General features: G+C 38.5%; 8 protein-coding genes across 8 annotated transcripts in view; 6 read left to right on the forward strand and 2 right to left on the reverse strand.

The window, feature by feature from the left end:
• Window positions 1-623: 623 nt before the first annotated feature.
• Window positions 624-4,225, forward strand: grk1b (G protein-coupled receptor kinase 1 b). The gene is made up of 7 exons (XM_026372176.1): window positions 624-1,449; window positions 2,440-2,567; window positions 2,819-2,976; window positions 3,130-3,213; window positions 3,325-3,449; window positions 3,594-3,795; window positions 3,942-4,225. Exons 1-7 carry the CDS (start codon window positions 685-687, stop codon window positions 4,223-4,225), a joined length of 1,746 nt encoding a protein of 581 aa, XP_026227961.1. The 5' UTR covers window positions 624-684.
• A 2,700-nt stretch (window positions 4,226-6,925) lies between these two features.
• Window positions 6,926-11,343, forward strand: cldn15b (claudin 15b). The gene is made up of 5 exons (XM_026372498.1): window positions 6,926-7,370; window positions 9,919-10,083; window positions 10,524-10,605; window positions 10,698-10,808; window positions 10,893-11,343. Exons 1-5 carry the CDS (start codon window positions 7,154-7,156, stop codon window positions 10,990-10,992), a joined length of 675 nt encoding a protein of 224 aa, XP_026228283.1. The 5' UTR covers window positions 6,926-7,153; the 3' UTR covers window positions 10,993-11,343.
• Window positions 11,344-12,513: 1,170 nt separating this feature from the next.
• sat2b (spermidine/spermine N1-acetyltransferase family member 2b) lies at window positions 12,514-15,976 on the reverse strand. The gene is made up of 6 exons (XM_026370358.1): window positions 15,837-15,976; window positions 15,612-15,663; window positions 13,770-13,853; window positions 13,144-13,245; window positions 12,967-13,007; window positions 12,514-12,808 (listed from the first exon to the last, which is right to left on the reverse strand). Exons 1-6 carry the CDS (start codon window positions 15,897-15,899, stop codon window positions 12,626-12,628), a joined length of 525 nt encoding a protein of 174 aa, XP_026226143.1. The 5' UTR covers window positions 15,900-15,976; the 3' UTR covers window positions 12,514-12,625.
• A 780-nt stretch (window positions 15,977-16,756) lies between these two features.
• On the reverse strand, window positions 16,757-22,776 carry taf6 (TAF6 RNA polymerase II, TATA box binding protein (TBP)-associated factor). The gene is made up of 15 exons (XM_026372685.1): window positions 22,551-22,776; window positions 21,002-21,159; window positions 20,762-20,848; window positions 20,484-20,637; window positions 20,335-20,391; window positions 20,127-20,246; window positions 19,881-20,002; window positions 19,715-19,792; window positions 19,501-19,602; window positions 19,225-19,407; window positions 19,018-19,092; window positions 18,805-18,930; window positions 18,464-18,637; window positions 18,061-18,252; window positions 16,757-17,321 (listed from the first exon to the last, which is right to left on the reverse strand). The coding sequence occupies exons 2-15, from the start codon at window positions 21,155-21,157 to the stop codon at window positions 17,031-17,033; spliced, it is 1,917 nt and encodes a 638-aa protein (XP_026228470.1). The 5' UTR covers window positions 21,158-21,159; window positions 22,551-22,776; the 3' UTR covers window positions 16,757-17,030.
• Window positions 22,777-23,004: 228 nt separating this feature from the next.
• On the forward strand, window positions 23,005-26,136 carry mrps31 (mitochondrial ribosomal protein S31). Its single transcript, XM_026372686.1, has 7 exons — window positions 23,005-23,187; window positions 24,014-24,493; window positions 24,622-24,774; window positions 24,887-25,030; window positions 25,107-25,183; window positions 25,324-25,464; window positions 25,561-26,136. The coding sequence occupies exons 1-7, from the start codon at window positions 23,075-23,077 to the stop codon at window positions 25,794-25,796; spliced, it is 1,344 nt and encodes a 447-aa protein (XP_026228471.1). The 5' UTR covers window positions 23,005-23,074; the 3' UTR covers window positions 25,797-26,136.
• A 1,033-nt stretch (window positions 26,137-27,169) lies between these two features.
• LOC113170609 (forkhead box protein O1-A-like) lies at window positions 27,170-42,721 on the forward strand. Its single transcript, XM_026372761.1, has 3 exons — window positions 27,170-28,066; window positions 38,646-38,837; window positions 39,033-42,721. Exons 1-3 carry the CDS (start codon window positions 27,440-27,442, stop codon window positions 40,209-40,211), a joined length of 1,998 nt encoding a protein of 665 aa, XP_026228546.1. The 5' UTR covers window positions 27,170-27,439; the 3' UTR covers window positions 40,212-42,721.
• A 15,383-nt stretch (window positions 42,722-58,104) lies between these two features.
• On the forward strand, window positions 58,105-64,647 carry f11r.1 (F11 receptor, tandem duplicate 1). The gene is made up of 10 exons (XM_026372910.1): window positions 58,105-58,373; window positions 60,856-60,915; window positions 61,595-61,711; window positions 62,158-62,298; window positions 62,458-62,660; window positions 62,748-62,850; window positions 63,030-63,137; window positions 63,272-63,284; window positions 63,404-63,461; window positions 63,555-64,647. Exons 1-10 carry the CDS (start codon window positions 58,322-58,324, stop codon window positions 63,588-63,590), a joined length of 891 nt encoding a protein of 296 aa, XP_026228695.1. The 5' UTR covers window positions 58,105-58,321; the 3' UTR covers window positions 63,591-64,647.
• A 615-nt stretch (window positions 64,648-65,262) lies between these two features.
• Window positions 65,263-70,016, forward strand: part of ubash3ba (ubiquitin associated and SH3 domain containing Ba) — an 18,405-nt gene continuing 13,651 nt past the window's right edge. The window contains exon 1 of the mRNA XM_026370789.1: window positions 65,263-66,118. Coding sequence (XP_026226574.1) covers window positions 65,991-66,118 — 128 coding nt within the window. The 5' untranslated portion in view covers window positions 65,263-65,990. The remainder of the gene's footprint in view (window positions 66,119-70,016) is intronic.

The following is a 70,016-nucleotide window of genomic DNA, read 5'->3' on the forward strand; positions in this document are numbered from 1 at the left end:
CAAGCAAAAAAAAATGTTTTTTTTTTCACAAACATTCAACAATAGGAAAATTTTAATTATTAAATACATAAGATTGAGAGACTGCCTCAAACTGTAGATCACACAAACAAACATGCAACTAAAACAGGTAGATTAAATAAATACAGACCTGTCTATGATATATTTTAGAATGGGAATGGAACAATTTGTTCACTGAATCAGGGAGGTAATCTGCAGAATGAAAAAGACAGAAGGGAACCAGGCTAAGGAAGTGAAAAGATCTCATCCTGCCCAGTGTGAAGCTAATGCTCTCCTTCCTGCAGCTGCCTAAAACCCTAACCTTGCGTGAGTGTGTGCACATGCCAGGACATGCCATCCTAATTTCATGCCCTATCTCTGCAGGCTGAAGTAAAAAGCTCTCCTCAGTGGCATATCTTTTAACAGCAGGGTGCAGCATATCACAACATTATTGCTTCTCTATCGTCAGTATGGTCTTATCTAAAGAAAGTTATTGTGCTAACATTATCACTCCTTGTTATATGTCATTATCATGAGAAATAAAAACTCAGTCCTGATATTTAAAAAAAGAATTACAAGGTTTTAACATTTTAACGGTTAAAGACAGACACAATAAAGGTACAGTGACATTAAGGAAATAATGTTAAAGCATAATGAGAACAAGATAAAATCAAGTGCAGCTGCTAAATGGAAACATTTGGCACCATGATGGACTTTCTCTGTGTTTTTTGCATCGCAGACAAAGGTGCAGACATGGACATCGGTGGTTTAGAGACAGTGGTGGCCAACTCTGCCTACGTTTCAGCCCGTGGCAGCATGGATGGAACTGCAGCAGCTGCCATGCGTGACAAGAAGATGCGCGCCAGGTTGAAACTTCCACACATCAGAGATTGTGAACACATGAAGGCTACTGTAGACACAACCTTTGACAGCATGTGTGTCCAACAACCCATTGGCAACCGTCTGTTCCAACAGTTTCTGGAGAGTGATGCAAACCATAAAAATGCTGTAGAGCTGTGGAAAGACATCGAAGACTACACTATATGCCAGGAGGAGGACAGAGGGCAGAAGGCCCAAAAAATAGTCAATAAGTACTATGAGTCAGCTTCAAAACATTTTTGCAGCTTCCTGGAAGAAAAGGTCATCTCTCGAGTTAAGGAAGACTTCAAGAACATCCGCGGCGACCTGTTTAAAGAGAGTGAACAGCAGCTGCTCAAACACCTGGAGAAGAAAGCTCTGGATGACTTCAAGAAGAGCATGTATTTCCTGCGTTTTGTTCAATTCAAATGGTTGGAGAGCCAGCCCGTTGATGAGGAGTGGTTCATGGACTTCAGAGTCCTGGGTAAAGGAGGTTTCGGGGAGGTGTATGCTTGCCAGGCCAAGGCAACAGGCAAAATGTATGCCAACAAGAAGCTGGAGAAAAAGAGGCTGAAGAAACGCAAAGGCTACGAGGTAAAGCATCGATATGGCATCTAAGGTACCACTTACAGCATAGTGTGACACAAAACAGACTGACACGTGGTTAGTTCCTTCTATTGGCAAACACATAATAGCTTTATAGAGGAAAAACTGAAAGAAAGCTTGTTAAAATATTTCACAATGAGTGCAGGGGTTTAGCAACAGCTCAAAGAAGATTGTGATCTGTTAAAGATCTCACAAAGGCAGGAACTGCAACAGTGCCTGTCACTCACACAGTGGATAATTAACTTTTCATTTTGTTGTCGAGGATTAGAGCAGCATTGCAACACTGCATCACTCTCATTCAGGTATAATTACTAGTAAAAAATAGGTGGGCCGTGCTATAAGAAGAATAAAAAATTACAAATCAATGGCAGGAACCCGTAGCTTGACTTGAAGTATCCAAGTGCTGCATGTGGTTATATGCATTACTTTTGGAATGTAACTGGTTATATATTACTAGTTACCCTGATAAAATTTAGTAATTTACCTATTTTAGTTACTTTCAAATTGTCCCATCAAATTTTATCATTATTGACCTCTCAGTACCCAATCCAAACCAACAAGAGCCAACAGGCATTCTGACTTTTAGCACAACCTTCATTAATGTTGTTATAGACTTATTAACAACATTAATATATGCTCATTTGGTATATGAGTTTGTTTATTACCAGTTTTTATAAGTCAGGATGAACCAACATTCTGCATGTTTTTAGTCTAACCCAAGATAGCAGAAGCACAGTTTTTACCCTTTACCCTCTTCAGGAGGTGAAACACACCCACTGAAGTGACTGGTTGAAATAAAAACCTGCACACACAAGCTGTCCCCCTCTTCCGAAAGCTCTTACCACTTAAATTAAGCACAACCATTATGAACAGGTTGGATCTATGCCATGGATCTGTCACACCTAAATGAAATTATTGACATTGTACATTGCTGGTTAGTTTGGATTAGTCATGTTCTGATGTTTGTTTTGTGTTTAGGGAGCTATTGTGGAGAAACGCATCCTCGCAAAAGTTCACAGTCGCTTCATTGTCTCGTTGGCTTACGCGTTCCAGACCAAGACTGACCTCTGCCTAGTTATGACCATCATGAATGGTGGAGACCTCAGGTACTAAATAGAAACACTAAACACACACTTAAGCCCATAGAGTGACATGGACACTGTGTCTTTAAAACACATGCTACATACTGATGTATTTAGTTAATGACTTGAGAACTCTCGTCTCTTCTAATCAGCCTGAGGTAGATAAACCCTGCAGCTAACAGATAGGCCTTCAGGTGCTATAAGTCAGAGAATAACTTAAGCTGTCTTTCACCCAAGCTTCAGAGACTACAATAACATCCGTTCTCCCCCCGCAGGTTTCATATGTACAACGTGGATGAAAAAAATCCTGGTTTTGATGAGAAGAGAACATGTTTCTATACAGCTCAGATCATCTGTGGGTTGGAGCACCTTCATCAGCACAGGATCATCTACAGAGACCTGAAACCAGAGAACGTGCTGCTGGATGATGCAGGTGAATATTTAATGTGACAGATCAAAAAAATAGCACTATATTAAGCAATAATCAGGCTTTCTGCTTATTTGCCAATCTCTTCTGTTAATAGTAGCTGCACATATTAGATTGGTAGCCATTTGCCACTGTTGTAATCAAAGCCTTTTTACTCAGGACATGTCCGCCTGTCAGATTTGGGTCTGGCTGTTGAACTTCCACCAGGAAAAGACAAAACTACTGGATATGCAGGAACTCCAGGTAGGTGAACAAATCCCATGTTTTAAGGTGAGGTTAAACAAAACAGGTGCAGTAGGAAAGAGCTTTTCTAAATATTCTAGTTATGAGAAAGTATCTTGCTTCTGAATACAGGTTTCATGGCTCCAGAGCTGCTACAGAAGATAGAGTATGACTACACAGTTGACTATTTTACTCTGGGAGTCACCGTGTATGAGATGATTGCTGCCAAAGGGCCGTTTAGACAACGAGGAGAGAAGGTACAAAAAAATCTTTAGAACAGAATCACGCGACAATCATGGGTAAAAAAAAAAAAAAAAAAAATCTCAATTCAAATTACTGTTATCCATTGCCACTTTGCTGTGGACAGAAAATCATCCCTAAGAAACGTTCTCTTTCTCCAGGTTGAGAATGATGAGGTGACTCGTAGAATCCTGAATGACCCAGTTTCATATACACCTAACTTTAGCAAAGATTGCAAGGCTATTTGTGAAGGACTAATGGAGAAGGACCCAGTGAAACGTCTTGGGTTCAAAAATAATTACTGCACGGAACTCAAGAACCACCCCTTTTTCAAAGAGATTAACTGGGGTCGCCTGGAAGCAGGTGGGTAACATAAATAAAGTTGATCCACAAGCAATAATGAATGAACTGAAACACATCTGAAAGCGCATTGGAGAGAGGTTCACAGCTCTAAGAGACTCCAGCTATGACTACACCATACTCTAATGTTCTCTGTGTTTTCCCAAAAGGCATGCTACAGCCACCATTTGTCCCTGATCCTAAGATGGTCTATGCCAAAGACATTGATGATGTGGGCGCCTTCAGCACAATCAAAGGTGTGGTTCTGGATAACAAGGACACCGAGTTCTTCGGTGAATTCGCTTCTGGCAATGTCCCAATCCCCTGGCAGGAGGAGATGATTGAGACAGGTGTGTTTGGAGAGCTAAATATCTGGGGAGCGAGTGGCAAGCTGCCCAGTGACCTTGATCCAAACTATGTGGAAGCCAAAGGTGGAGGATGTGTGCTGCTTTGAGTTGGAGAAACAAATGGAAATCTCTTAAACACATGTAGAATTTGTATGTGTTCATTTGGTGCCATTTACTCCTAATCTGTATTATCTCTAATTTGTACCATAACCTGTTCTAATTGTGTATTTACATATGAATAAACATTTAATATTATTTACCTATATTGTAAAACTGATAGTATTACTGTAAAAACTGAAAAATATATCAAGACATAGTTGAACTCTTATGAGACAAAACTGTAAATATGGTTTCACAGATAACTGCTGAAATCTTAATGGATATGTCAAATAATTTGTTTAGTAATAGCAAACAACATTTATTTTGAATAGAAACGAAATACATGTTTATATAATACATGTTATTAAGACCAAAGAAATGTCACTGATTTGATATTATAATTTTATGTAATTATTGTTTATTTAATAAATAACAAACAGTGTTTATGTTGTTATTATGAAAAATGCCATAGAGAGACAAGTTTAAAGCAGTCAATAAAATTTTATAAAATGTCTATGATAAACACTTGTGTTTTTTTGATTAAAGAGAAGGAAAATTTGTAGTAAACTTCACTAATTGATTAAAGTAATGATTTACTTTAAATATCTCTAAATATAGTCTGTTAGTCAGTGGGATAGTTGTTTGTTTTTAGGAGACAAGGTTGCATTAAAAAGCAAAAAAACAAAAAATGTGTGTAGAAGCATGTACACAAACTAATATAAGATTAAAACAAAAACACACACACACACACACATACAGTGATGATGTTATATGGAAAAATGTTGTGTAAAAAACAAACTACGGCAATGTAAAATACTAAATATAGTTACTCATTCACAAGTACACAAACTATTGTAGGTATAAGAGGCGACAGTAAAAATGTGGTACAGCAGAAGGAACTTTGATTCATTTTCTGTGGTACTGCAATAAAATCAAAGGTCTGTCGTTTGGCATAACTAAGCAGGCTGTGACCCACATGAAAATATTTCATTCACACAAAGAACACATGTACTGGGATTAGCAAACAATTAGCAGCATCTTCACTTAAGATCTTAACAACTGGTACATCATCCAGCTACTGCCCCTCACAGAGCTTCAATTCAGTGAATTCAGGGCAACTACAGAAGTTTTTTTTTTCCCAGGTGAATCATTTTTCATGTTGATCTGTGTATGTGTGACAAAGACAGAGACAGGGAAGCACAAAGCTGTAACCTTAGATATCAATTATATTGAGTGATCACACCCCTAAAACAACCGTAACGGAAAGGCATCACTTAACCCACACATGAATCATAGTCTGACCTTAGCTCAGTAGAGAGTTGCACTAAAGTGTGCTTGTTGTATTACATAATAATATAAATTCAATGAGCAACCAAGGAGTGCATTTATCATTTACCATTTAGCACATGTACATTTCTTGTACCCTTCTTCCACATCTGATCCTTAGTGTTCATCTGCAGACACTGAACTCTACATCAAACCACAGAGACAAGTTGACAAATCAAGGCAGATTAAACCTAATATCAACATCAAACCCCCTTGACCAGGTCGTGAGACTGTAGTAATCATTTATATTTAGCTGATATCAAGATTTAGCAAGGTTATTATTTAAAGCAGTTGAGGATTTTTCCTCTGAGTAGTCAGTTACTTCAGCAGACATCTTAAGTATCCAGTTATCTATTAACTGGATACTTAATATAGTCAATCTATCAGTTCCTAACAGATAGCTGCCAAAGCCGAAGATTAAAAACAGAAGGTTATAAGTGTACTTAAGCAGTGACATCAATGCGGATACATCTGAAGAAAATATTTCAGCTCACAAAAGGAAGGGCAGTTAAATTAAATATTAACAGACAGAGGGTTTTATAATTAAAGCCTGAGTATCTGTTCAATACATAACAGAACTTTGAACTAGGCCTCAGATTACTGATCAGCAAAAGGGAATTCACATGTGATAAGATACTGACCATAAACGATGGGTTTAAAGTTTCAACTAAACAAAGATTTGCTTGACTAAAACAAAGTTTAAACATGTTCTACTTTGCAAAGTTAACTCTATGCATACTACTGAAGATGATTAACAGTTCAGGAATAAACAGAGATTACACAATGGACTATATATACTTCTAAATTGACTATTGCTCAATGTAGAATGAGTGTATAGGGTGTGTCAGAACAGCCTTTTGACAACTTCCTTTTGTTGATGGCACTGGATTACATCAACACATTTAAAAACAACCCAGCACTGTTGTTAAATGAGTGTAAAAAATACATTTACAGTTATTGCTTGCCCTGCTCTAAAACTGTAAAATACCTCCCTAAATTCACAAGCTACTGATACAATATAAGCAGAACAACAACATGATGTAATAAACAAAAATAAAAGAGACATAATACCCACAGAGCCGATCTATAATGAGAACATCACTTTATACGATGTGTCCTAATTCAGCACATCATTAAATCCTTTTATCATTTAGCCTCATATGATCCCACATAGTACATTTTGCTATTATGACTCTTCCTGAAACATTACTACTGAATAAAACAATAAACGTTATAAAATGTTAATTGTCCCATGATGAAGCTTCAAAATCATGGCAGATTTGTGCCAAAAGATTCCACTCCTTAAAACTTTTTTGGCTCATGGATTTAAGGCTGTGAAGTGTTTTACAAGCTATTATCTGTATTTCCACTGCTGCAGATAACATTCCAGGCACGTGAAACGTCATAAATTTGGGAGGGAATAGCACACTTACGACAAAGCTACAGTCAACAAATCAATATTCACATTTGTCCTGGTTTGAGTGCATGACGTAAAAATCCTCTGTTCTCTCATTCTCAAAATGCATCAGTTACTAACGCTGTGAACAAAGCTTTCACAGGGGTCGCGTCTACTCAGCTTCGCTTATTACTAATGTGAATCTATTTTTAAGATGAAAGCCATTACTGAAGTTGTAGCCCTTTTTCTAGGATTTGTAGGCTGGGTAATGATTTTTGTATCACTACAAGATCAATATTGGAGAGTATCCACTCAAGATGGCAGCGTTATTTTGACCTCTGCAATCTACGAGAACCTCTGGATGTCTTGTGCCAGTGATTCAACAGGAGTCTATAACTGTCGTGAATTTCCATCCCTTTTTGCCCTCCCAGGTAAGCAAAAGTATTTGTACAGGACTAATTCAATGATCTATTTATGATCATCAAGTTAACTTTACAGGATTCAAGAACAGAGTAAAAAAAAACAGTAAAATGTAAAAAGACAGTAAATGTAAAAGACAGAGATTTCAATAAATCAAATTATATTTTGGGTGTACACAGTCTCACTGAAAATAACCCCAGAAATCTTATTAATATTACTACAAGACTTTAAGATTATCATTATTGTATTTGGCAGAATGTCTTTTTCCATTATAAATTTACTTGTACATATTGTATTTATTGCAATGTATGCTGGATATGAATTTGAACCCTGTGTTAAGTGCATACTGGCTACAAGCTATTCTTATTATTCAATGTCTTTATATTGTATTGTAGTGTATTTTCATATTAGGAGTAACACAGACATTGGCAGTGAACAGGTAGCAGGCAGTTATGTTAATTATTTATTCAATTAAATGTTAATTTAACTTATTTTGAAGACTTAAAAATATTACACATCATGTATAATAGTTTCTGTGAGGTAACCACAAGATGTTTCAAATGAAAAAAGTAAGCATAGACAAAGGATATGAAAAAAAAAAACAGCTGAAGGGGTGAATTTATGGAATTGTTGTATTGAGAGTAGATTTCTTTCACAGTTTTTAAATATAAAATCTTTTTAAAATTTGTTCCCTACAGAGTTGCAGTGGAAGAAAAGTAACCTAACAAAATTACAAAAAATAAAAAATAGTAGAAAGAGGAAACTGGGTACTAAAAGGCTATGACACCTACTTAATGTGGTTCATCTTAATTTCATCCACTTGATGACTAATCCATTTCTGTCTTTTTCATTTTTTTATTTCCATTACAAAGATCTTTCAAATGCATTTGTTAATAGGACAGACTGCAGCCAAAAAAGAGAGAACTGAGGAATCATCATAAGAATGATGTTTGTTTCTTTTTTCAGGTCTAAAACATATGTGTTTAGGCAAAATATGTTTTTGCATGCATCATGCATCAAGATAAACACTATATTTGCAGATCCCTCAGTGGTACATACTTTCCTATTGTCCCAGAGACACAGTGTCTACAATCCTATCAACAGCAGTATTATATTATTGACACAGTATTTGAAACACCAAAAGGTGACAAATAGATTCAAGCCTACAGACGTTGATAAGCAGGTTTGAAAAGGTTCAACAGAACTGAGAAAATCATACATGAGTTTTATGAAATGAATAATTGATTTATAGATTTCTTTAAAGTATTAGGTCTCTGTCTGGTACGAGGCTGTGGGGCCAACAAAACTTTACATTGGTGCACAAAGATATGCAGTGGCTCGGGCAGTCTAATTTTCTATTCCTTTCCTGAAGAACTCTGACTGGGTTGGATGGAGCAATGAATGACATATGCACTCAATACTGGAAGCTCTCGTCTTCTTGCTGGGTTTTCTGGGCTGGGCTTTCTTTGGATGGTAATGTTATCATCACATCAACTGTCTATCAACTGACTCTAATTCACAACCGTTGAGATTTAGCATCTTTACTTGAACTTACACAAATATAATAACTTACTTGAATGTAGCCGACAGAAAAGTTGTTTTCTCACCCCAACTTGTCAGTCTCACTTTAAATAAGCATAACAAATGCAAACTCTCCAAATCACCTACATTTTAATTTAAATCAATTTTAAATTTAATTAAAATTTTCAACACATGGCTGACTGGTGTGGAAAAAGGATAAATCCACATGAAGACCAGATATCTGTTTATGGTAAAAATGCAAGCAATTTTGAATCAGTGAAACGGGAAATAATAATAATCATCAGATAATCAGATAAATTGTACAAACAATGGGCAAAGCCAGTACACTTGCAATGTCCTGAAACAGAAAGAAAATACTGATATACTGAGCAACATGGGTTGGCCAAGGACAACAAGAACAACTGATGACAGAAGTAAACCAATGGCTGCAAAGTTATCCTCAATGTCCTTTTGTTATTGGCGTGATCGTGCCAGGAGTCTTCTACTGTACTGGCTATAATCAGCATTAAATAGAGGTAATATGCAGTAAGATAAGACAAGACATAATAAATAACCATGGCCACAATGAACCCAGTCAAATACCTACTCATAAAATAATAAAATCTCAACTGTTTTCTAAGGATTAATATTAATTGCACTTTGTTGGAGCATATTAACTACTGTGCCTGAAACTACCTGTTAAGTTATACACATAAACAGAAACACTAACCACAAGTATCTAATAAAGCCACGCAATAGTGTTTACAGTATATGAAACCCTAACCAGGATCCTTTTTGGTATATACAGCTGTGACTATATTTCATTTGTTGAGAAATGCTGGATAAAGGGATACTGGTAAAGAAATGTATTTGAGACTGTGGCTCAAGTTTTGTTTAACCATGTCCGTGAAACCTGTTAAAGGGGTCTACCTGCGCTCACAGAGCTGGGGTTACAAACACTGGGCTTCCAGGAGGGAGACTCATCACTTAAGTAAACATGTAGTTAAAGTACATTGTTTTTTTGTTTGTCACACACAGGATATGTTCAGGCTTGCCGGGCCCTGATGATCGCTTCGATTGTGTTTGGGACGTTTGCACTTGCGGCGACTCTGGCAGGAATGCAATGCTCGAAAATAGGAGGAGAAAACTATATCTTGAAGGGAAGGATTGCTGCAATTGGAGGAGTGTTCTTCTTACTACAGGGTAAAGATTTGAACATTTATTCATTCTATTCATGCAGTTTAAATATTTGTGGAAAGCAAAATAGCTGTTTATTAAAATTTTTTTTAATAATTTTTTTACTTTATCTACATTGGATATATTAAGATAACATAAAGAAGATAATGTGTAAAGTTTTTATAGAGATGCAGACGCATTGATTTGTTTTACACCATCATCAGCTGGTACTTTTGGTGCATATTATTTGGGCTCATAAATTATATAGTTAAAAGTTTGTGTTTAATGATCAATCAACAACCCTGCTGACCTCAGGATTTTAAGGTTATGACAGTCATTTAGTCATATCAATCTCCTGCTTAGCAAATAAAAAAATTCCATTTAAACATTAAAAAATGTTGAAGTAATTTGTATCGTAGCTTGTAACTGTTGTTTGCACTAAAAAGCCTATAAACAATGTTTTATAGGGATTTGCACTATGATTGCTATATCTTGGTATGGAGCCAACATCACACGAGAGTTCTTTGATGATTTTTTTCCAGGAATTAAGTAAGTAGGAGGACATGCACCAAGTTTATAACACAGCTGAATGACACAATATCACACAAGAAAAAAAGATGTTAAACATTCTTGTATCACAGGTACGAGTTCGGGGAGGCCCTATATATCGGCTGGTGTTCAGCCACACTTGCCATATGTGGAGGATCATGCCTGGTGTGCTCTTGTCAAGTCACAACACCCAATGATAACATGTGTGTATCTTTAAAAAACGTTTTATATTATTTAGTGGAATTGGTGCATATTCGTCCAACTAAAACATGTCTTTTGTGTTTTAGAAAATATTCATACCGACAATCATCAGGAGGACTTCATCTATCACCTATGTCAGCGCCTCACTCCGTCCCAAGCAACTATGATAAAAATGCATACGTCTGAGAGGTTATTGTGTAGCAGCGAAGCTGGCTGAGTAGCAATGTATTCACTTGACTGATGGAACACAAAGTATTTTTATTACTCTGAATGCAATATGAGAGGAAAACCGCTTACAGATTTAAACCAGATCAAAGGAAAGTAGTTTAAGAGTTGTATCCTTGATTTTTTTTTAGGATTTATTGGCTTTAGACAAATCAAACTCTTTTGTGATACCTATTCAAAGTATGTCAAAGTTTCTATACTGTGAAAACGTATTTGTCTGAAATATTTGATCCTCAACTTTTATAGTTTTACAGTGAACTGTTTAAGTCTTTGTAATATGTGAAGGTGCACGAAGCACTTAAATAGTGTCATGTAAAATAGAATAAATAGTTAAATAGTATCATGTATGCAGATTTTTTTGTGCAAAGGTCATGAAGGAAATATGTAATTTCAATAGTTCACGTACTGTGATTATACTAGTTCACTATACAGTATAATCACAGTAACAACGGGGGCTGAAGTCAAGCTGATTTTGATTCTTACCTGAACCAGAGAACTTGTGTAACAGGTTTGGCACAATGTAAATATATTTACAATGTGACTTTCTAAGTTCTGTATAAATTAATCTTTTGTGTCATGTGTATATTTCCAATGTAATTATAACAATTGTATGGGCAATCTCACGTGCATTTGAATAAAATATTATATACAGATACATTTTCAGTGACTGCAAAAACAATGTAAAAGCTAATGTGACGATGATTTGAATCATCATAGAGCAGTCAAGTAATGTAACTCAATATTACTAAGAAAATAAAGGAGTTTTGGGTTACAGAGCTTGTTTGTACATCATTCATCTGGGATTGTTGGGTTTTCTACATAATTCTTTTTTTAGTTATATTCTGTGTCTTAAACCTTCCACTGTGAAGTGCATTTAGATGTTTGTTGTAATTTGGTACTATATAAATAAACTGAATTGAATCGGAATTGAATCTTTCTTTTCTTTGACTCCCAAAACAGAACATGCTCCCAGCTAAAACTGCAGTCATGACAGAAACATGAATGCAGTGTTCAGGTAGAGAAGTCCAGTCAGATTATATCAGTTACACTGTGTGCATTTTCACATTACACAGGACTCCTTTCACATACTACTACTTTTAGACCACCTAATATGCATTGTCTTAGACCAGTTGTAGACAACCCTGGTTCTAGAGATTTGCCGTTTTTTTCCCAACCATCCCTGCAATTACAGCTTCTGATTGGCTGAACACGCCCGATCCAGGTAATCAACAGAGGAAAGGGCAGAAATATTTGGAAACGGGACTAGGGTTGCTAACCCTTGTCTTAGATATCACTGTTCAGACAGTGGAAAGTTATTTAAGAGCAAAAACATGGCTTGCATCATCGTGCATCACCATGTCAGGGCTGGACTGTGTGATTTCCTGACAACGTTATACTAAATACTAAAGAAATACTAAAACTTAAATAAAAACGCCTGCAAAACGAAAGACGATCAAATTAGGATACTTACATTTACACCAGTACAGTGAAGTTTATTTTGCTGCTGTCTTGTAAAGGAAACAGTGAATGTTTTTAGATCAATATAAAGAAGCAAACAAACCAGTCGGATACAGTACATATCGTCCTTAGAAAACTACTCATCTTTAGGAGCTTCATTTGCTAGGTTTTCCAGGTTTTGTCCATCAAAACGTATAAAGTGCCAACCTTCAGAGGCAGTGAGGTCCTGAGCTCCTTTGGCAGCATAGAAATCTAGAGAGGGTTTGTTCCAGTTCAACACAGACAACTGTAGTCGCACACACTCCTTCGTTTTGCCCACCTAAGCAAACAAAGTGGTTAATCAGGTTACGTCACACAGGACAGCTAATTTTACAATGATAAAAAAACCTTCTTGTCATATGATGGACCATAAGGTATAGCACAGATTTATTTAAATCAACTTATTTGAAATAAATAAATGTATAAAAACATTCTTACCTCAGCAACTTTGCTCAACAAACCCTTGCCAATGCCATTTCCTAAAAGGAAAATAAAAATTTAATTTAATTATTCCTATTAATTAAAATTAAAAGTATTTAAAAGACACAGATGGATATAAACAAAGGTTGTGTGTAAGCTTTTTTACAATACTATTTTACAATACACATATTTTACCTCTGAATTCTGGCATCACATACAGATCCTCCAAATACTGCGTTCGCCCCTTCCATGTACTGTAAGTGTAAAAGTAAAGGGCGTATCCAACTATTGTAAGACCTAGTGACAAGACATAAGCTATTAAAAAAACACCAGGAATTAAAAATTTATATCACTCAAAATAACGTTAATATAAAATAATGTTTTCATCATTGGGGCCTGTCTGCTTCATTAAACCTCACACACACATATCTATTCTCACTGATAAGACAGACCATTGATGCTAATAAACCAAAGAAATATGAATTAGAATTTGTCTGACAAATTAATGAATCGAACATTGAAAATGTGGTGCAGCAGGCTTTAATCAGCAGAAACCTCTATTCATCGAACAGTATTCCTGTCACTGAGCAAAGGTTATGAGGTAAGTGGTTAGGTAAGTGTGCAACAATCCTAACCTAAGGACCATAAGGCACAGAGGGACTTAACCAAACACTTTTGCTTCATGACGTGGCACTTGGGTAGTTTTAATGATCGATACTAAATGGGCATATCTAAACAATGAGGGCACAGACCTTTTATCACCTGTGTAGGTTGGCAAACACAGACAACTACAATCAAAAAGGGCCTGATCCACACTTTACCTTCTTTAGATTTATGCTCCTCGGGTACTTCTGCAACGAGACATTCAAAGAAAGGATTCTGGCAGAAACCATCACGCTCCAGTTCTAGTAGAGGACAACAATGTATTCATGTCTTTGCATTCAAAGTAACAGTAACAGGATTCAAAACAGTGAAATGCTTTTGACAGATTTTTACAACTTAGCTCTTCTTTAATAACACCAGTTAAGATCCAGCACATTGATATGATATATTCCATTAAGTAAGCAACTGATTGTAAAGAAATGAAATGACTCCAACTACGTATCACATCCATTCCATTGACACATTACACATTTGCATCTTTACTTACATCAAGTTTTATCATGACTCATTAAACAATTGCCATGTCCTGAATGCTTCACATGTGCCTCAGCTTGAAGTCTTCTATTTCTATCTTCTTGCCAGTGAATAATCCAGACACATACTATTGCACTTAACAAAAATTGCTCTTAAATGACACTAATGGTCGAAAAATCCCCAGGGTACCATTAAATGTACTGTATATTTTAGACTGTGTGCTTATTGAATTTGTGTTAGTGTCACTTTCTAAACAGACAGTACTCAAGATACAGGGGTAAAAGGGAGACTATATTAGTGGCAATTCAACTGCCACAATTGGGAAGTCAACCTGTGTGATAAATGATAAAGGAAGCCATAAGGACTGCCACTGACCTTGCCCACCTTCGAAACCACATATTTTCTCAAAGGGATATGGTCCTGTACTACTGAGAATTCACTGCTGAACTCAGCTCCTCTGCTTCTTATCAAACCGACTGTAGTCTCACTACTGTTACTGATTACTGCGCTCCATTTATTACATATATATCTGGTAGCAAAGTCTTGTACTGATTAGTCTATAATAACTAATCCCACACTGTACATTATCACACTGTACAGTTTAGTTAATGCTAACACTGCCCAACCTGTATTATTATGCTTAACCAGACCCCCGCCTTACTCCAACTCTGACTTTACTCACAAACTTCTTCCCACTCCTGCACGTCGTATTGGTCCTACATGTCTCCCGTTTCACCTCCAGCTTCTCATTAGCCCCATGCTGCTGCAGCAAACTGAATCTGTGCCCATAATCTTTTATGTTTGTGTTGTACTCAATGTGCATTTGAGTAAAACTCAAAAAAAAAAAAAAAAAAAGCACATCACAGTTTATCTATCAGTAAGGTTTTGAAAGTGATGTATATCCAACGTAGGTGTAAATGTCACATTAAATGTCATTGAGATTATGTTTGTTTTACATGTGTTCTTCCCAAACTTTTCTACCTTAGTTTCTTGTGTCCATGAGACATTTCTCCAGTAGCTCTGTGACTGTCAAGCCGGTCTTTGGCAAACAGTGAGAGCAGTGGCTTCCTCTGGTATGTCCATCAGTAGATACCATGCCTTTTCAATGGTTCACATATGGTTGAGTTATGAACATGAGATGTAACCAGCTCCAATTAACCTTTACCTGTGACTCTGGGACACTTTTTCACCTCACTGAGCAGTATGTGCCTTTGGAGGGAGTCTTTACAACTTGTTCCAGGTGGTTTAGATCAGCTGATGCTGCTTGTGAAAAGCACACTGACACCGCTTTGAGTTTTCTTTTTGTGTGTTATTGTCAAACTTTCTAAATCAAATATGGGTACAGGGCCATTTCTTTTATCTTGACTATATCTCAATGATGTAAACAGCAGGATGCACCTGTCCACAAGACTGGAAGAGTCTGAAAGAGTTTTTCTTTAGAAATTAAACGTGCACACATTTCTAAATACGTGCTTGTGATGATGAGTAAATGATCATGCTCTTCATGTAAAGGTATAAAAATCTACCTTCATGAGATATCTTCACTTGGTCGGGCATTTTTTCATAAACAGCCAATTCCTGAAAGACATATATTGGTGTTGTAACGTTATTAATATTAGATAAAGCGTACAATTTGACAACTGTGTAAAAGGCAATGTAAGAATTTGACATAGTGTTTGAGACAGTGAGGTGAAGCCGGGTTTTAACCTGTGCACACAGTAGTTCGCTCGCTTCAGTACCGCCACACTCACCATGATCATTCTCGATACTTCTTTGCAGTCTCCTTTTGTTGCAGCACGTATTTTGAATTGCATGTCTGCAGCAGCAAAGAAAAAGGCTTCAGCCGTTTTCTCCAAACACAGTTCACCGTCGAGTCCGAGAAGTGGAAAGAGCGAACATGTTGAACAGGAAGCCGTCTCAATGCGGCGCACGGCCTTTCAAAATAAAAGATCGATTCAATCGTGCAAAGATATGGAGCGTGAATTTCTCGTAAATCTGTGCATCACTAACTATTTTTTAACTTTGATTAAAATTGTGAACTACAAGACAGTAATCGGTGACAGCAGTGATAAGTACTTACATTTACTGATGAATTACATCATTTTATTTTAAAGTACTTATATTTGTCTGTATTTCTACTCTGAAATTTTAGAAAAGGTGTCAGTGATAGTTATGGTTTAATTTAAAAAGGTATAATACATGATAGATTATTATAGACAAACTACCTAGCAGTACAATAAGTAAAATATTCAAACAGATCTACCTGTGAAATAATGGCACAATGCATAAATATTAATTATTCATGCATAAAATAATTCTCACATGGTGCAGTTTTACTCTTCTTAATTCATACTTTTTTTCCCTCCCCCCATTCTTTTGCTGATACTTTTTTAATAAAACCAAATGTACTACTCTACTCTATCTACTGTACATTTACTTGTTAGTTTCATCTTTTTTGTTGGCCGTTTATTAAAACGCAAAAGCTATTGTTTGAAAAACTACTAAAAACTTAAACTAACTAAAAACTTCAACTAGCACATAGAAGTGTTAAGGCTACTTAACAACTAAATGTCAAAATAGCCGACTTACATTTTTTTAAAATAAAAAAACATTAGTTTAAATGTCTTTAAAAAAAAACATTAATAAAAAACACTCCAGATAGGAATTTATACAAAATCTGGTTTATTTTAGAGTAAAAAAAGACCATGAAATCAGTTAGATTGTAAACTGAAATGAACAAGAAAGACCTCACAGATTAATCTAATTTTTTCACTGGGCATTAACATATTTACAATGTCTAATCACGTTTGTTCTGTATCAGTCAATAGTTCAAATATTCACCTTCACACCATTCCAGATCATACCACTTTTAAATTAATCCCAAACAACCCTATTTGTGTTCAGCTGCACCAACATGGCACAAATCTCCACTTCCTACACACGTCTCAGTGTGGCGACTGTGTGCTCGCTCCGGGAGACTCAGACCGGTCTAGCTTCATCCCTGCTTCTAGTGGGACTGAGGAAATTGAGGATGGCAGCACAGAGCTCTTAGGCTCCAAGGAGGAAGATGCAGAAGAAGGCAGGGATACCACAATGTATTTTTGCATAGGTCGTGAACTTGTCAGTCCAGGGCCACTGCCAGACTCCAGTTTCACCAAAGGCTGCAAGGTCGAAGCAGCACTGGGAACAGTGCTAGTTACTGGTGAAGCTGACTGGGAAGAGCTGAGGGTTATTACCTAAATGTGAGGCAAAAAGACAGAAGTAAATTCAAGCTTCGATCCCATATTTTTATATCACTAACACACAAATAACAAAAAATAAATGTATACACAAAAAACATGGACGACTCCTTATTTGGGACAACTTCCTATTAACTGTGATGAATGTGACTGAGTTTCCTCCATTTATCTTTTAGAACTAGTTTTCTAAAGGACTTACTGTAAATTGCGTTTATTGTTTTTTTGATTATCGAGGCAGATAGCCAACTAATTTCAGCCTGGTTCTGCTGGAGGTTTCTTCCTCTCAAGGGAGTTTTTCCTCTCCACTGTTGCCTAGTGCTTGCGCAAATTGAATTTGTTGGGCTACCTGTGTTTTTTTGTTTCTCATGTGAAGCACTTTGTAACACGTGCTTGTTACGTGTAACAAAGTGCTGTATAAATAGATTTATTATTAATTTATTATAAATAGTGAAAATTCTACATATACATTCATATTGAGAGATTTTTATTTGTCCTTTTTCTGTTAGGTGTTTCACACGGTAGTCCAATGTATAATGTTTTTATAACATGTCAAAGATTACGCCTACATTATTATTTTACCCACTTTGTTAAAAGGGCAATAAAAAAGGTCAGCTATATAAAAAGGGTTTATATTTTTATCTTATCACCTTATCAATACAGACAGGTGCCCTGTCACTACAGTAGTGGCACCATAGTACAACGTTTTGATCAGTGGAAGATAGAAACATCAAAGTACCTGCTGAGTTGAGGCAGCTCCTGCACTAGTTGCCATGACAATGTACTTTGTTGCCGGCGGAGATGGCTGTGATGGGGTCCCTGGTCGAGGGGACATCAGAGTGAGGGAACTTGGGACCTTAATGATGCTGGGAGTCCGAGGGCCTGTCGACCCACTTAAACCACTTTGTGAAACCGATAGGGTGGGGCGAGGCTACAACAAAGAGTAATTTATTAGATTTATTATTACTTTCATCATTTATTCATTTATTACTCAACAGCTGTTTGCGATACAATACCATTTTACAATATTTCACATTAACTCTGGTTGGTAAATATGAAACCACAATACACAATAAAAAAATTTTTATGACTGTCTTGTGTATTTTTACTTCAGACGTATATAGATCAAGTATTACATGTACCTGTGTGATTGTTAATGTGGTTCTGTTGACTTGTTGAGCTTGCAATGCTGCCTGAGTTCTGGCCTTCATTACGTGGGAGCAAAGCATGGGTCCAAGGTAACCATAGTCTGTTCGATACTGATCCACGTTGTCAGGCTGAGGTCGTATTTTGGCAATAACACTTGCACAGTGTTTCTTTGAAAACAAACCACAGACAAATGTTATATACATGAAACAAATACTGGTTTGATATGAATAAAGAAATTATTACTGATAAATGTTATGTTTTTGTCAAATGTTTTGACTGATTTAGTTTACAAATGTATCAAATCCCTGGGAGGTTGTAAAATTTCAATCATTACCAGTAAGAGGCTCTGAACATGTTCAGCCCCTATTTTATCAATATTGGACACCACTGGGCCTTCCATCACTGCTTTGATGCGAGCACCCTCTACAGAAAGCCGAGGAAGGATCAACGTCTTAATCACCTAGAGAGAACAAAATCAGGATGTTGAATAAACTTTTATTTTATTTGTTAAATAGATACACGCCCAATTAAATAATACCCCACTTACATCAGGTCCCAGTTCAGCAAGTCCAGCAATGCAGCCATAACGGGTTGTCCACTGGGTTTTGTCATCCAACAAACTCTGAGGAAACGTGCATTTACCTTAGCATTGTTGCAAGTGTTATATTTATATGTTTTAGTGTGTTGAGACGCCTTTACCTCAGTACTTTTAGAAAAATAAATAAATAAATAAGTACTCGTCACAAAAACCCACCTTAGTAAAAGTCTTGGTAATACGCGACTGGATGTTGTTGGTAGTAGTACTGAAGGTTTTACAAATCTGGGCCATAAGGCGAGCAGCAAAGTCTCGTAAAGCCCAGTGGTTGTCAACATCTGGCCGCAAACACAGCTGCTTACTCACAATGCAGGTCACCACAGCTGGGATGAGCTCGTGCAGCTCAAATACAAATAGAAAAATTTGAATAAGACCATTTCTTGAAATCATAACTTTCAAATGAATATTACATAATTTCTTGTCTTATTCACTTACATATTTTTCCAAATAGAGCGTAGGGTTGTCCATTAGAGCTTTGACCATACGCATTAGATAAATCAGAAGAGCCAAGTTGTTTTGCACCACATTTACACGAACCTTAAAGGAGAGCACAAAGTCAGTAGTTGTGACAGAAATATGCTTTGGAATTATATATGAGGTCAGTTTCGAAAGCTTCTGAACATTAGAAGAAGACTGTAAAGATGCTCACTCCTTCAGAAATGAATGTGCTGAATCTTGGAAGCATCTGATAGAGTCCAGGATCTGTAGCAATACTCTGTAAAGCTTCCTGAATCAAAGAAGAGAAGACATGCATCAAACTAAAGTAAAATTACACTACTGAGACCACACATGCAACATATACAGGCAGAACTTACGGCTCTCTTGGCTTCACATGAGCCAACACATGCTTCTGTTATTTCCTTGTAGTAGAGCTGCTGTTCCACCGACAGCTCATGAGTGCTGCGCGGCTTCAACCTTATTAGACCCTTCTCTTTTCCTAGAAGAGAAAATAAAAATGGCATGACTTAGTCAAACATAATCACTTTGTATTACAGAGGCAGAAGGAAGTGTGAAAGGAGGGCACATGACAGAAAAGTTGTAATTTAATATAAGATATTGACCTTTGCCATCAGCAGCATTTGCCCCTTGACTCTTGCCCTGAATTGCACCTTCCTCCTCCTGACCAGGTTTGACAACTTTGAGGGGCTCCGTAGATTCAGCCTTTTGTTGTTCTTTTGGCGCTGCGAAGGAGAAAATAGAATTTGTGTTAGATTTTTCTACAGATTTTGTTGTTTTAAAGGAAAATTAAAAAATCTCTTCAAATCTCACCTGGTGGTGGATTTTCTGGAATAGCAGGCTGCACCCCCTCAATGCTTAACCAGTGGGCTATAGCAAACAAGAATAGTACGTTTAGAAAACACACAAGACAATACAATATACGTAAATACAACAGCATGTAATACAGAATATCTTTGTACCTTTGAGAGACACATCTAATGGAACTCTTGGGAGTGGTGTGTTGATAATATCACTGAGATCAACTTCCTTTTCCTCATAGAAGTGAAGCTCTCTTCCACCACCACTTGCAAAGCGAAAAGGGATAAATTCCTGCGACTGGAACCCATATAGGGGCTACGACAAGAGGAATTTACTTAGAATGCAGAATTATGTCAGCCACAAAAGCAAAGACCTTTACTTTCCTTCAAATAACATAAGTGAGTAAGTGAAGTTTCAGTATCCAATATCCAACCCTTACCTCTACATTTTTTAATTTGAGAGCATGATCTATGTCACTGGTGGTCAATTTACGTCTCTTCCCATGGTGCATAAATTTAAGCGCATCCTAAATAAAAGGGAGAAAGGTTAGAGACCAAACTGAATTAAAATATAAAGCTCACACAAAAGAAGACATTCAAGAACGTCAATTGTTTGTCTGTAAATGAATGAATCTATGGCTTGCAGACAAAACATCTGCTTAAATCAAATCATAATTTACCTGTGCAATTTCTTTTATTCTGTAGCTGACTTCTTCACTTAGTGCTACACAACTTTCCTCTTGTAACTGTCCCACTCCCACAGACTCTGCCATGGCCTTCATGGACTCTGTGGGCAAGATGACTGAACACTGCTTCTGCCGCCTTTCTTCTGCCATGGCTAAAAAAAAAAAAATGTACATACACAAGTCTGTGAACAGAACCTCTCACATGTACACACAAAGCTCACACAGATGTATTCAACCTAATCAGGAGACACTAGCTTTCACTGCAGTCTTAATTTTAACAAGATGGAAATGAACATGTTTAAATAACATGTTAACTGCAACAAATTTTGCACTGGTTTCCTACCAGTAATATGCACTAAATGGTTCTAAAGTCACTATAACATCTTGACATTTTAGTGACACATCTCACACAGTTTTCCAATGGTTTAGCACTTTCTACAAACATTATTTTACAGAATTATTCAGTCTTCCTCTGTGTAAATATGAGAAAGAGCATGTTTTCTTGCAGCGGGTCATCTAGATATTACCAATAATATCATTCAAATACATATGTACCTAAAATAGGCCAACATGAAAAACTCATGCATGAATGACACTTTACCAACAAGAAAACCAACTGAAGGAGCTACACATTTCTAAGGCTGAGATGAGAGACGTTGTAGCATAAAACAGCTAATACCTTAATGACTAAAAAGTCACTGTTGAAAAAGACACATATGACATCTGGTATTGTCTGTGTCTGCCAGAAGGTATTTAGGAAATTCAAATAAACAAAGTGCAACATGTTATATCAAGCCCAGAAACACAGATGAACAAATCACAATATCCTAAATAAGAAGCCTGATGGTAACAACATCTTGCTCTTAAATAATTCTCTCTAAGATGTCCAGGGAAGTAAGTATATTGTAACTAGGATGCAAGAGGAAAACAACTGCACTACAATCGTCTGAGAAGTCACGTTCAGACCTAAATACAACTTTAGGAACTTCAAATACACAGATCGCTGTTAGTGAGATCTAAATAGCGAAAGCTAAAATAATTAGATTGTACAGAGGTGCAAAACCAACACAGTGCCATCCACATAGACTGAGGGCTGTGGTTTTTGCAGAAGATGCTTCAAATAACTGTTGACTCGAGGAGTATGATTAAAGACAGTGTTTCCAGTTATCATAGTCGAAAATCTTGATTTCATACTTTCTAATGTTGTAAGACAATTTTACATGAATGGGAATAATAAATGAATATTTCGTATACACTTTTAAATGTACTTCATTCTTGTAAACAAACACTGAGCTCCACAGACAGCGAGTACCTAGTTTTACGGAACTACCGTACCGTGCTCTACTACCTACCTACATACAACACACAACCTGCACCATAAGTATATGCATTCAAATGCAACACATTCACAGTAAAAAAAAAAAAACATACGATAGATTTTTGGCAATTGTGCATTTCTTTAATATTAACACATTAAAGTGAGATCAAATTTACTGTATGTTAGCTTGCATGCTAGTAACTTAGCATCCGCTGACATTTTTACCTGTGCGAAGTTATCCTCTCTGAGATAAAGCGGGAACTTGTTCGAATAAAAACCGTTAATGTTGAGATTTATAACAATAAATGTTTCACAAAGCTAACTCTTTCCTAGGAATAGCCATGTCTCGATGTAAACACCCAGCGCTAACTAATTCACGGATTGCAGATGAGATCTCCGTTCATGAATTACCGCTTGCGTTCCGTCGACATTTTGAGTCACGTTCCGGTTGAAATATCGCGAGATTATAATTATGGTCGCTAAACACAGAGCTAACATTCAAGGTTTTCGATTGAATAATTTATTTCAAATCCCAAAACGAAATGCGTTTTAAATAGCATACCGTCACGTCACGCCAGTGTCACGATTACCTTGTCGACCTATTACTTAATTGAATGTCGCTACTGTGAATATCGTCGCCACCCCTGGTGCCAGGAACTAAAGTCACCCTCGTGTTTACGGGGGTAACATTATTGTGTAGCAAAGGAGACAAACGTCAGGAACGTGGAAGGACATTGCAAGAAACAAACATGTACAGATTTTTATTGCGGTCCGTGCATAACGCTCGAAATTGTTCGGGCTGTGTCTACGAGGCGTTTGTGTTACCAGGTAAATGTGACAAGTCTGCAGCTCCAGTTTTAAGGTAAGTTGTGTCTATGACTGAACGGATGGAGACATCATGAAACTCACTTAATGAACAACAGCTTTCTGGTTTAACGAAAAACATACGACACCTGTACATTGATAGTAATATAAATTATCGATAGATCGACGTTTTTTTTATTTGCATAAACGCTGAAGCAGGTAGAGCTAGCTATTAGCTTAACTAGTCTGCGGATATCTTGATTGACATCTTCATGAGCAGTGCAGGTAGACCACTGGCAGGTCGTTTTAATAGTAACAACTGATTAATTTAATCTTAAGAAGAGTGTCACTCTAATCACCACAATGCCTCACAAAATATGTTTTTATAGTGTACATGCTCAAGAGTTCTCTGGGTGTTAACATGTACTGTAAATCAGGAATAGATCTACAGCAACTGGTCGATTAATGAATAACTACTTTCATAATCAGATATTAGTGTCAGTCATTATTCTAAACAGATATGTGAAATATTTGCAGTTTCTAACTAGTCAGATGATTTGATCCTTTTATTTGTCACAAATAGTAATAAGGAGAGTGGTCTTTTTATTTTAAATTATAAATCAAACAAAGCAAAACATTTGAAGAGTTTGGGTACCATTATATATGTTTTAGGATTTTATAAACAACAATGAATTGATTAATCAAAAAGATAAATGACAATTTGAAAAGTCAAAGTAAAAGTGAGTATGTGACAAAGAATATCAGAATATAATTATCCTAAATTCCATTGCTTTATAGTGAATATTGTAATAATATTGCTCAGACCCCTGTGGTTCCTTCCCCTTCAGACCTCTGTGATGATATATTCTGCTTTGCTCTTAAAGGTTTAACAAAGGATGTGGAATCAAAGCTTTAAGTACTAGTCCCGTCAGTCTCTGTGAGGCTGTCCCTTCTAATCCCAGTGAGAAAACAAATGCAGATAAAGTGACTGATCCAAAGGAAACTCCAGCGTTGGTTTCACAGAAAGCTGAGGATGACGGCAAAGTCTCCATGGTGGCTGAACAAAGGGAGGAGCCAGCACCGTTGAAGACAGAAGTTGGAAGTACTACAGATCAGCAATTGGAAGTTAAAGTTAAAAATACTGAGGAAAAACCTGAACAAGTAAAGACAGATGAATCCAAGAGTGGAAAGGAGAATCTCCTTAAACTACTTGGAGCCATGAAGGTGGAAGTTACAAACAAAAGAAAGCTCAAAAACTTGAAAGTGAAGCAAGATGATAAGTCTAATCACAAGTCAAAGCCAGCAGATATGCAGAGTACCATCAGTATGTTTCAGGAGGCTACAGTGGCGACTTCATCACAGAGGTGAGAGGGCAGGGTTGACTTGTAGCTTGTGCCTAGTGAAATATGTCACTTATTTTATACTGTGACTAGCATGGATAAGGATATTGGAAATCTAAGTCCCACTGGTCTCTGCACTGTGTTTTTTTTAGTTCAATGCTGAATCCTCAACTAGTCGCAGCTGCATCTGCTGCTGCCTCCACTCTGCCTAACCACACTCAGGCCAAGTCTGAGCTGCTTAGGCAGCTGAGGCAGCATGAGGCCGTCACTGAGGCTCAAAAGAAAGGAGACATGAAGGACTTAGGGTATGTAAGCTGGAGTCTAAAATATACTGTATGTCAACAATATTAACATTACTGGAATTACTGTTTGTCTTATAAACATGTAATAAACATGAATTCAACAATATTTTCTCAGAAAAATTATTGCCGACATGAAATTAGGAAAGCATAACAGCCGACAGAAGCCTCGCTTGGATAATCAAATCTGGTCTGATGAAGATGGGCGCGGGTATACACATGAGAGAGGAATCACTGCTGAACTAGACGGTGTTCGTAAAAGGTAAATATTTCATCACGTCTTTACTCACATGTTTCGGACATGGGCTGTGTGTGTAATAAGTGTATTTATTTTTCAGGTGGAATTTGTTCACAGGGAGAAAACTTAACATCTTCTTACCCACCACTGATCAAGATGGAGTCGAGCCAGCAGTTGGTAATAATATATTTTACCGCATCACACTGTTGTGAAGGGAACAGAACTTATTGTGATCTCTTACATCAAATTTTATGTGACACATTGCAATATATTGGTGGCTTTAACCCTGTTCATAATACTGATCAAATTTTTTCTAGCACGACCAACACTATGGGACATGGACTTCGCCAATCGCCTGTCTCTGTCTACCAATCAAATGCCACGCAATGGGTTTGACGAAATGATACAGTGGACCAGAGAGGGGAAAATGTGGCAGTACCCGATCAATAATGAAGCTGGTGAGTAATGACTGCAGTCTTTGAGTTGAATATGTAGACAAAAGAAAAACTGTTTGGCCACAGTGGGGCACAATGACAGTCATCTTGTTCTGTTAGGCCTCGAAGAGGAAGCCAACGTGCCATTCCATGAGCACATCTTCTTACACAAACACTTGGAGGAGGGCTTCGCCAGTGAGGGACCAGTGCGTCACTTTATGGAACTTGTGGCGGCTGGTCTGTCCAGAAACCCCTACCTGACAGTGCAGCAGAAAAAGGAGCACATTTCCTGGTTCAGAGACTACTTCCACCAAAAGCAAGATGTCCTCAAGGATGCTGATGTTTTCCTCAACTAAACGTCACACTAATAAATATCTTTTCAACATTTGTGGTGATATAAAAGTGAGGTTTTCTCAGCAAGGCTTTGCAGTCATGACTTTTACCTGTATATTTAAACAGATTAAAGTAAAAACTTGGTTTTGATTCTTGACTCCTCCAGGAGAGGACTGGCATAAAGTCTGTTTATTGTATGATGGGGAAAATTGCAGGACAAAAGTGAAATGTTGCTCATTTGTACAAAGTATTCGAATAATGTAAGACAGCAAAAATGACAGTCATGGATTTGTTATTGAATTTTCTTCCAGTTATCAAGGTGATTTGCGATGGTTGACGTGATTAAACTCTGATAGAAAAGGTTTTGTTTTGTATTAAGCTTGTGTTACATTACAGTGAATGGATTGTTTAAAAAAAAAAAAAAAGGTAGATGATAACATTTTGTATTATTTTAGTGTCAGAGTTCATACAAACACCTGTGGTCATGATTAATGATGTTTTCCCAGGCAGGCTTTAAAAAAAAATGTAACTGGTGTGCAGCATCCAGGAGCTCGGCTCAGGTTTACAGTAGCAGTGTCGTTAGACCTTGAACCTTGTGCCCCCTGGAAGGGAAGTGCTTTAAAAGTTAAAAAAAAAAACATGTTAACAATGTACCACACAAATTCCTTTTGGTCTAAAAACACCCTCAGCCATCTATTGTCTGTGAAAGTGTGGAAAATGAGAGGTTGACATTTGAAAGTACCTCATTTCCACATTTTGTTCACTTTTCCTTAAACACACTAGTGATTGGCATGATAAGATGTCAGCAACACTTCCTTACTTCTATGTACACTGTATGAAGTTAAGTGTGTTTGTGTGGAAAGACACTGTTCTGCTCAATAAGGTCACATACAGGCAACAAAGCCCCACTAGATGGCGCTACAGATAAAATGAGGATTTGTCAACAGTTGAAGTCAGGGTGTTGACTTGTGTGACAAAAGTGAACATGATCAACCAACCTTGTTATTAAATGGGTGAAATACGGTGGGAAAAACCCAAGCACACAATAAAAACACGTCATTATTCTGAACCTGTGAACAGTAAAGGACAAAGTAGGCTTTTCTGTACCTGATGCACAGGTTCAAGCTGTCTGTGTTCAGCTGCCTTTATGGTGTGTTCAGGTGCCGCCACAAAGTGATGAGGTGGGTTCAGACAGCACAAAGTTGGCCACTTGAGATGAAACTCATGAGTGCTGACCGTACTGGGCCTAATTATTGCAAAATTTTATACGAATACATCGCATATATAATAATTTTTTTTTTTTTAGTTCAAACAGGAGCCATTTGAACGAAAAAGCTGTAGAACTTCGAAGACGGAGGCTGTGCGAGGGCCGTGAAGGCACCACCAGGCTCTTTTACACGGACTAAGCTGCCGACTGGAGAGTTGCAGCTCCTCTGTGCAGGATGGTGTGAACTCTGAAGGTCTTGAACGGAGCACTTCCCTGACTCTTCTATTACAAACCTCCACTGTCTACACTGTCTGTTTTAATAGGCTGTTGGAATTTGACACATTTTATTTGAGTTTTTTTTTCCTCCTGTGTGATTTATTTTTTTGTCAGCAGGCTAATTAATATCTTTTTTTTTTATGTGAGTGTCTATGCAACATTGGACTCCGATTTGACTCTGTCATGGCTCAGGTACCGCCACCACCGACTCAGCCGGTCGAGATAGACCCGGACTTTGAGCCTCTCTCTCGCCCCCGGTCCTGCACCTGGCCGCTTCCCCGGCCGGAGTTCATCGACCCGTCCAGCTCCAACACCTCGTCGCCGGCACCATCGGTGCAGCAGGAGCAGGGAGGAAACACCGAGTTCATAAGTAACCTCGGTCTGCTGGAGGAGGACTATGAAGAGTACGCAGAGCAGAAACCTCCGGTGACCTGCAATGATTTTCAGTGTCGAGAGGAAAACTGTGTGCATCTGCATCACCACCACCACCTCCACCACCGTCACCATCTGCAGCAGCAGCAGCAGCAGCAGCAGCAGCAGCAGCAGCAGCAGCTCCCGGCTCCGCAGCTGGCTCCTCAGCAACAGGTGCCTCCTCCCGGTGTCGCGCCCTTGGGCAGCTCCGTCCAGAGGAAGAGCAGCTCGTCCCGTCGCAACGCCTGGGGCAACATGTCGTACGCAGACCTGATCACCAAGGCGATAGACAGCTCACCTGAGAAGAGGCTGACCCTGTCTCAGATTTACGACTGGATGGTGAAGAGTGTGCCTTATTTCAAGGATAAAGGAGACAGTAACAGCTCCGCGGGCTGGAAGGTGAGTTTCCACTGAGTGTGAGCTTAGTTAGGGTTGAATCTAATATAAAAACAAACAGAAAACCCATAATATTAAAAACAGAGAATAGACTATTACTGTTAAAAATGGTGCAAGAAGCACCCAACTGATTTTTATAGAAAATAATAAATGACTCCTACTGTATATTTTATATACAGTGCACCATTCAGTGGAATTAGCAGCACATCTGCACAGCACTGTTCAAAATATCCATGTAGTGAATCTTGATCTGCTCTAATGTCCACAGAGTGACTACATGCAGACAGATCTTCGTTAGTGTGTGACTGCACATACAGTATGTAGCCCACTGTTTGGACTAGAGTGTAAAACTGATGAGTCCTTTGAGGTGAATGCAGATTTATCTGTTAACTTAAATCACTCTCAACTCTCAACACAGCAGTTTAAACACTGGTTTACTTTATTACATACATTAACTTTATAGTTTTATCATAGGAAATATAAGAATTAAAAGACATTTTTGTACATGCAGCAGTATGAAAAAAAAAAAAGTAAAAGCATCAATGAAGGGTGAGGACCATTTGTTGTTGGTGACACCTGCATAATTTTCTCCCTGCCTGGTTGAGAGTTGTTTTCTATCAGCTACCAACGGTAAAAAAAACCCAGAGTGACATCACTCACTGTGATGTGGTCAGTCCAACATTTAACCCTGGGTTAACATTTAACCCAGAGAGAGAGAGAGAGCATCAGCACTTTTCTGAGCTGTATGTTGTTAGGTGTGAGCTGATCTTTTGATCCCACCCCGTCTCTTAACGTAAGCACTACATCTTAATTGTCACTGCTTTGTCCAGTAAAGGTTTGCACAGACTTACACTTATTAATGTCTAAATATTTATTTCAGGCCAGTGTTGAGCATACATTCAGTAGTAGCAATGGTCATCCAGAAATAATGAACAAATGGAAACAAACACTTTTTCGAAAGTATTTTACAGTAGTCTTAAATTTGGGTGGTGAACTTTGCCACCCTCAGTAACCTTTACTGTTTTCGATTGGTTTCCTCTGTCAGGGGCAGCAGGCATCTCTCTGCTGTGTCAGTGAGGAAATAACAGTTCTAAAGCAGCAGAGAACCAGGCACCATGTGTGACTGTAACCACACGTCTGACTGAGAATATTTCTCTTTATGCAGCCCCGAAGTAGAACACAGAGCAAAAATAGTGTCTGGTAACACATTTGGTATAGAGAATGCTGAGAGTATAACTTTTTAGCTTTATTATATAGCTGTCAACTAAGGACTTAAGAACAAGGCTTGACTGAGGAATGGTTGAAAGCAGGATAATGATGTGCAGAAATCAACACAGATTAAAGAAACTGCTTTTCTCATTCACAAACAAACCTCTGTTGCAACTGTATTTCTAGTACGACCACAAATCATACTGACTCATGGTCTGCAGTATTTCCATAACCATGGAAAACTGGGTATAGTGCTGAATTTTGAAAACTGTGCTTCCTGGTATGGAAATGTTTAGTACAAAGGACACATTGGAAAAGCATTTGCCTAAGGCTTGCACAAAAATGTTCATCCAGGTCTTTACGGTGTAATGTGAGGTGAAATAACTGAGTTATTAACAGAAATCAATAGAGGATCAAATCAGTCAGAGAAAGTCAAAGATGAGCCCAAAGTAGACGAAGTAGTAAAAATCTGAGTCAACTTCTTATTTCAGCTTTAAAGGTCTTTCCTGTAACCACTGCATTCTTTTCAGACGTAATTTCAAAGTTATGTCAGGAAATGCCTTTGTGAACCTCAATCAAATATAGTTTCCATTGTTTAACACCCCCACACGAAAAGCCTCATCAGCTAGTATTATGACTTTAGCTCTGCTATACCTCTGTTTCTCCCTTGTCTTAGTCTTTTTTTGCATTTGATTAAAAACATTTTCTTAAATACTAAGTGCACTGCCTGGCGTGAGTGCAAACACATTCTTGCCAGGGAAGCTGCGTGAAGTAAACTGTTTGGAGCTCCCCCGACAATAACAGGAGGTGACATAAACAGCTCAATCAGTGTTGGGGAGTGTGTCGGAGGGGAAGGGGCTGGGAGAGGGGGATGCTGGGGAACGACGTCAAACATCCTCCATTCCTGAGCTTTGTGTTCATATCTTTGTGTGCCTGTCTTCTAGAGTTTCCTCAGCGGATGCTGTGGCTTGGAGAAAGGGATTGCTGCGCTTTATCCTATCACATCCTTTTGTGGCCCCTCTCTTTTCTGAGGGTGTTTGTGTGTTCAAGTGAAGTTTGAGACTTCAGAGGGTTGAAAATGTTTTGGTAGTTTTAGTTAGGCCAAGTTTTAATAACACTATTTTAAGCCCCGGTGTAGAGAGTGTCTTCACAGTGCAGCACTTACAGAGCAATTCAGAGGTGATTGTAGGGCAGCATATGGAACTGATTACTGATCATTAAGATTTGCACATCCCCAGATTTTTTTTTTGTTTTGCAGTTGCTGTTGACTTTGTCTGTCTGAAGTACTGTCTGCATACCTGTAACATGGATAGTTTTCCATCCTGTGATTTAGCTTGAAGTATTGCCGCCCATGTGATCCTGGCCTCTGTGACCTTGTCTCAAACTGGGAATGTGACAGAAGGCGTGGTAGTTCATGAGAGTTTAAAAAGCTCATATAATGCTGGCCAGGATTAAGTGACCTGTAGTGACAACAGCATTGTATTAGTGTTATTACATAAAATGCAACATGCCCTCTTTTAAAGTTATAGCTAAAAAATAAGATATGTTGCTCAGAATCTGAGTGATCTAAGATAGGAGAAAAATGTGTTGATTGAAGTCCTCCAGTAACTTTGAAGTGCAGCAGTGGGATGTACGTGGAGCAATAATCATGAACCAACATCAGCGTTATATACATGTCCTTGAATTTCATATTTCATTTATATTCCGGTAAGCGAATGTTACCTAATAAAAAAGCAAAACATGCTTTTTATCCAAATTGACACATCTCTACCTCGGAGTCTGCATTCCCAAGTGTTGGATGCTCGCCGGGCCTTGGAACCACCAGCTAATAGTTATTTTTACACTTTCCTGTTAAAAAAACATGGCAGTCCCCCCTCCCACAATGAACTATGATGCATTTCCTACTGAGTGGATGGAAAACAGTGCCATGTGTTAACATCTCCGCCCTGCAAAACACGAGGGTCAGGACTGGAAAAAAAGGAGTTATCAAAAGGAAGGACCATGTATGGATCATGTTTGTGCATTTAATTTCACGTGAAGTCGTTTTATTCCACTTCCACTCATCCACATGCTATACAAAAAGCATCAGTCTGATTTATTATGATTTGTGGCTGTGTACTGGTTTATGTGTTGACTTTAGAGCCCACATGTGTGAGTGTCCCTGATTGTAATGACAGATAGAGAGAAGCCAGAGACCTCATGGTGGGCGGAGGGCGTAGGGTTTGAACCTCAGTAATTATATGGCTCCACCTAGAAAACTGAAGCTGGGTGGAGAGCAGGATGGAGGCGATGCTGCTGCCACTAGAGTTTCCTGTCTCCCTTTTTTGTTTTCCCTCCAAATCTTGTGTGACAGCGTAGTGATGGTAATGCCTTTGTCGCAAGAGAGGGCCCCTGGCAGCTGGGAGGACTAGCTCCCTTGGGATATTAGTGGGTATATGAGTGTCAATGTGCAGCATGCAAGGTGCTTTACCATCTTACTGGTTGCCACTGTTTTTCTCAGTGAACTGTGACCTTTAATAATGGAACAGGAAGTAGCACCCCCAGAGTTCAACTGGTGCAGAGATCTGATGAAACAGGGAAATTACAAGAAAGGAAGAAAGGTTATGAAGTTTGTAAAAGCCACTGTTTGTAGTGGTACAAAATTCTAAGGTAATTTCAGCATCTGTGCATTGTACTTAATGAACGGATGGAAAGTGTTGGTGGCAGTCTGCAGCCATGTGTGTAATGGCTGCCTGTTTATCAGCACTATATGACAATGCAGGAGCCTGTTGCTTGTGCTTTTACCGTATGATGACTGTAGTGACAGACAACCCTTACAGTATATAGTCAGGATGAGCTCCTCAGTGGAAAGGTGCTCAATAGTGGAACTGCAGGGCAGGTAAAATGCAAACTGTCCTGCAGCCAAGGTTGAGTAAGATAATGTATGTAATATTTACAAGTGATAGTGTTATTAGTTTAAATTTGTATTATTATATTTCAGGTTTTTAATTAATGTGGGTTAACTGAGACATCCGTCTCATTTGTGTGCTTGTTATGCTCAGCCTCACAGAGCCTCTAAAAAGACACTATAGGAGTAGAAAGGTTTTAGTTGGACTTCTTCTTATAATTCTAAAATGAATCATTATAAAATAGGCTTTTAAATATTGATCTATGAACTGTGTTTGGGGACACATTACAAGGTGAAAAGGGAGGCTTGCACTGAACCTAAGAGGCTAACTGAAAGCTTTATGTAACCCCATGAAGAAAGAGAGGCTTGGGGCAGGGGATTTTCAAGCAGAGCGACCATGGCTTGAGGGAAGGAGGGAGAGAGAGTAAAAGTCAGCTGAGTGGCTGAGTGGAGTCATGTCATGTTTTGCATTACCACCCTGTCTGTGCAGAATAGCAGTTATTCTGTAAATGATGTTCACAAAAAGAAGTTTTTCCACAATCCATTACGCAAGATATAAAGGCAATGGGTGTCAAGGGAGGCAAAGAAATATGGTGCGAAGAAAAAGAGGCAAGATCAAAAGTGATTGAGATTACTGCCCAATCCTGTAAAATATGAGGCTGAGAAAGATTAGAGATCAAGTTTCTGTTCACTGTGGTATTTCTGACCATTGAAGTGTCATTTAAATGGGATGCTGTGTGTGTGTGTGTGTGTGTGTGTGTGTGTGTGTGTGTGTGTGTGTGTGTGTGTGTGTGTGTGTGTGTGTGTGTGTGTGTGTGTGTGTGTGCATTATGCAATCAACTCCATACCACGTTGGGATGCTTAAAATTGGAAGCATCATTCTCATTTGTTCCCACTATGATTATTCAAGGCTGAACTCCTCAGATGAAGCTCTCCCTTCCTTTTCATGGCCCCACTTTGAAACTATTGCAGAAGTAGGTCACTCATTTTGATGCTCGCTGTTAATGAAGTAGCCCGCATTGTGTCTGCAGCCACGACGAGGTGACACAATATCCACGCTGAGCTGCAGGGCTCGCCTCTTTCACCGCCCTGTAACAGAAAACTCAGGTCCCACACTTATTTCAACTGCTTGCACTTCCTGGGTCAGAGGAGAAAGGGGGGAGGGTTGCACAGGAAGTCACTACCAGGAAGTGGCTTGTCCTTTTACTGTAATCTCTGCAAGTTTTATTCTCTTATGTACACCAGATATGTGACTGCTCTGTAGTGGTGATATTATCCCAGGTGCAAAATAAGTATACTTTAAGATGCATACTCAAAGTACAAAATAAATGAGTACATTTATACATACAATACACATAAATGTTTCATTAGTACATTACTTATTATTGTGTGTAATTTCAAGTTGTTCACTTAGTAGTGTTTTTAGTCATGTTGTGTGTGATTACTTTGATGTGCTGTCAGTCTTTGTGGTTAAGAACTACATTAATTTAATTACTCACCATGACTGAGGGTCCCATGAATAGTGGTCTCAGTGTTCTTCCTTATTTCTTGTGTGTTTGGATTTATATGAGTGCTAATAAAGCACACTGGTTGTTCTGATATATCTGGTGCATCTCATGAATTTCAGTAATCACTTTGTCAACCACACGTGCTAGTACATATAAATCCATATACTTGTGTTCAAAGTATACTTTAAGTTGTTGAACTTTAGCATGTCATATTACACCTCATATACTTTAATTACTTACAAGTAGTTTTGTATATATTAACTACAACTTAAATTCATGTAGTACAACTTTAGTTAAACAAAGCAGCTTCAAGTATACTAATCATTAGTCTTGATTCAAGTACACTTTGATACACATGGTAAAATTTAGCATATTTAATATTCAATTTCACCTCTAGTGAAACTAGTTCTGACTGATTGACAGACATCTACAAATCTATTTTATGCATGTCATTAGAACATAAATAATACAAATAATCTTTAATACTGCGATTTGTTTCAGGGACTTCATCCAGTCTGTGGTCAGTCCACAGACCAATCTGTGCCCTGACATTGTAGGATACGCAAATATCGAATGAATGTCTGTTAAATATAAATATATAATAGACATTCATTTATTTACTACATAAGCCCAGCCAACACATACTGTAGATCATAGTCAACTAACTGATCAAGAAGTTTGCAGCATCTGAACTCTTTGTGGTTACTGACAACCAAAGAGATAAACATACTTCCTTATTTCACTGTTAATTTGATTCTGATTTATGTACAATTGTTCAGTGTGTTTCCTCATTCTCTACCACCTTTGTTTAAAAAAAGACAGGAGCAGCTCAAAAACAATGCTTTGAGGACAGTTGCACCCATCGCTGAGGTCAGAAGCTCTGATTAAAAGTAAGAAATATAAAAAATAGATAACTTCTGACTCATCGCTATATTAGTATGTAACTTTCCTTTCACTTACAAATGAACAGTTAAACTCAAGAGCAATAAATGCCAATGCAAAAGTATTTCTATGTAACTGATATTGCTAAATTAGTCTTTGCTCATTATACTCTAACATGTTTTGGCCTGTCACAGGTGAACATTTGAATAAACTCTGTTTACATCTTGTTTTCCTCGATCTGTGGCCTGCTACGCATAGCCCAGTGGAGTAATGTGTAAAGTGTGCAAACATTAAATATATTCTCTATGTAATATATGCAGAACGAGTAAGACTGTAGCTGCAAAGTCCATGAGTGTGCTGCAGGTAGGAATCGGTTGTTTTCTTGCTCAGCATTTCAGTTGTTTGCTTAAAGAACGACTTCTTTCCCCTCTGAAGCTTAACATACTCTCACTTCAATATTTTGCTGCATGAGACCACTTTATGTAAATGCAAATTTAAAGTGTCTTCCCTCCAGTCCTCCATTACTAACTATCTAGCCTCATCATTGATATAAAACCGTGCTACTGATTTGAGTAGCAGCTGGTCTCCAGCAGCTGGTCCCCCGGGGAGCTCTTCTGTCCTGTCTGTGGCTGTTTCTGTCGCTGTATGTAAAATGTTGGGAGCCACTTTCACTGTGGCAGCACCTGCCACTGCAATGGGGCCTTGTTTGTTTACTTATCCTGTGGCCGTTACTGCAAGCCCCATGCTTCATTACACAAGAAACAGCAGCTGTGTCATTTCAATTGTTTTGAAGTCCTGGAGGAGGAGTCACTTCGTGTTGCAGCAGTTCGTCTTGATGATACCGATCACAGATCATTTAGAGATCAGTGGGTACATTTGAAGATAAAGGTTGGTGGAGGTCTTTCTAAAATCTATGTCGAGATCTTACAATTGCCACCAAAGCATATCTGAGCTGGGAAGCAACAGGTCAACAGCTGGTTTCTGCTGCACTGTGTTCACAGCACGCTGGGTGAACTGAAAGAAGCAAAATACATTTGCAGTGTTAGGAAACCTTATTGGAAATAGAGCGGTGTGTTTCCTTAACACATACCTTTCATTAAAAGCTCGTACGCTACAGTATTTTGTAATGATATGCACAGTGTGTGATGCATCTTCACTCTTGTACAAGTTTGAGTTGAATCATCGCTCTACTCTCTCAATAGATCTTCTTCCTTTAACATTTATTTCACTTACAGCCCCACATAATCTGTGTCTGGGAACTCCCCTGGCTCTCAAGAAAGGTCAGTGAAGATCATATAGATAGATGTAGTGCTCAGATGAGCTGGCACGCAGCTACAGGTGATGTATTTTACTGCTTTAAAGCTTGTTAAACGAGAGGGCGAGAACAACGCGATATTATACATGGGCAAAAATGAAACATAAATACATTTGGGTTGGGCTTTCAGGGAAATAGTGTGTGAATGGGGCATCCTCTGCAGTATTGAGGCAGGGAAAGTCTTTTGTTCTGCTTCAGCTGAGGCTAGGTCTGTCTCAGTCGAGGATTATCCAAGGTCGAGCAGAGAATGCCCCTTTCCCAGGATCCAGTCATGCAGTTCATGATCTATTGTGGGCACTAATCAAAGGCTGTAGACATTTTCATATCAACAGTGGTCTCAGCCATGCGTGAGCAAGATACGTCGTTTGGTTAATGATATAAAAGTTGGTCTACAGACAGAGTTTGTGCAACACACTGCACAGATCTCAGGTCCTCAACTAATGACTCATTTCCTGTCTTCGGTTGCTGATTAATATCATGTAAAAAGGCCACATAGATCATGCATTAAATACATTAAACAGTCAGATTCAACATTTTGTGGCCTTGCAATATGTACCAACTCCACCTTAAAGCTTCTCTAACAAGCATGTGCAGGATGTCCTCTGACACAGGAAGCTTTATTTAAACATCAGTGGAAGATATGGGAGTAGTCAGGTTCAGGAGGGGGCTGTTTGGGGCGGGGTTCTGTTAAGGTGAGTCAGAAAGCAGATGGACGGACCCAGCACTTAACACCTAATGCTTCTCCTCCTCTCTTTCTGTTGCTGCTCCGTCCAGCTTAGCTGCATGTCTCTGTTAGCGTCGGCTGAGCAGCTCGTGTTCAGCACGCAGTGAACTTATTGACCCCAACTCTGCCAGCAACAACATCTCACTCTGTCACCCTCCCCATCCTCACACTGAACTCTGTAACCTCCCCCTTGCTTTCTTTTTTGGTAAAGATTTCGCATTCATGCACAGTCTGCTGCTCCACATTTAGGATCAGGATTGACAAGGCTTCACCTCTAAATTAATTTGACTTTGTTCTACTTTTGTAATTATTTTCAATTGGACTTGCTATGCAGTTACCTAAAATACTTTTATTTCTATACTAACTTTATGGAGCTATTCACATTAATAGTTCTTTAGCTGTATACTTTTTTTATTTGAATGTATCTGTATTCTTAATAAATAAGTAATAAATCTTAATTTAAAAAACACATAATTCACTCATATTAATACGACTGAGTATGCATTATAATCTGTTGATTAACAATCAATAAACCCTGACCCAAGACCAACATTTCACAGACGCACTCACACAATCTATCTATTGTTTCTGTTTGAGTGTCTTTATCTCCTTGCTTTGTACATCTCTAATGAATGTTGTGGTTGGGGACATCTGGCTTTACTAACTGCAGGGAGCTGCTTTTGGGTTCACATGGGTATTGAGGGGAACTCCTTAGCTAGCACATCTTGTGTTGTTTTTTGGTGTTTGATTGTCCGTTCCATCCAGCATTACATTGAGCTGCATATTAGGCAGATCTTCTCCAAAGACTGTACAGTATGGTGGTGTGGCTGTTTTCCTTTTCCTCAACTATCTTTGTTTTCTTCCTCAGAGAATTACCACAAAAACATGTGCAAGTTTGTTAAACCCAAAGAAATATGTATTTCATATAAATTTATGTAATTTGTTTTAAAAAATTTCATTTTCTCTATGCTGTGTATTTTTATTTTTATTTTAGTGAAGCAGTGTTGCTGCTGATGGAAGGGTGTGATAGGGCTGTGCTGATAAAACCTGGTGGAAATCACAGAAAACATAGAAATATTAAATACAGTGAGGAGCAAATAGGATGACTAACCTACTGTAATAAACACTAATATACAACTTTTCATAGCGCAGCTGCGAGCAATTACAATATGATAAAAGACAACAACATATACTTAAAATAATTAATGAAATAAAAAAATATGTGAACGAAGCAACTAGAGCTAAAGGACTGAAGGAGCACACTGGTAGCTGAATAGTTGCATATGTCAGTACGTACACGTACTGCAGCAACCACAGCTTAAGTCCAGCTGCATGCCTTTGTTGCACGCCGTGCATGTTTCCTGTCTGTGTCTCCACCGTCTACTGTCCAATAAAGCTGAAAATTAATCTTGAATAGTAAAAATTTAAGAAAACTGTTCTATTTAATCTACTTTTTGTTAGTATACTCAGTAACAGATACTGTACTCTGTTGGCAGTTCTGAACAAAGGTTCATTAAGTGTGAAATAACACCACATGTCCCGTCCATCTCTCACTCAATCGTGTCAAAGTGACCTGTGTGTTTTGTGTGTTTTGCGACTATAAGGATGGAGTGAACAACACTTAACAGGCATAATGTTGTTAGAGGAGGATATGGGCACGTGCATACTTCCTGTTCATCTGCTGGATATGACATCACACTTAGCCTCTTTTCCACTTTGCATGAGAAATGGCAGACATTTCTCCTGCAAGGCAAAGCACCTAATATAAATCTGACTGGAAAGCGGTGTTCAAGCAGTTGCTTCTTTTCGCAGCAGAATATCTGTGTTATTTGTATAATATTTCTATAACATAATGTGTTGTTGGGCATCCTAGTAGTAATCTGATGCATCTAGTTGGCCACATGTCGAGATGAGATGTCCTTGCACAAGACACAACTGAGTCATGTACTTTTTTTTGCAGCTTTCTAACAATTTCTCCCAGGGAATCAATGAAGTATGTGATTAAAATGATTATGTACACAGATAACATACAAATGATCCACTCTTTGTCAATCCAGAACTCTATCAGACACAACCTTTCCCTGCACAGTCGCTTTGTGCGCATACAGAACGAGGGAACAGGAAAAAGTTCCTGGTGGATGCTGAACCCAGAGGGGGGAAAGAATGGAAAGTCACCTCGACGCCGAGCTGCCTCCATGGACAACAACAGTAAACATGCCAAGAGCAGAGGAAGGGCCACAAAGAAAAAGGTATAGTTCCTTTCATTAATGCTATACTATTATACTATACTATTAACTTTTATATATATTTTCAACATATAGGTTCCATGTATTTTTCTTAAGATTCTGTTAAACCAAGAGTAATTTAGGTGTACATTTATGTTTATAATATACTTGTCTAGTTTACAGCAACATGTTTGAGGTTGTTACAATTTCTCTATCCAGATGACTCTACAGGAAGAGGTCGAAGGAGGTTCAACCAGCCCCAGTTCCCACTACCCTAACTGGCTGGGAAGCCCCAGCTCCCACAATAATGAGGACTTTGAAGCCTGGAGCTCCTTTAGGACACGCACCAGCTCTAACGCCAGCACTCTGAGTGGTCACCATTCGCCTTTTCCTTCTGAACAGGATGACCTGGGGGAGTCTGATGGACACATAATGTATCCTGGAGCATCTGGGGCAAAGATAACCTCTACCTTGCCCAGACTATCTGAAGTGACTGGGTCCATAGGTCAACATGGCTCAGAGAATGTCATGGAGAGTCTGCTGGATAACTTGAACCTGCTGTCCCCTAAAAACCCCCAGCTGGGTTCTGACTCCACACATTCCTCAAATTCTGCCATGCTTCAGAGCGGTCCCTACAGCTCCTCTGGCTTGACACCACACCCACAGCAGGACTACCGTAAGAGCATGTACAGCCAGATGAGGATGAACTCTCTCTCCCCTGCACCCTTGCAGGCACTGCCAGAAACTAAGCTGGGCTTTGGGGCTTATGAGAACCAGTATATCTGCCCTGCTGGCCTACTCAAAGAGTTGCTGACCTCAGATGCAGATGCCAGCAGGGACATGATGCCCTCAAGGGATACACTGGTGTCTCAGGTTGGGAGGGGAGGTTGCTTACTGCCCACATACAGCAGCCAGAGCCATGTGGTAGGTCATAATGGAGTAAAAATGATAAAGCCTTCTCAGAGTCACCCAATTCCTCATGTCAATCCACAAGCTATACGTAGCCCGGGTCCCTCAACCTCACGAGACTTGAATAGCTGTAACATGATCCCACTGACGAGGCGCTCAGACACCTCTCCTCAAATAACCAGCCTGAGGACATGCATGCATCTGCCCCAGGGACACTCAGCACACATGAATGAAGTTTCAACAAGCTATAGCAGAAGCAAAGGCTACAGGGAACTTAACTCAGTTCACCCACATGGTCATCATCAGGAGCGGCTGCCAAGTGATCTGGACAACATGTCCATTGAGAGGTTTGAATGTGACATGGAGTCTGTCCTCCACGACACTCTCATGGATGGTGGGGCTCTGGACTTTAATTTTGACCCTGCAGCTGGACCCCATGGGTTTTCCCAGAGGGTAAAGACCAACACACACAGCTGGGTGTCAGGCTAGAATGCATAGTTCATCGCACACAGGTGAGACAGACAATTAGCCTGGTAGTAATATTCTTTAAAAATCCTTTAAACAACGTCCTCAAAGGTTTGTTATCCCTGGTGATTTTCCGTACCGCTACACAGGTATAGTCAGCATCACTTTTCACCTCACCATGTGAAGACAAAAAATATAAATGCAAAGTGGTCACTGCCCTCACTGTCCATAAAGTATGAGATAAATATCTGATAATAAATCTTGAGTTATGTATATTGAATAATCAAATGAGGTTTATTATTTTAGATCTAAATATTGATACAATAGCTCAAGAGAAAAAGTGAGACCTGTCCAGATCTCAAACTCGAGATATGTATATATTTGTGTATTGTTACTGATTCATGATACGTATATGACAAGAAAGAAATCTATATCAGAGTGCATGAAAGAAAATGTATAAGATCTGGTAAAATGAGTAAGTGTTGGATTGATCTTGTGTCAACACATGCATATTCAGTGAGATAACAACATTTCCACTCTAAGTTATATCCTCATTAAAGGTAATATTCAAAAGATTGATCAAGTGATTACATGAGTGTTAACCTGCCGAGATCATTAGGTTTAAATAATAGATAAACCAGTGTATCATTTGCATAGTGATTCATGTTAACATAATTAAAACAGTAAATTAAATAACCATAACGAGCCCTAATAAATCCTGAAATATTCTGATTGGTGTACACACTTATAGGCCTATATTTAAAGACAATTCATGGTACAGTCAGTCCTGTCAAACTACTGCACTCAGATCCAAATCCAGCCATATCTGCTCACTGACGGAGGTCATTAGACACCGGAACAGGAGCCACACTCTGAAATTAACTCATAAATCATACGTTGTTACATAACATAACATTTATTTATGTATTTGTTCTAATTGCAGCTGTTGGATTCTTGCTTTGTACTTTGTATACTTGTAAAATATGTGTGCCCATATTGTGTACAATGTAAATACTGTATTTGAGTTACATGTTATTGTCATACTGTATTTTTTAATATCAGACTCATACTGAACAATGAAATTGCAGATACATTAGGGGTATTACTTCACTGAATGCATATCAGTCTTAGTGAATGTGGAGGGGTTCTTCTTGTAGATGATCACTGTTACATTAACTGTTTTTTTTTTCATGCAACAATCATAAGTTATTTGGAAAATGCAATTGCTTAGAAAAACCTACCAACATAAGTTTTTGTGACTTTGTAATTAGGATTGTTGCTGTCAGCGTTCCCAACTCTCCCTGTTATCACATGAACCTTTGTGGCTTTAGGGAATTCTGCCATACTTATATTTATACAAAACTATTTCTGAAATTACATGTCAATTAGTGTGACCGCCATCTTTTGGTGGTGAAAAGATTTTTAGAAAGCTGTAGCTACTTTCTAAAAAAGGGACATTTTACAAAATGTGTTAAGCTGTGTAGGACAGGAGGAACTAGGAGTAAGTAGGAAGGCTGATGAGATACTAAACTGACAAAAACAAAAGGATGCTGGTCTCTGAAGTTTAGCTAAGACAGTGCAGGCCTTGCTTCCTTTGTACCTTTTAGCATCTGTAGTTTTTGTGCACCAAAGAGTTTTCTACTTTACAAAGTACATTTAAAAGAACGTGTGCCAATTCACTGTGCCTAGATGGTCTCACAGACTTCTAATTTTATACATAATATTTTCTTTAGTTGTAACCTACAGTTTCGTACATGGAGGTTTTTTAGTGAATTGTAAGGATTTTACTGTGATGTCAGATTCTGTGTATGTTTGTCTTTACATTTAAGTTTACATATCACAGTCCAAACTATACAAACAAATAAATCAACACTCATACCTCAAAATATGTTACCTCTGAAGTGTTTAAGGGATTTCTTCCTGCAATTTTCCTAGTGAGTAATGTATTCATTTTTACACACACGGTTTTGTACATGTTGTAATTAATGCTTAAACCAGTTATATTTTGATCTGTTCAGAGAGGTGCAACATGTGTCTTAGAGTTTCTTATGTATTTGTGCTTGAGAGTTTTAGCCAATAGTACAGTCATAGTATTACAAGTTAGAGTTAAGGAAAGGGTGACAACACCATCAATAATTTTAATTTAATTTGAATATTTGTGAAATTGTACATTTTAAAATACTTAAAATAGATTAATGTATTCTGTTTAGAGAAATTAAAGTAGTTCAGTAAACTGTTGGATCCTGTTGTGGCTTAAATGTACAAGAGTCAAGAATAAGTGGTGCGAGTGTTTCATCACAGGAAAACATAGTGACCTTATGTAAATGAGAATAAATTTATAAAGTACTTGAACTTGTTACATTCAATTATAAAATTATATCATTTTTATATATAATATTTGACATTACAAAAACTGTCACCCACTTGTGCAGAAATTATTTTTAGTAAGAATTGAATGTCTTATTATATCCTATATCAGTTTTTTTATGCAGTTTTTTTATGTACCCATTTAATGTAGAAATGCCCTTGTGAACTTTGCCATTAAAGGAAGAAAAGTAAAATTGCATTTGAGTGTCTTTATCACAGTAGTATAGTATTATAAGACAGTATAGTGTTAGGTAATGGTATATGCTCTGTCAGTGTATAGTAAGTACAGAACCACAGTTGTAGGCTGCAGTGCTTTTACTTTCAATTCAAGATCAAACCACTTAATTTACATTGTGTTAGTCTATGTAGCTGTCCACATGCCTCAGTTTTTTTGAGTCTTCTAAAAGATCTAGTGTACTGGATGCTACTGTTTAGTGAGTTTTGGGAAGAGAAAAGACAATAACTTCAGTAACAGCTTGAGCTAACATGACTTGAAGTCATCATGATACTCCAGTGCCACAGAGCATCTCAACGGGTCACCCGTCATTAGGCGCACATGCAGCCCACATGCTCTCATGCAGATCCTCAAAAGGTTATGTCAGATCACACAGATCAGTAACCATATAAGGTCAGTTACATCGGGGATTTCTGATATGAAAGCATGTCTAGAACCGTGTGAAAAAGGTCTGAAGCAGCATTTAGAACACTTTTCCCTTACCGAGACACTTACTGTATGAGTCACTAATTCAGAAATATCTCCCTGCAGGCTTTAATCAGAAACATCCTCATTGACACATCAACCAAGTTTTAACACTTTAGGATTTGGCAGAGACGCTCGTGAGGGCTGGTTATTGTTGTCACCACTCAATCTGCAGCAAAAGCAAACCACTGAGGCATGGTGGTGGTTATTAGAAATGACATATGAGAATGTACTTGTGGGAAATGAATGAATGAAATTTGTTATTGCTGTATTACATTTTATTAGAAAACAAAACTACAGTGTGTCCTTAGCACACTGACCCTGTATTGGTATCTACACATGGCATCCACATATTGATCAATATTAGGGCACATTTTCATCCCGTCCTGTTGTGTCGATTCTTTCACGGCTTCAGTATGTTTCAATAAACAGGCAAACAAGTATGTTATATTTTACAGGTTGTCCTTGAATTTATATTGGGATTAGTTTTCTACACTGCCATGAGATCAACGGTGTAATGTTGTGGTGGACAGAATTCTTTTAATCGTGGCCAGCATCACATTGACTGATCAGCACTAGTTGTATGTTTGCAGTTCTATTTCTTGACACAACCCAATGCAAAACCTTGCTTCATTTCTGTCTGAAGATGAGAGGATTGACACATCTTCTCATCAATGCGTTAAGTATTAAACTAGAGCAGGAAGACGAGTAGCCTAGTATGTAGCTTAGCATAAAGACAGGAAACAGCTAACTGCTAAAGGTCAACAACTAAAGGTCAAAAGATGTGAAAGATATGCAGGTCACATAGCTTTTAGTAGAGTGTTTCAGTGTTACAGCTCTTCGGTAGATTACAAGTGCGTGTCCTTGTTCTTCTAAATGCAAGATTTGCTGTTTGTTACCTTCTAGATTTGGTAGAAAGGTGTCTCGCTGTGTTTCCATCGCTGGTTAATGTTCCTATTTGACTCATAGAATAAGCAGCAGAACCTCCATTAACACAAGCAAAAAAGTGGAAGATGAATGTTTATTTAATGCTCCTCAGAGCTGATGCTGCTAATTTTTGCCATGGTTGTATAAATAAGATCAACCTTCAGCGATGGTGTTGCTCTCAAAGAGGGCTGTGGAAGGACTGCACAGCGAGCTGGGGCAAGGCTAATTTGTCATTCTGGCCCAGGCACAAAGCCAGGAAATTAGGTGGTTCGAATTATTGGAGCTTTGCTAATATCAAACACAATATGCACATGCACATCCAGCATCAGAGCTGCAGCGCATCTCTGTATCTCTCAGAGGGAGGCCAGGATGAAGATTAATTCATGATGAGATTAACCTCACAGCGGCCTGCTGCTCAATCCCATCAAATGATGCTTGAACAGGAAACAGAGGAAATCAGGATGGTCGTATGGGTACAAGCAACTCTGGTTACCTGCATCTCGGGGCTGGATCTTGCCTCAGGGTGAGGGAATAATGACAAAATCACGTGCTGGAAGCACGCTCCAATAACATGCTCCTACAGTACAATATGGAGCTACAGTATGGTTGATTTGGTCTTCAGCCAAGAGCAGTAAAAGAGTTAAAATACAGTTCATAAGATGGTGACGATGACGAGGAACACTTGTGTGAAGTATGGAAGCTCATCAAGCACAGATTTAAGTAACTAAAAGTAAGTGTTATGTAAAATATTCCTCTTATTGTCCCAGAGGAAATAACCTTACATATCACTAATCACAAATAGATTACATACAATATTACAGTTTTAAAGCTTGAAATCACTGCGGCCAAAAAGAAAAACTCTATGGTTTTATTATGGGTGGTGGGTCAACTACTTAATGGCTCTGAGTGATTAATCACTAATTCAAGTTTTTATTGCAATTTAGCAAAAGTCCCGACCTTTCTGGAAATGAGGTTTGTAGTTTACACATTATGTTCTATTCATTAACAAACTGCAGTAAGCACAGAGTCTGTCGTGAAAAAGGGTTTTTTTTTTTCTTTTGGTTGAAGGTTATTTATGAGTACAGGAAGACAAGCGCAGTATTTTTATTTGTTCCTTTGTACCAAGAGCCCATGTCATTTCCATACAGAAAAAGTTTCCACTGGTATCGCTGAACAACAGTGTGCTTAATATTACAGGAAGTGAGTTCAGCGTCATTTTTTGCTATTCTTCACGTGTTTACCGTTAGTGACACGGTTTTGCTGATGCAGCACAGTTTTGGTAATAAATGCCCAAAAGACGTTCTAGTACTTCTACCGCTACCTTTTGTCCTTTTGCAGCATTTAGCTTCATTTCTGTGGGAAAAATCACAATGACTGATGTGATTTTTTTAATTTGTGATTTTGTTGTAGTCACAATACAATGGATACAGATATACTAGAAAGGTTTCTGCCCATTGACAGCATGACCAACCAGCAGGTCAGTGGACACACGAAAAATGAGTGGGTTCAAACTAAGGGTGCTATCTTCTAAGTTGTGTATAAGATCCAGGCGTAAACACCTGGAAATGAAATCTGAAATGCTATCTCACATCTTTTCATGTCAAACTAAATTGTTTTCAGTCTACAGCAAAATAAAGAAACTGGCCTCACTTTTACCATACTTTTGCAGCGGAGTGTAGATCTAATTAAAAGACCTCTGATTTTACTTACCACCTCTGTATATCCTAGTTAAAAAACTGAAAAGCTTTCTGCAGGTTACTGGCACCTATTCTTGTAAGCACAGAAAACGCACATTGGCCCATAGTGGTGTTCTTAAACATCCTAGATGTGTCAGCCTAAAATGTATTTGTGCTGTGAATGGAGGGGAGACCAGGCAGGGGAAGTACTTCAAGGGGACGCTATTCTTAAGTTAAGATAAAACGATAGTGGCACCCCTCATTCAACATACAAGAGACAAAATCGGTGTTTATCAAGAGATGTCTGATCGAACAATATGTGCCATAAAAGCAGTGCCTTAGTTCCAAACTTGTAATGGATGTATGTTGACAGGGGGTCTACATTTCCTGTAGATATGATAGGGAGCCAGTGTGCAGTATTAACAAGCTGGAACTGAATAGAACGTGATCATTATCGATATGATTGATTAAACCCATTTCGCTTTTTTTAAAGAGACTCATGGATCCTGGTGTATCTCACACATCAGCTGTGTAACACTGTTTGTAGAGAGCTATTAAATATTGGTGCAAAACAAGAGTTCCCTCTGCAGGATGAGAACTGTAAGCACCACCACACAACTGGGGCCTACAGCAGCTGGATGTTCTGGAGACATCTAGTGTGAAAGGAAGGCGTGTGTGATGCATGAACACAGCTTCAGACTGGCGTGCACTTCAAAAGCTCCCAGTGTGGGAGTAAACCATGCACTTCAAACCCAAATCAATGCAGAACTGCAAGTAGTACTATGAGTGCATTTTCTGGAACCGGTGAGTTGTGCAGAGAAAACACAGGAAACCTATGGTGCATAACCTTTATTGGTTACTATAGTTTTGACTTAGCATTTAATACACTCTTTGGAGTAGAGTAAAATAAACACTATGAGCTGACTTTTTTCCAAAACAAACCTTTTTTTTCTGAAAAATATAACATCTTTATTTCAAGTACTACTTTAGAAATAATACTGAGACATGCAGAAACAGTAAATGATAACATGAAAAAGAACTGCACTGTGGACACAACTGTTAAAAGTAAAATTATTGCATCAAGGTTGAATTCAGTCATCAATACCATGACAGCCCATACAAAGGCCCTAAATGTGCATGTGAATACAGTGCTAAAAGTGTGTACACCCTAAAATATAAGATGCACAAAATAGAAGCAGTTTAGAGCAACACATAAAGCTACAATATTCTTTCACACTACAAATATATTGTGTACATTAACATACTGAGTGTGTACTTGTATAGGAGGAGAGGTATTCGCTATTTTAGTAAGAGTATTTGTGTTGCAAACCATTACACCATCAATCATCATCACTTTCGTGGTATTGTCTGCCAATCATTTGTTACTTAGACTGCAAATTGACTGGGCTACTCCTTCAGCTGCAGTATCGATCTGACTTTAAGGCTGCAGAGCTAAAACTTTTACCACATCAGATTTTGCACACGCTTATAGCAGGAATGAATATACGATGTGTGTTTTTAGGATTAGGATGAGGAGTGTAATATAGCATACTGACATTAGACCTTTCCACAGGTCTTCAAGAAAGGAATAATAAAAAGAAAAAAATATGTATCACATAACAAATATTGCACTTGTTGAAACCAGGTGAAGCTCACATTGTGATCATCAGGCATCCTCCAGAATAGTGTAGTTGTTCAATAATGTCTGTGATGTAAAATAAAGAGAATAAAGATCCAGAGCTTTCATGCTTTGATTATTCTAGCACAATGAAAAACAACCAAAGGATTCTTCACTCTCTCATGTACAACTGTATGTTGCAGGAGCACCAGATCTAAGTGTTGAGGGAAGCTCTCCACTTTTAATGTCAATATACAGTATAACCAAATTCATTTGTGTTTAAAACAGCATTTCGATGCAATATAAATCTATAAGAAAGCTTATCTTTTTGTTTAAAAAAATACAAAATCATTTTATTGGCTATTAAGGAAGACTTGTTTATGAACAGATGGGTCCAAATAAATCCTATGTACAAGGGAGAGCTTGACAACTGTTAAAAACAACCGAATCTGCTCCTTTATAATGGACATTATAACAGAAAATGAATATATTTTTTCATATGTTATGACAATAATTTCTTTTCTCCTTTTAATAGCATTGTCAAACAATAGTGTTTAATGTACAGTAGTGACCATGAGGTATATTACATAAAATACTTCATACCTCAAGGTACATTTTTAGAGTCCACTGCAATGGGAAGCTGATTTTATTCAGTATTTACTTAGTAATGTTTTTTTTTTTCTTCTAGTCTCTGCCTTAAAATTAGATAATATGACCAAAATAATGTAGAACATCCACTGAGCTTTTACCCTACCATGATGGTGGGGGGGGTTATGGACTCAGAATACCCACAGCCACAGGAAGTGACATCACCAGTGACAAAAACCAGGGCGCAGATTTGAACATTACACTGATTGCAGAGCAAATCGGCAAGATCCCTAAAACAGAGCAGAAGGTGAGTTTAGGGGAGGTTCTTGTAGTGTTTGGAGGCAATAAAGCAGAATCTGACGTGAGCTGTACTCACTGTGATGCACGGCCATGCTGTTCTCCTTCCAGTCGTCGCCCTGGTAAACCCTGCAGGTGTAGGTGTAAGGCTTCTCATCAGCCAGCGGGGCCCAGGTGAGGCGGCACAGATTGGGGCTAACCAGGCTAACATTGCTCCTTCTGCGGTCGTCATGGGACACGTAGGTGATGGTGTTAGGGTAGGTGCTGCCCACCAGCCGGCTGTCCTGTCGATACTCACAGTAGGGGCCTGGGACCTCATAGGTGGGCGGGAACTCACAGTCCACTCTGACATTTCTCTCCAGGTAAGTTAGACATGGAAACATCTGAGGCCCACGTGGAGTGAACAGGAACGTTGATACTGAGTTCACTGAAAGAGACAGAGAAGGTACAGACCTGCATAAAGGAGCAGCTACGGTGAAATGAAGGTGAAGACAAAGGTGAAGACAAAGGGGAAGACGAAGGGGAAGACGAAGGTGAAGACGAATTCAAATACGGAAGATGATCCAAAACATAAAGATATTGCTACACAATAACTTCCATCTATAGATACACTATGGCAGAAAAGACACCCTTAAATCTGCTATATGAATGAATATGGATCAGTTTTGAAGACGTGACACTGAATTTATTGATTAAACCCAAAATGCAAAGCAGCTTAATTTGCATAAGAATCAATACTGAACACAAACTATCGGCTACCAAGGAACTTTAACACTGCTGTTTTCAGAAAAGATACTTTTAATAATTATTAAATATGTAGGAGACGTTACAAGAAACCACCAACAGGGACTGATTTCAGTATGCCCTTCATAAACTTAGTCTACTCAGCCAACCTAGACAGAGCCACATAGTCAGCCAGGCTTGTGAGCTTAGCTTGTTACTTGGCACCAAAGTGAAGAGATGGTGTTGGCATTGTTTTGTTTTTTTAATCATGTCAGGGGGATTGATGGCCCTGACACAGAGCTTTTTTGGGGATGACTTAATTATAACCCCAAAATATTGCTAGTCCTTATCTCACCTCCTTCCTACGTCCCAGATAGTGCAGAACAAGTAGTTATAACAGAGAGCTGGTTTTATAAAGCAGGTATCATGACACATAAAGGTCATACATCAATGATCAATCAGTTATTCTAATTAAACTTCTTCTTTGCGGTATCACTCTGGTTTCAACAGTTTAACACTGCTAGGAGGAGACGAGAGGAGAATGATACATACTGTGAGTTTGATGCGTTGTCACAATCCTGCCAAAGAGGAGACAGGCCGTGGCGAGCAGCTGCAGCTCCATGATGATGATGCTGTCGGTCCGATCAGATCAGATCAGATCAGATCAGTAACCCCACGTTATTGCCTGGCACCGTTCATCATGGGGCATGATGAGAAAGTTGAACACGCAGTCCCGCAGTACCCCGAGTCATTGAAGCAGAACAACACAATATGCTTACAATCCACGGAGGCATAAAACACTCTAGAAAGCTGATAACACAAATGGCACCATATAATGCAGCTATTTGGCTACTGTATCCACTTGAGGACCTGGATGTGCTGCAGTATAAATGCAGATAGGACTACGCCCATGCGGTGTGGTTTCACTGCAGCAGACTACCGCGCTCCCTCCACTCTGTGCGCACATTTTGTCCTTACTGCAGGTTAAAAAAGCCGCACAATCATGCAGACGTCTTTCTGACATAGACAGCCGATTTGAAATGTAGATGTGTTTATATCCACAGGCTAGACTTCATGTGTAAATGTGTGTTTTTTTAAAGCCTGGACACGGGGACTTACCGGATGGTTCCTGCGGTGAGGTTGTAACGTTGTGCGGAGCAGCATCAGCACCTTCGCCTGTTTGACTGAGGATCCAGTTATAGCTCTGCACATCCTTAAACACACACACACGCACACACACACACACGCACACACACACACACACACGCACACGCACACACACACACACACACACACACACACACACAGTGACATTGGATAAAGATTATAATTAAACTTTTCTTCCATGTGTAAAGTTGGTGCTTGGTCACTCGATCCATTAGGAGCTTCCTATAAAGCGCAGTTCCTACATTAAAAAGCTGATAAACTGATTTTTTCTTTTCACTTGTTCACTGTGTTGGGAGAAAATGTTTTATACTGTACATTACAGTAAGCATCACATCACTTGTCCACTTGTTCTCCTGGCCCAAAAGAAGAGCTCCCTCTGCAGGAGGATAAGCGGATGTAGGAACCTGCCAGAGAAATCTAGAAATACAGGGATCAGTGTTTTAGTGACATCTAATAGAAGCAGAGTTTGGAAATGAAGATGTGACCCTTGATTTGAAGTTAAATCAAACTCTGATTATTTACTAAAGTAAAAATATACAGCATGGTATAAATACTACGTGACAAATAAAATCCCTTCCTTAATACTTAATGTTTTTTTTTAAGAGAAATACTTTATGTTCAAAACAGGAGAAGATGAGCTTATTGGAGCAGGCAGAATTAGGGCTTGATCCTGAAAAAGTCAGCAGTGGTGTTGCCTTTTACTGCGAGTTAATGCGTAAGACAACACTGAAGAGATCTGAGACTGAGCTGTGTGTTCATGTACAGAAATTACATGAACAATGGGTCAGACAAGACAGAGTTTGTTTGGTCCTAAAAACCTCCAGACATGATGTCTATTCATATTCTTGCCCTAGATAAGATAGTCTCAAGTAAATCTCGGAGTTATCTTTGACCAGGATATCTCCTTTACATCATACATAAATAAATCTCTAGAACTGCCTTTTTTCCACATAAGGAATGTTAGTAAAATTAGGAGCAAATTCTCAAATTGATGCTGAAAAACTAGTCCATGTATTTGTTACATCCAGGCTGGACTATTGTAATTCACTACTAATAGGATGTCCCAGTAACTCATTAAGAGCCTCCCATTAATCCTATAATAAATACTGCAGCCAGAGTTCTGACTGGAATTAGCAAGAGATCATATTTCTTCTACATTAGCTTCTCTCCATTGGCTCTTAGAGTCTAAAACACTTCTCCTCATATGTAAAGCACTTAATAACCAGGCTCCATCTTATCTCAAAGACCTCATTATACCATATTTTTTCCTCTCCATTCTCAGAGTGCAGGTCTACTCGTGGTTCCTAGTAAGTAGGAAGTACTTCCTGGAACCAGCTCCCAGTTCAGGTTCGGGAGGCAGACATCCTCTCTAAGATCAGGCGTAAAACTTTCCTTTTCAATAAGCTTAACAGTGAGAGATGGCTCATGTGACTCTGAAGCATCTCTTAGTTATGCTGCTATTGATTAGTCTGCTGGGGGACCTCTACTCCTACACTGAGCTCCTCTTCTCTCCTTTCATTCAAATGCTGACATTGCATGTCATTAACTTTGTAATTTCTCCCTCCTGTAGTTGTGCTTCCTCCTCTCTGTCTCCCTCTCTCTTTACTTTTCTGCAGATATCCTCGGCCTCCAGAGATATATCCTCTGCAGTTACTGGTCCTACCAACCTGTCCAGTGTTTTTGTTGCTTGTAGTTGTTGATTTTTGTTGCCTGCTCCTCTTTTCTCTCCCCTCTTTCCACTCACCCAAACCGGTCGAGGCAGATGGCCGCCCACCCTGAGCCTGGTTCTGCTGGAGGTTTCTTCCTCTAAAGGGAGTTTTTCCTCTCCACTGTCTCCAAGTGCTGCTCCAGTGGGGTTGTTGGGTTTTCTACATAATTCTGTATACAGTTATACTTTGTAAGGTCTCAAACCTTAAATACTGTAAAGTGCCTTGAGATGACTTCTGTTGTTATTTGGTGCTATACAAATAAAATAAAATTGAATTGAAATTACACATTAGTTCCTTACTGCATGCATACTGTAAAGTTGGTGCTCTACTGAAATAATGAGCTCTTGCAAGCAGAAATAAACACGGCATTTGTAACAAATGAAATTGAGCTATGTTAGCTAATAAATGTACAAGTAAACATCCAATCTTTTGTTAAAGTGTGTTAGGATACATCTCTCTGGACTTTACATTCTGCAGTCTTATCAAATTCTTCACAGATTTTACAGACAACAAACTTCTGCAGCAATGGTGTCATAAAACCATGTTCACTAAAACAACTAGTAGAACAATACAGAAACATCAGGCGAAGATATCTTTTAGGCTTTGTATGTTTGAATAGCTTTTACATTTTTTTTTTGTATTATGTAACAATTATTTTGCTTTATCAAAATGTTCATGTAGCCTCCAGGGTGTCTAAGGACACCTACTTATTCAAATATGATGAGAGAAAGAATAAAAGATGATGACTTTACTCCAAAAATGAGATTCAGGACAGGAGACATACTCGAAAATAATATACAATACATGGTATACGTACAATGGTTATATAGAGTAATTCTCATAGTATAGTGTACGTCATTGAAGTAGAGTAGGTGATATTCTGACAAATGATGAGCTCAGGTAGAGGTGACCTTCTCCCCAAACGTCTACTGATGTCTGTTGTGTTGAGCAGAGCAGCACAGATACAGTAGCTTTGGCAGTATTTATGTTTTCTTAGCAGTTTATCAGTAGAAGCACTACACCTGCTTTCTCTGGTGGAGGTTGTTGAAAGAGAGCAGTCAACAAAAACATGTAGTCTTGATACATATATCATATAAAATACTATGTGCTGTGTCTTTCAGAGAACTCTGCCAGTGCCCTGGGAGGCAGCGTGATTATGGAAATTGTTCAGCAACTGTCTGAGAAGGTTCTTGACAAAATGGATGAGCAGTGTGAAGAAGATGCAGGAGGATACGAGTAGTCCAACTCTAATAATGGAGTATAACAGAGAATGAGAATGAATAGAATAACTATTTATTCAACTGTCATGAAATTTAAAAAAGATATTCAAGGACCCATTTGATGTTGTTCATTTTTTTTAAATATCTCAGCATTTACTGCCATGGCCTCTGGTACAGACACTGATGTCATCACTTGTAAAGACTAGGTTAATTCATCAATGTAATTATTTAATAGTAGCATTTGTGTGTAATATGTATGTGTTATAATTTACGCTGTTAATCTGTTGACGTGTTGTACTCGCACACTGAATGAGGAAACGTAGAACAGCTGCTGAGGTGCCTCGGCTAAGTGAACCCTCATCCCAACATTTCCCTTTTCTTATTCTTTCACCAGCCGGAAGTCACTGTTTCAACACGGGCCCAGAGGTTCGTGTCATGACATGTGAACCTCTGTTCTCAGGTAAAGTCTGAGCAGGATAAAATCCGTAAAATAAACCTTCAATACTGGAAAATGTCCCCAAAGTGTAGTGGAGCTGTAATTTCTCCCACGTTCTCTCCCTCCCTCCCCCTCTCTCTCTCTGTCCCTCTCCCTCCCTCTCCCCTCTGTTTTTTCTATAATCCGACCTCTACTGTATCTATCCCTGGCATCACACTGCAGAGTGCTGTGGAAAGCTCAAACTGCATCGGACAAGGTGAGAATGATTTCTATGCTGTTTAATGCTGGATGTAGAGAAAGGATAAAAAAGGCTGAGCGGTGTTAAACACACTGGTATAACACCCGTTCTTTCTTATATTCTGGGTTAAATGTTTGGTTGCTTTTGTAGAACCTTTGAGGCAGCACTGAGGCAAATATTTAAATGAAGCAAACAGACTATAGCTGGACTGCTTTATGTTTTTTCTTAACATATTTATTCCAAGTAAGCAAATAATCAGATGTGTCCTCTGGAGCGGTTAAGCACAGAATTGCGTCAGTGTTGGCAACTGACCAGTGAAGTTTGCCGTTCACCTCTTTGCAGTGTAAACAGTGAGGATGTATTGTACTCAGTTGTTTAGTATTACGATACAGTGACTACAGTAACCTCTGTGGGTTTGTATAGGAGCTGCAGAAGTGTGGCATTAATGTGTGTGTAATCTGACCCCTCTTTTTTCAGCACAGTCAGCTTTATTTGTTACCAACCCTTATTAATGCAAAGTATGAAAGCAAAATAAATTGGCCAGCAGTCTGGTTCTGCTGTACAGTAATTAACTGGTGTAAATCTCTTCTGACTTTCTTTTTTCTTTTCAGGAAGAGTTGTGAGAATGTTTCTTCTAACCACAGTGTTGTTGTTTGGTAAGATAATTTATTAGTTATGGCTTACATTATGTCAATTGATAAGAAATCAATCAATTTGGTAAATACATGATCATTTCTTGGTGTTGTACTGTATATAGGCTTTGCATCAGGCCAGAAGGTGATTCAGTTGACCTACTGCTCAGTAAATGTAGACGATCTCAGGATGGATTGCAAATATTCGCTTACTACTGAGTCACCAGAAGCATTTTGCAAGTACACACAAGGGGCGAGACTCCTTGACACCACCGACCCAGACGAGGAGCAGCATGCCCCCTTCAAGAACCGCGCCAAAGTTCGCATCTTTCCAGGCAACAACTGTCGCCTGCTGTTTAAAAACCTGCCCAACGGCAAGTCCAATTTCACCTGCAACATCAAACAGACGGACTCAGCCACAGCGTTCAAAACATCAGTGGTGGAGAAAAGTAAGCTGCTAACGCTCACAGGCGTTGTTTATCACAGTTGTGCACATCCGGTTGTTTTGTTTTACGTGCACAAAGACACTCGTGTAACTATGCTCCTCCTTCCAAACTTGAATTCTTTTTTTCTTATTGCAGAGCTCCTCCTCCCCTGCTCAGCGTGGAGCGTCCTCTTACAAAGCTGCAGTGGCCTACTGCTGACCTTGATGACACTTCTCATGCTACTGGAAATTCACTGGCAGTGAACAAGGCGCCAAATCGCTGCATACATTAACAATGCACCCACAATCACCTGGCGACTGCTGTGGGACTCTCCACATGCTGTGCATAGTACATGCATTAAGTACTAATGTATGTAATGGATGTGCAGTATATGCTGTATTTGTATGTCCTAGACCTGCACAATCTACACCATGCTCTCAATACAAAGCACATGTACTAGTGCGTACACTTTATATTCTGCAGTACGCTCACATAATCAGTTGTTGAAATCTACAGTACAAATGTGAACTGTTTTCATTTTTGACAGGGCGATGAGTAAAAAGCATGAATATGACATCACCCTTGCACTGAAAGTCTACATTCTCGACTATTTAATATTATAATATTCTATCATTTTAGCAATATATTTTAATGCAATGAAATAAACTGAGCTTTAGTCGGCAAACAGGACAGACTTTAAGTCTAAGCTGAGTTTTATTACTTTTTAAAGTAAGCAATGTTTTTCTGTCTGACTGAAATTTGTCCCTAATGGTTGTCAAATGATCAGCGCAGGTAAAGGAGACCTTCTCCACAAGGTCCACTGATGTCTGTCGTGTTGTGTAGAGCACCACAGATACAGTACTTTTGGTGGTATTTATGTTTATTGACAATGCAAAGAAGCCAAAGCTTTGAAAGTGTTTTTTATTAACTGGTAATGCATGCATGATCAATAAAAAAAAAAGGAGACAATGTATAAAGTCCCTCAAAGATTGGAGTTTAGATTTTACCTTTCACTTGTGCCTGAGACACACGATCTGCGTTCAGCTGAGGCTTGTTATCATGAATACAAAGTATGTCTCTAAGGGTTAATAGCTCATTTATTTTTATTTATTTATTTACATTGAATATGCTTTTTATGATGAATGTTTTCTCTGATAATGGATGGTAATGGATTTTTAGTCCTGTATGTGGTTGAATAAGTGGTGCGTAGCCAAAGCACAATCATTTAAATGCACTGAAAAGCACTGCTGTACTATGTACTGTATGACGACAATAAAGTGAACTAAAAAAAATAAAGGTGTCAACTAAGAAGAGCAAAGTTTGTTAAATGAAACCAGACTAAATGAAGTATGGAAATGAACAACTTGAGTGACTTCTCTGTTACCTGTAGGCTGATTGCTGCTCGTTTGTGTGAGACACAATGACAAAAGAGAAAACACAATGACATTTCACAAAAATCACACAACATCGTGAAAAAGTTATTGAGCTTTTGCTTTTGTTCTGGCAGTGAGTCAGTGCAGGCAGACCAGTTAAATAGACAGCGGAGCTGGTATGTGCAATCACAATGATGAGGTGTAAGAAACTAATGCAGCGGGGAAACCACGGGGTTAGTCACAACTTCAGAGTGACTAAAAAAACATCTCAGTTCCTGCACTGAAGTTCACCAAGACCTGACTAGCCGTGTCTTAGTTCATCTAAAGTGAAAGCATAGTCTAAAACATGATTTTGTGCTGTAACTGTCCTTTATGTGCACAGTTTTGGCCACATGATGAAACTTTACACATGCAAACAGAGTTTTACTGTATGAGGAACAAGCATAATAACTTCTGGGCATGTGTGAATATTCTCAAAGTTAACTTTGGTATTTAATTTCACACACTGCTTTAGCCATCCTGTTGCCTAATTATGTGCTTCCACTCTGCACTCACAAGCATGCATTGTGTAATACATAACAATGCACTGCCAGCAACCGGTACCTGTGTGCTACCTGTGTTTTCAGAGAAGTGAAACAAACACCTGACTTGGCAGTAAATACCAACCCACATAACACACTGGCACTACTGTTTTCACTCTCAAATTGTTAATCTTTTTGTTTTGTATTCGAATTGAACACCTCTCTGCAAAATCAAATATTAGAATTTGAATTAATAGAAACTAGAAAAGCACATAGTGATGTTATGACATAACTACTGTATATGTGCTGTTGAGGTAGTACTTAGTGGAAATAAAAAAACTTTAAATATCATTCAACAGTCAAATGTATCAGATTTAACTCATTCACTAGTTACGTTTCACATTAGTACTGTTGTAGAAAGACTTTGAACTTATACAACTTTGATACAACTTTAGATACAACAATATTACAATGTAACACAACTAATACTCTAGTACTAATATAGCAAAAATAGCAAATACCCAAACTAGCAGTATAACCTTTGAGTAACTGAGTCTAAATAAAACCAAGTTTACATTTACATTTACATTTAGTCATTTGGCAGATGCTTTTATCCAAAGCAACTTACAAATGAGGAACAAGGCAAGCAAAACAAAACAAGTTTATCGAACTTTTGAAATGAAATGTTCCACTTTACAGTGTCTGTTGTGTTTTTTACAGTTTCTAATGGCATTGCTGAAATAATAAAACCTTAATTACAACAGCGGACAACATTAGACACAATAATTTTGCAGAAAAGGATACCTGACTCATCACTGGAAATATTTACTAGTACAAACATTTACTGGGACACTGTGGTCACTGTGATGTTAAACGGAGGCTGTAGGTTTTGTCAGTGTGAAAGAAATAAATGGTAAAAGAAAAGCTAGAACGTGAAAGCTTAAGCCTCGATCTTACAATTTAAAACAACAACAACAACAACAACAATAATAATAATTATGTATATGACACGCATTTCAATTCAAATGCAAGTTTGATAAATGTTTGGAAATTCTGTGAATAGATGATTATTTCTTATGATTTTCCCTTTTCATTTGATTTATTTATACAGTAGATTCAGGTGCTATTTATTTATTCATTTATTTATTTATTTTTGACCTTTTCTCCATACAGAAACCCTCCGTCCCGCACACAGCAGCCTGTCACTGTTGTCTCTTCGACTTGGTTTTCGTTCAGCCGGTTCTTCCACCGTGTGTCGTCACCAGCACACCTGAGGGAAGGTGCAGCAACCGGAAGTCAGCGCTCTTGTTGTCACCTGTGTGGACTCTTAAGTTGGGAGCAGTCGGTTGTTGTCGGTGGAAACGTCGAGAGAGGGAGACGCGAGAAAAAACCTCTCATACCGTGTGATTATTCAGCACCGGGAGGGCCCCCTCTGTTCTCCTTTTTCTGGTTTTGTTCCACGGTTTTTGCTGAACTCGGACTCCGTCGAGCCTCTAACTAGAGCCAGACCAGCCGACATGTTTGCCAGCGGGCTGCTTTCGGTGGCTTTGTTCTTTGTGACGGCAGCAGGTGAGTGGTGTCGTGGTTTTTAAGTTGCAAAACAAGTCCAACACAAGGATTTATTGCACAGCTGAACTCAGACTTAGTTAAAGTTAAAACTACACGGACGCTTGTGTGAAAGACGCAGTCTTGTGTAGTATGGTCGTCTCTAGTTGGACCTGGTCTTGGCCTCTTCTGTGGCGTTGAAGGAAACTCACAGCTGACCGTGAAGTGGGATCCCTGCTTGTATCTTAGAAGCTGTGGTGGAGTCTTTCCAGTATGATGTGTCTTTAACTGTGCCAGACAGTGAACCTGTTAACCCAGGAGTTACTAGAAGAACATGCAGGAGGGGAAGGTTCATATAGTTTAATTGTTCATTCAAAACATGCCATTGTGATTTTAGGCACACAGGTGGGAAGGACGCCCTGCAAATACAAAAGCACATAGTTCCACGTTTCTCATGAGCTCAAGGCATTTGAATTAAATTTGTTGGCATGTGGAGTATTATGTTACTCAGTGAGTAGGCTCCAGTGATGTCCTCCTTATTGACCACTAGGTGCACGTTTTATAATGATTATGTCATCTTTATAAACTCGTGCCATTACGTTATTTATGTTGTTTGCAGTAGTAATAGATTACTATAGATTGTAGATTGATCACATAAGCTATAACATATTCAATCTGAATTTGACAACATATCAAATAAGGATATTTTCCCAGCAGGTAAATATGAAAATATGATGGGTTCTACATATTTTTTTGCCTGATTGTTTGGTAAGAGAGAGACATTGCATATATTCCCAGTACTTTGCCTTGAAGATCATTTACCTTACCAACCCTGAAACCTGCAAAGTATGCAAACAAGGAAGTCATGGCATGCTCTGGTTTCATTTTACACTAGAGCCTTATCTCTATCCAATCAGAACTGGGACTGTGCTGCCTTATCTCAGCTGAGACTGCTGTGAGGCAATTGTTATGAAAGTATTTACAATAAAATGTCATTTATGAATTTCAATTATCCACTCAGGTATTTTATTGGACTGCAGGTAAATTTAAAGCTTTGCCATATTTATATTATCACTTAATATAAGTAATCAGAGCTGTGTGTAAAAACAATGACTCTGCATTCAGTTGATGATTAACTGGCTCCTGCTTCTGACCTGTGCAGTTGAAGTCTTGCAGTAGTTTGTCAAACAAGAAAGTAGTTGTGAAATCAAGTAACTCACAATATTTGACAATAATGATTTAGTCACCTGTGTTTTTGTTTTTAGTAGTACAGAATTGAGATACCTGGAAACACAGTTTCATCCAGACTGTTGAGTTTCACCTGAGAGTTTTCTGGCTCAGCAGACAGGAATGAACCACTTATTTGACCACACCCTGAGAGCTTTAGAGCGTGCTCCGAATGTTTGACAAGGGGTGTGTTAGTCATTCGTCATTTCTTTTTCTGTGATCTTTATCATAGTGTTAGTTTGTTAACAGCCACCGCGGGGCATGAGATGCAGTTGTATACTTTGTCGGCCAAAAACTGCTATATCTTTCAACCTTAATGATCTCAAACTTCCAGGTATCATTTTTCACACCCATGACTTATTAAAAATCGTATACTAATCCAGCCCCAAATGGAAAATCCAGGTATTAGTCATTCAGATATTGAATGTACTGTTTCAAATAGATGATGAAATCCAGTAATTATTCACATTTGTTCCAATCTGTGATGAGAAACATTTAGTACTCATAACCTCATCTCCATCCAAACTGAGTCAGCCCAGCCTTTGCTCTACCAGTTTGTCTACTACTGCTTCTTGTGTTCAGCCTTATAAACATTACAACATAGTGTTACTGTCTTATCTTTCCTAGCCTTATACTCTAATGAGAGACACAAAAAATCTAGACTTCCTACCCACTTAATATAACAGCATAGTATGAGTACTACTGCCTCTGCACACACTCTGCAGTCACTGAGTGAATAATGATAATAATCAAGTCAATAGTCCGTCAGGACTAAAGGCAATAGCTATAATTAAGGAAGCGAGAATTTTGATGTAGAACTAAAAGTGTGATGATAAATAGCTGTGACTTAAGTTAACTTAAGATGAAATATTATATTTAATTTGAATATTGATTTAATTGGCCATATACTTTAACTAACCTCCTTAAAAATGTAAAACAAGTGATTCTGTCTTATATAATATTTATTGTTTACTCTATCCTGCTTGTTTTTCAACCATCCCTCACTGCTGATTACCTGAAGCAGGTGTGTTCAGTCAATTAGAAGATGGAAGATTCCGTCTAAGACAAGGGTGGAGTGAGGGAAGACAAAATGAATTGGTATATTTTAGCTCCTGATTGACTGAACATACCTTAACCCAGCAGTTAAGGTGTGTATGGCGCTGCTGCCCTACCTGAGTCGAGGACTGGAATTGTATTCTCTACTCTATATAAGATCAGTTCAATAAATACAAGGATGTATTATAATTCTAATTGTTTTTATCTTAATGTGTTTGTCCAGGTGTAAGTGGTTTTTCGGTAACTACCACCCCTCAAACTGTGCAAGTGAAAGAAAATGAAGGTGAGTCCTACAAATATGAGTGGATTGTATAGTGTATGAAGCCTAATTGATACATTTCATACAAGTGTCTGCAGGACCCCCTTCATAATCTTATAACCAATATAAATTAAGAACATTTTCAATAAATTAAACAGAAAAGAACTACAGACAAAGTGGCGCTGTACTTGCTTGTCATGATGTTACAGTGGTTGTACAGTTGGTATCTCCAAACTGATTTGTAATATTGGACATCACTTTGTGACAAAAAGGGATGTTCAATCATTTTGCTGTTGGAATCGGCATCTCCACTGCAATCAAAAACATAAGCAACTAACCAGTCACAGTTCAATCTCTCCAACTAGCATTGCCAAAGTAATTCGGGTTTTGTGGACTTGCACACTAGCCAGTGTAAAGTCAAGGCTGTGTTGTTAAGATGTATTCTGTTACTGTAGCTGTAATCTACTCAACTAAAATACAGAAAACACAAAGAACAAGGTAACAAACAAGTTTTGCAAAAATATAGAATAGTTGATCATATCCATATATTGTTGCTGAGCAGTAGTTGATTACAACATATGCTTATATTTTAATTTTATGAATAATATGTTTTAATGTCTCATCAAAGGATTGAAGTACACCTGTGCATTTTTATCTGTGATGAACTTGGATAATTACTAAGAGACGTCTTCTGGTATTTCAGGCACTGATCTGACATGCACCTATTCAGCGGACTTTGGTTCCTCCCCAAGAGTTGAGTGGAAATTTCAGGACTTAAAAGGCTCAACGTCATATGTGGTTTTTGGTGGGCAGCCAACAGGTAAGTTGATTGATTGATTGATTGATTGATTGATTTCTGATTGATTTATTTATTTTAAGACTCCTTTGGGGAAAGTTTATTGTTTGATCATCTTTTCTGGCTGATGCTTTTTTAGTTAGCAACATATCTCAAACTACTATAAAATGTAATTTGTAAAGATTTTACCCCTATTTTTTAAAAATATCTTATTTAGTTATGAATTAACCAAAATATATATTTTTTTATTTCCATAGAATTTTTCTGTAATTGCTTAATGTACCTGCAGCCCCTACTGTATGCCATGTTAAGCAATTTATGTAAAAAAAAAAAATTAAGATTCTGTCTAATAATACATGTTTGCAGACATTTTATTTTAATAAAGAATAATTTGGGATGACTCAACTTTGGCAGAAGAAGTATGTGCCCTCTAAATGCTTTTGTCATGTAATTTTGCAACTCTTCGACAGCCTCATATGCCGGCAGGGTGACACTATACAACAACAATCTGCAATTCAGCAAAATGACCCGTCAGGATACTGGGAGGTACGACTGTGAAGTGTCCGGCAGCGGAATGTTTGGAGAAGCCAGTGTGCAGGTGACTGTTCTGGGTAAGGATCATTTTTAATAACCATTTGTAACCCACCCAGACTTGCATCACTAATTTATTGATTAAAAAAAAAAAAGACTTTCTTCTATATGCTGTAATGCAAAGTGTGCTGCACTGTACATGAGTAGACTGGCTGAAAACCAAACTTTATGTCCCATAGTGCCTCCATCCACACCTGTGTGCAGGGTCCCCTCCACAGTGACAACGGGCGGGTCAACCATCCTGTCCTGCCATGATAAAGATGCATCACCTCCCCCTACATACAGCTGGTACAAAGATGGCACCCTTCTGCCTGCTGATCCGAGCACCATTGCTGCCTTCAAGAATGCAACCTACAGGCTAAATGCAAAAAATGGCAACTTGGTCAGTTACAACTCTTTTTTCTTTGTACCATCTTGACTATGACAGGTGTGGTCCTCATGTCATTGAATAAACTGTCTGTCTCCTCAGGAGTTTCCTTCTGTTACCAAGATGGACTCAGGTCAATACTACTGTCAGGCTTCCAATACTGCCGGTCCTGCTCAGAGCTGTAAAGCCACCGCAATGGAAGTCCGTAAGTATGCTTAGGTCTTTTATTTTATCTTAGTCTTTTATACAAGGTAATGCAGTTAACTTTTATAATTGCAGGTGCTGGAATATTTGCTAACTAATGAAATTGTACTACGTGACAACATCAAGACGTGTTACTCCCCTTCTTCTAATAACCTTCCATGTGTTTTGTTTACCCCTCAGGTGATCTGAACACTGGAGGCATTGTTGCTGGGGTAATAATTTTTCTGCTGCTGCTGATCGTACTGGGACTTGCCATTTGGTATGCCTACAAGAGAGGATACCTGCCCCGTGAGTTATTTCATCCTATAGTACTGTAATAGCACTACTACAAAGGCATGTTCTAAATGACACATGATACAGTCATGCTGAAATATACCAAGTACTATATCCTTCTGACATAATTTCATTTCTTCTTTTTACAGAGAATATTAAAAGGTAAGACGAGTTTGTATTTTATCATTTCCAATGGATTTCCTCTGTAATATGCCAGTTTCCATCTGATTACATGTATACTGGTTTGCTATATCTGACAATTTTAACATGTCTCCCTGCAGCAAATCAAAGCCCAATGCTATGTACCAGTCACCAATACATGAAGGTGATGATGGTGAAGTAAGTACAAACCTGCCTGTTTTTAACTTCTCTAGTTTCTATGTGAAAAGATTTAAGTGTTCAGATTTTAATGTTTGATGTTTTTGTTCTCAGGGGGAATTCAGACCGAAGTCATCATTTGTGGTATAGTGTGCCAGCTGAACTCACTAGAAACTCATTAGAAGAAAATATTTTGGTTTTAAATTGTCTGGAGTATGTTTGTTTTCTGAAGATTTCTGTGGTATCTTTATTCCCAGTTTAATAAATCACCACACACCAGAAAAGAAAACCTCTTTCATACGTTGATAGGATTTTATTAGAGTGAGTTATGATCACAATCGTACCCATATTTGCAGTGTGTGTTCTGTGTGTTTCTTAGAGTTTGTATCTCCAAATAGCAGAACTTTTTTTTAAGATAAGTACAACTAATAGTAAAAATAATTGGTGTATAAATCTAATGTTTTCTTTATGAGGGAAGTAAAGACGAGACACCAATTTTCTCTGTCCTGATACAACTTTATAAACTGTGACAATCTGGCCTTAATTTCCTTTTGCAGCTGTTACTTTTCTCTTAATTTGTGTTTGTGTTTTTTTTTTTTTTTTTAAACCCACCCTTTAACTGTTGTAAAGTAAAATATTTCTTTTCTACTAAAGTTTATTATGTTTATTTGTTGTAAATGTGTTTCCTTTATTTGTAATTTAGAACAATTTCAAAATCAGTGACTTCCTGATATTTGAATTAGAACTTCCACAGTAACTTTCATTTATTTGTGGCAGATGTATAGACTCTTTGAAGGACACAAATGTCCTGGTAAATTCCAAATAAATATATAGTATAGTTGAAGTTATTGTTGAGGCAATGCATTACAATGATTTAAGCTAACAATTAGGTTATGAAGTAAATTTCCTGCTGAAGCAAACAGCTAATGAAGATGTGTTGTAAAGAATTGTGTAGGCTTATCATGATGATTATCTGCCCAGATTGTTCTGACAGCTACCTCTGGACACTAAAATGAGAAATAGTATAGTTTCCTTTATCTTTAAACATGAGAAGGTGTAGATGTCAAAGTGTTTTTCATATAGCCACAGTTTCAGGTAATACTTAAATGTGAAAACATAGCCCACAGTGCTTGATGTTTATGAATTTTAAATTCATTGATGATTGTCGCTTTGCTCTATATATTGCTTAATAAAACTGTTATTGATACATTTGTGTATACTGTCGTGTGTCAAGTTTTAATTGGTATGCATGATGAAATTATTTCTTTTAATACATCTTCTAGGTCTGGAAGATGTATTCACAAGTGAGTGAAGCGGTGTTTTATTAACTGGTTGAACCACCTTTGGCAGCAATAACCTCAAAGAAGCCCTTGCTGTAGCTTTGAATTAGACAAGAGCCATGATATATACTTAGGATGTCTGTTTAACGGTTTAGTTAACATGACAGCACATCTGTCAAGTCAGTTCGTGGGAAATACAGCCAGGTTGTGTCAGCTCAAATAAAATACCTGCAATTATATAATTGTAGAAGTAAATAAACCATCAGCATCCAGATGTTTGTGCAGCATTACTACCCCTGATGTAGAGCATGATGGGATATTGATTAAGTGTCACCAAAACACATTTCAGAATAACCATAGCTTATAACTTATTTTTATTTAAAAAACGCAAAATTAAATTTGTTATATTTATTGATTTATTATAAAATAAATGAACCCCCCTGAAGTTGCTGTGGCAACTGCTAATGGCGTGCTGCGCTCCTTGTTGTGCACTGCGCATGCGGGAGCTCTGAACGCCCACCTTCGCAGACAGGAAGTGTGACCAACTTTTTCCACACAGCCTGGACACTTTCCACCAGACTACGTCAGCTGATCTGATTAGATATTGTGTGCAAATGTGACACCCCGTGCGTCTGACCGAGAATACGTGTGTGTTACTTTCGGTTTTATCCCTTTTTTTTTTTTTTTCGCCCGATAGCCACATTGATTTCCTGTCCTCTCGCGAGCCGCACTGTCCCTTTAAGTGAGGAGGCCACGCAGTAGGAGCTCCAGTCGATCAGTGGCTGAGCCGCCGCTCACTCAGGACCCATTCATAAATAAGACATCGTGTGGAAAGGAAGCTCCGATAGTCGCATCTGATTTTTCATTCAGCGGACCGGATGCGAGGGTTGAGCAGGAACCAGACATGTTCACCTCGATCGGGGACGGTGAATCGGGGGCACGGCTGAGAGAGCAGAAGTGACTTCCCATGGCTGACCCCCCTGCTGATGGTTTTGACTTCATGTGTGAGCCGATCCAGCTCAGAGCATTTCACAAACCGCAAGAAATGCGCGTTTCCTCGCACGGGTTGATGCTGTGTTTGTGCTTCCGCTTGACACAAGTCATCCTGGTCTAAATAATCTACCGCTTCCAGCTTTCTTTCTTTCTTTCTTTCTTTCTTTCTTTCTTTCTTTCTTTCTTTCTTTCTTTCTTTTTATTTTTTTGTCTGTTTAAATAAATGAAAATACACCAGAGGAGCCGAGGAGCTGACATACCGATGGAGCAGTGAGTTATGGCAGCTAAAGAGGACCTTTATGCCAAAGTGACCCCGCGGAGGCAGCGCCAGAGCCGACCGAGCACCGTCAAACATGGGTCCACTCTGGACGTGCTGCTGTCCATGGGCTTCCCCAAGACCAGAGCGTGAGTAGCCCACACAGCTGCACTGTCCCAGGACACACACACACACACACACACACACACACAGACCCTCTCTCTCTCTCTCTCTCTCTCTATAACAGCCTAACTAAGGAGGATTTCCTGCAGCACACTCTTTACCCAGGTCTCCTTTATCTGTCTCGCTGCACGCTTCTATCTCCACATCCTCAGCTGATACGAAGCATCTCCACAGCTGAAAGGAGCCGATACACGTCTGCTCTGCCGTCTCATCTCACACACCACAGCCGTTCAAACTCCATTTATTCTTGTTTTCTACTTAAATCCAGCCTGCATCGTTGTTGTTACATGGTTGTTGCTGCTATTTTGACATAACACTGCTAAAATAGAGTATAGAGTATAAAGTCTTCAAGGCTTTGTAACAGTAATACACTGTAAAGTACTCCTGCACCCAGTTTCTCAGCATAATAATGTGTGTAGAGCAAGGATCAAAAGTACAACTCATACAGTATGTATACAGAAAGTGCTTAAATACACTGTACCTGAAGGCAATACCAGTGTATATTTTGCTAAATATATCTATATAAGAACATATCTAAAAACCTCTCAGAAACAGTAGCAGTTAAAAAAGTAGCGTTGTAGGAAGTCCAAAATTGTCCTCTGAACATACTCACGCACAGGTACTTCAACTTTGTACACGAAGACGTGCACTTGCATGTGTGCAAACTACATCTGCAACTAACAGTTATGCTTTTATTCTAGATCAATGTGCTGATTATCTGATGTATGTTTACCACTTTGGTTGATAAATTTCTGAAATGCTGAAAAAGTATGTGACAGTTTTGTGTGCCCAACAGTCCAACATGAGAAAATATTCACTTGACATTGATAATAAATCAAGAAGAGCAGCAAATCATCAAATTAGATGAAGTGGAACTAGGCAATGTTTGGTATTTTTGCTTGAAACTTGACACAAATCATTATCTAAGCATCAAAATAATTTCTTATAGTATTAAGGAGGAATGCTGACGAAGCTCGGTGTTGTCAGAGTCCGATCCTCTGACAGTCCTGCACACTCTCCAACACTTCTTCCCATTCATCCTTGAGATGAGAAGTTGCCAGGAAACAAGCAAACAGCAGATTATGTAATTACATAAAAAAGTGACAATGTGAAGCTATTTGTCAATTGAAGCCACAGAGCTGATATAAATGTTAGATGTAGAGGTGCTATATTCTCAGTGAATGGGAGAGCAACCTGTTACTTTTTCAAAGCAGCTTGAATCCTTTTACACCTGAATTCAGCCTTTGATATGATTCGAAATTGTAACTTCACGGCTCAGTTTTTCACATCTCGGCATCCCGTTGCTGCACAAGGCCTACTGTACCTATTCACATAATCTATAATCATAATGTCCCTTCTCATTGTTCGTGTTATCAGTGGCTCCAGTGTTATATATTAAGCTCAATGATTTGAACAGACTCATCCCACACAAAAGCCTTTATGTGCTGTGGGTTTCAAAATGGTGTTCCACTTAACAAAAGAGAGCTGAAGAAGTTCACTTTTGTCAGCAGCAGCAGTAATCTCACAGCGCTGTGATTAACTCCCAGATCTGGGTTCAGAATATCTCCACATGTACCACAAAGGACTAAACTATAGTAATGGGTGTTGACAGTCAGCAGAGTAAGTAGGCCAAAACTGTTGAAAAACCATTTCTCTTTCAACAAGACAGACACAATATCTCCAAAATGAATTTTATCCTGAGCACGAGTCTCGAAGGTCATCGTAGCTTTCATCACGGTGCAGCTCTCTCTCCTGCCTAATGAACCACCGCAGACAAAATGACTGACTGGCTTTGGTTATATTTGCAGACTCGCATCTATTATTGATGACAGACTAATACATTTTTATTTGATCAAGCCTATGAAATCGTAATGCAGCAGAATAATTTAGCATCCTTACTTTGAAGTCCGTCTGGTCTGATGTCAGTAAGGACACAATGACAGTGATAAGAGAAAATACAGGTAGTCCTGTAATATAAACTATGCACGTGTGAATGGGCTGAAACAAGCAATAGTGAGAGTGAGTGATATTTGTGCAAAAAACCCAGGTGTTTGAGTTTGTGTGTTTGAGTTTGGTTTGCCTTGACCCCTTTTCTGTCGTGCTTATGACGCAACTTTATTCCAATAATAATATGCATGAGTAGGACTGGTTATTAATTGAAAAATGTCAATAATAATGCTAAAAAACATTTCAATGCTTTGTGTAATGGCTAAAGGAGGCATTTGTGATGAACCCCGAGTAGATAATTTCCTCAGCTCTGCAGAGTTTTTCAACAGTCTTGGTTTTACAGCTGACACCTTTTCTTTTTTTGGCTGTAGGGTGCTTAAGTGGTGGTTACACCCCAAAGTGACATTGGTTCTTCCACGGAAAATAAGTCACTGGTGATGTAGTAACTATTTGCATGACTAAACGGTGAGCTGATGTAGCTGGCGAGCTAACTGTTAACTTGGGAGCTAAGCTTCAGTAGGACCTGGTGTTAGTTTTGGTTTTGTCCCTGGTGTTCGGTTTACATCCCCCTGCTCTTTTTTTCACTACTGCAAAGCGTTGTACTGCATGTTTTTTCCTTTATTCTCAATAAAAACTTATTGAGGATGGAAAATGAAGCTAAATTGAGATTTAAAATGAGAGAACGAAGAATGAATGAATAATAAGTTTGACTATGGTCAGACATTCGATGAAAGTTAAACAAATTTCAGCCTTCCGTATCATTTGACTTGTCACATCTGGATCCTGTGCAGGCCGTCACATTTGAACCTTATCTTCAGCCACCACACCCGATACACTGCAGTGAAATACCTAAATAATCTATTTGCATAGTTTGCTGTTAGGCCTTTGCTTAACTGTTGGTGGGCGAAGAAAAAAGGAATAATAGAAAAATTGTTTATCAGTCATAGCTTCAGGGAACAAGGGCTTCATTGTGTTTGAGTACGGAGCAGAAATTCATGCACAAACACACACTCGCACACACACACACATACAACAGCCCTTCTGTTTTAATTGGGGGATTTTGTGCTGAGTCATTCAGGAAAGGACAAGCACAATCAGATAGGAGCTGGGTGGACAGTGCTGATGGTGCCTGATGGTCAGAGCCAGAAACTGATCCAAACCGATACAGAGTTTTATCGTGTTGTCTCTCTCGTTTGCTGCTCCTCACTGTGAACCAGTTTTTTACTGTGGTTTATTAAGATCATAGGTTGGATCATAGTATTATTTATTGTAGTGTGGAGCAGGTAGAGCAGTAACTAGTGTCTATTGGAGCTGTCACGGTGCTTGTCACTTCCTTGTCATGTGTTATTATTAGCTTCCATCCTCCTCCCCGAGTCATCACCTGGTCTAACTAGTGTTGTAGCATTCAGACATGCTTAGATCATGAGGTAATACACCCTCCTTTAGCCAGGACAGTCTTTAAATCAGCTGGAACTAGAATCAACTGGAAAAGTATATGTAAACTAGTTTGATAATAATAATTGTTCTCCTAATTTTTTATGCACATGTCTTCATGTTTGGATTTTGGGCCGTTGATTGCTCACAAACGGTGGGAAAATAAACACAGCAGCTTTTCCACAACTGTCTTAAATTTAGAAAAGACAGTTAATCAGTTACTTGAGCAAATAATCAGAAGATCAATAATGGAAAAAAAACCTGTTAGATGTTTTTAGTTACTTGATAATTATAGTGGCTTCAGCTAGAGGAATTAAATACGATGCATAAAATGACCTAACTAAAGTGTAATCTACAGCACAGGCTATAAAACAAACTGAATGAATGAATGAATTAATATTCTGTTCACCATATCATCATGATCATCACGGTTTGCCTGTTTACTGAGAGGTGTTTAGATGTTTGTGGTTTTATTGGCAGATT

Source organism: Anabas testudineus, chromosome 14 (genome assembly GCF_900324465.2).
Source record: "Anabas testudineus chromosome 14, fAnaTes1.2, whole genome shotgun sequence".
NCBI lineage: Eukaryota > Metazoa > Chordata > Actinopteri > Anabantiformes > Anabantidae > Anabas > Anabas testudineus.

What these genes read in the sequence shown, in the direction of transcription:
- grk1b (XM_026372176.1), top strand. Translation starts at nt 685, where the DNA reads ATGGAAACATTTGGCACCATGATGGACTTTCTCTGTGTTTTTTGCATC. An exon ending in TGGATATGCAGGAACTCCAG is followed by an intron (nt 3,214 to 3,324) that starts GTAGGTGAACAA and finishes TTCTGAATACAG; the next exon opens with GTTTCATGGCTCCAGAGCTG. An exon ending in TTAGACAACGAGGAGAGAAG is followed by an intron (nt 3,450 to 3,593) that starts GTACAAAAAAAT and finishes CTCTTTCTCCAG; the next exon opens with GTTGAGAATGATGAGGTGAC.
- cldn15b (XM_026372498.1), top strand. Translation starts at nt 7,154, where the DNA reads ATGAAAGCCATTACTGAAGTTGTAGCCCTTTTTCTAGGATTTGTAGGC. An exon ending in GATTTTTTTCCAGGAATTAA is followed by an intron (nt 10,606 to 10,697) that starts GTAAGTAGGAGG and finishes CTTGTATCACAG; the next exon opens with GTACGAGTTCGGGGAGGCCC. An exon ending in ACAACACCCAATGATAACAT is followed by an intron (nt 10,809 to 10,892) that starts GTGTGTATCTTT and finishes TTTGTGTTTTAG; the next exon opens with AAAATATTCATACCGACAAT.
- sat2b (XM_026370358.1), bottom strand. Translation starts at nt 15,899, where the DNA reads ATGCAATTCAAAATACGTGCTGCAACAAAAGGAGACTGCAAAGAAGTA. An exon ending in AGTGAAGATATCTCATGAAG is followed by an intron (nt 13,854 to 15,611) that starts GTAGATTTTTAT and finishes GTCCTCTACTAG; the next exon opens with AACTGGAGCGTGATGGTTTC. An exon ending in TGTTGAGCAAAGTTGCTGAG is followed by an intron (nt 12,809 to 12,966) that starts GTAAGAATGTTT and finishes TTGTTTGCTTAG; the next exon opens with GTGGGCAAAACGAAGGAGTG.
- taf6 (XM_026372685.1), bottom strand. Translation starts at nt 21,157, where the DNA reads ATGGCAGAAGAAAGGCGGCAGAAGCAGTGTTCAGTCATCTTGCCCACA. An exon ending in CCACATTAACAATCACACAG is followed by an intron (nt 18,253 to 18,463) that starts GTACATGTAATA and finishes TCTTTGTTGTAG; the next exon opens with CCTCGCCCCACCCTATCGGT. An exon ending in GAGCTGCCTCAACTCAGCAG is followed by an intron (nt 17,322 to 18,060) that starts GTACTTTGATGT and finishes CCTCACATTTAG; the next exon opens with GTAATAACCCTCAGCTCTTC.
- mrps31 (XM_026372686.1), top strand. Translation starts at nt 23,075, where the DNA reads ATGTACAGATTTTTATTGCGGTCCGTGCATAACGCTCGAAATTGTTCG. An exon ending in GGAGACATGAAGGACTTAGG is followed by an intron (nt 24,775 to 24,886) that starts GTATGTAAGCTG and finishes ATATTTTCTCAG; the next exon opens with AAAAATTATTGCCGACATGA. An exon ending in CTAGACGGTGTTCGTAAAAG is followed by an intron (nt 25,031 to 25,106) that starts GTAAATATTTCA and finishes TTTATTTTTCAG; the next exon opens with GTGGAATTTGTTCACAGGGA.
- LOC113170609 (XM_026372761.1), top strand. Translation starts at nt 27,440, where the DNA reads ATGGCTCAGGTACCGCCACCACCGACTCAGCCGGTCGAGATAGACCCG. An exon ending in ACAGCTCCGCGGGCTGGAAG is followed by an intron (nt 28,067 to 38,645) that starts GTGAGTTTCCAC and finishes TTGTCAATCCAG; the next exon opens with AACTCTATCAGACACAACCT. An exon ending in GAAGGGCCACAAAGAAAAAG is followed by an intron (nt 38,838 to 39,032) that starts GTATAGTTCCTT and finishes TTCTCTATCCAG; the next exon opens with ATGACTCTACAGGAAGAGGT.
- f11r.1 (XM_026372910.1), top strand. Translation starts at nt 58,322, where the DNA reads ATGTTTGCCAGCGGGCTGCTTTCGGTGGCTTTGTTCTTTGTGACGGCA. An exon ending in GCAAGTGAAAGAAAATGAAG is followed by an intron (nt 60,916 to 61,594) that starts GTGAGTCCTACA and finishes CTGGTATTTCAG; the next exon opens with GCACTGATCTGACATGCACC. An exon ending in AGCCACCGCAATGGAAGTCC is followed by an intron (nt 62,851 to 63,029) that starts GTAAGTATGCTT and finishes TTTACCCCTCAG; the next exon opens with GTGATCTGAACACTGGAGGC.